The sequence below is a fragment of the Nicotiana tabacum genome, chromosome 5 (assembly GCF_000715075.1).
Source record: "Nicotiana tabacum cultivar K326 chromosome 5, ASM71507v2, whole genome shotgun sequence".
NCBI lineage: Eukaryota > Viridiplantae > Streptophyta > Magnoliopsida > Solanales > Solanaceae > Nicotiana > Nicotiana tabacum.
The window spans coordinates 94,329,064-94,390,011 of record NC_134084.1 but is presented as its reverse complement, the minus strand read 5'-3'; the positions used below and the strand labels follow the sequence as shown (position 1 = coordinate 94,390,011).

Sequence of the window (60,948 nt, the reverse complement as noted above, 5' to 3'; positions counted from 1 at the left end):
GCTCCTAGGTCGGCTCCCACGGAGGAAATGAGATGAAATGAGCTGAACCCATTTCTTTACACTTATACACTACCCAGACTACTCTTCTTCGCGTTCGCAAAGAAGAAAATTCCCAAAAATCATTTTCCAAACTCTTCTCAGATAGTCTCTAGTATAATAGCCATAACTTTTTGTATAAAATTCCAAATGACAAATGGTTTACTATTTTGAAAACTATAAACCAAGATCTACAACTTTTATGTTTTGGCCATTTCCCAATTCCTTATAGATTTTGGGATATAAGCTGCTAAAGTCAGCCCTGTGCAACACAAATTTCTTCTTCATCTTCCCGGGCAGCCTGTAGTATACCAGCCATAACTTTTTTTACACAAATCCAAATACTAAATGGTTTACTTTTCAGAAAAATAGACATAAAGAGCTACACTTTTCATTTGTTAATCATCTCCAAATTTCTTATAGATTGCGATATATGAGCCTCCAAAGTCAGACCTGTGCAGCAGAGATTTCCTTCTTCGCGAACGCGAGGATCTCTTCGCGAACGCGAAGAACAGAGTCCCTGAAGCCAAATCCTTCTTCGCGAACGCGAGAGGATCCTCGCGAACGCGAAGAACAACACCAGATACTAGCATCAGCTATTTCAAAACAGCTCGAAATGATCCGAAACCACTCCGAAACACACCCGAGCCCCTCGGGACCCCGTCTGAACATACCAACAAGTCTCAAAACGTATCACGGACTTAGTCGAAGCCTTAAATCAAATCAAACAACGCTAAAACCATGAATCACACTCCAATCCAAACTTAATGAACTTTAGAATTTCAAACTTCTATATTCGATGCCGAAACCTATCAAATCACGTCCGATTGACCTCAAATTTTGCACACAAGTCATATTCGACATTATGGACATACTCCAACTTCCGGAATCTGAATCCGACCCCGATATCAAAAAGTCCACTTCCGGTCAAACTCCTCAAACTCCTCAAAAACCTTCAAATTTCTATCTTTATCCAAATGATGCCAAAATGACCTACAGACCTCTGAATTCACTTCCGATCGCGCTCCCAATACCAGAATCACCATACGGAGCTATTCCCAGACTCGGAATCCCAAACGGACATCGATTACACTGAAATGCACTTCAACCCAAACTTATGAAATTCTTTCAAAAATGCCAACTTACACAATAGGTGCCGAAACGTTACAGGGTCTTCCAAAACCCGATCCGGACATACACCTAAGTCCGAAATCATCACACGAACCTGTTGGAACCTTCGAATCCTGATTCCGAGGTCGTTTACTCAAAAATTCAATCTTAGTCAATTCTTTCAACTTAAAGCTTCCGAAATGAGAATTCTCTTTCCAAATCAACTCCGAACTTCCTGAAATTCAATTCCGACCATACGTACAAGTCATAATACCTGAAGTGAAGTTGCTCATGGCCTCAAACTGCTGAACAACACGCTAGAGCTCAAAATGACCGATCGGGTTGTTATAGATTCTCTCTCTTTTCAGTTATGTTTTGAACTCTTCAACTAATTTTTGTAACTTTGATATTTTTCGCTTGGACTAGTTACCAATTGTTAATGATGTATTAATTTTTGGTAATTAAAAATACTATGTTTGGCTCGCACGGATTTGAACATAATTCATACAATATCATATTTTAAGAGATTGTGTATTTTATTGATCTTAAATATTTTATTCACTCTAGGTGCTAATCTATCTATCTATTTATATCTATCTATCTTTATGTTAAATGTTGAATAACTAAAATATTCCTGAAATATTAATCGTTTTTTATGTCCTTAAATATTTGTATAATTTAAGTATCTAATTGTAAATTATTTAATGATAGATTTTTTTTTCGATTTAAACTATACATATCCTACAAAATTGATCCTACTTAGATTAGGAAGGTACGTCCATAAATTTTTTCTTAAAGAAAATTGTTATTCCTAATAACAAACAAATATGTAATTGTGTGAGAATAGGAGATTTACGTAGTGCATGAGTTATATTTGAAAAAGGGGATAGTTAAATATCTTTATACCCTTAAATATTAATCGATAGTCAATCTAATAAGTAGGATTTTAAATCAGCTAAAAATTTGTTAACTTTGAATTGGTAAATCATACCGCCTAAAGGACTCTAATCTAATGATCAATGACCATTATGAAAAGTTGAATATCACCTAATGTATTTATTTGATTTCAAAAGCCACTTTTGAAGTATTCGATATATTGTATCAATAATACTTTTTATGGCACTCCAGCTATCTTCAAATGCCCAAAATTCACCGTCGGCTTAATGCAGGTTCAGTTTTTTATTTTATTTTAATTGTAAGCCTTTTAATTTCATGCTATATTTGTGAAAGATATAATCTTTAACTGTGTGTCTTCTGTAGTTCAAGATAAAGTAATCAAAGTCATGTGTTTCTTCTTTCAATTTTCGTCTTCTATGAAAGTTTCATACCATTCGGTTCCTAATCATGTACTAATAAGAATCGAACTTGAGTTAAAAAAGCACATATATAAAAGAAAATTTCAACAGAAGAAAGAGGATCTATAAGAATAATTTTTGCAATTTATAGAGGTTGAAACATTGATGACCTAAATGATTATTGATTGGTACGTATATAAAGAATTAGAGACTAATTGTAAGCTAACTAGAATTTAAATAGAACATAACAATTTCACATTAAATAACAACATAATATAGAAAACTATTCGATTAGGTATTAATGATTCAACCTTTGTATTATAAGTAGCTGTCATCTAAAGCTATTTTTTTGTATGTTGGTTCAAAGAATGATAAGCACTATTTATTTTATGTTTTGGTGTTTTATGAATATTTGAGCATAACATGGATTTTTTAAAGATTGATTAGTAATCGCTTTCTATGCTGAATAGTTGAATTTTTGTTAAGTTAAATTTGTTACAAAGGTCGGAGATGGAATTAATGACTCGCCAGCACTTTTAGCTATAGATGTTGAAATGACGGGGCGGCCTACATTATAGACAAAATAAAAGATTGGCTGGCCAGTCGAAACTAAGTAGGCGTTTGGACATGAATTTCAATTTTTTTTATTTTTTTTTTAAATTTGAAATTTCACTAAAATTTGAATTGAAGATGAAGTTGTGTTTGATTATCATTTTTGCAACATATTTGGATGTCTTTTTTTTTTTAAACCATGAAACATGATTTATATCCCACAGCTTGTAAAAAATATCAAAACCACCCCAATTTGATTATCCTACTTGAAATAAACAATCAAAATGCTATTGTTTAACTGTTATCATATTCTGCTTTACTGCAATACGCAGAAGATGCAAAATTAATATCACATTTTCTAATTCTACTAACACATAGAGAAGGTGCAAAAGCAGGCATAGTCACATATTTCTCATAACCATATAATCAAACTTCCAGCAGGCAGAGTTCAAATATCAATTAGGATTGATGTTCCACCAACAATCGGTAAAGATGTATTTGCCAAAGATGAAAAACTAATGGGATCATTTTATAAATTTTTAAAATATAGGATAAATTTGTAAAACGAAAAACTAGCAAGCATAAATTGACTTGTAGAACTATAGAAGTTTTATACTTTATTTATCTCCCAAATTTATGTATCATAAATTCATGCTATAAAGTATTTACCAAAAATTAAACCTTATAGACGAACTTCTTTAAAGTTAAAGTTAGTCGAGGACTCCTTCATACTCATTCTAATCAGACAATTTGATTTCTATTATGCAATTGTTCTTTGAACTCCAAGAATGTCCAAATTATATATGAAGGGATACTAAATTTATTGGCAAGTTATTATTTCTTATATATAAGTTATTGTGTAGATAACAACCACAAAAAATTTTTCACAACTATATATTATGTCTAATTTGTAATGGGTTGGGTTCTAACTATCTAAATACTTAAAGAGTTCCCATTCAATTAGGAACCATTGCTATATTTAGTTTTAATTTTGTGAAAGGAAAAAAAATCGTGAGAGAGGGAAATATTAGACTATAGAGAACTGCGACAACTTATTATAAAATTAATTTTAACATGATTTGATGCTGATTATTTTTTTTTAATTTTAATCAATTAACTTAAACAGATTCTTATTTTTTTTCTACAATCATTCTATTTGGGGACATGTATTAGTAACTTAATTATTTCATATATTGCTTGCCGCAATATATTTTCTCAAAAAATCTTAACACTGGATTGTAATTGTTGCACTCTATTTTCTTAAAATATTTTAATATTGGACTGTATTTGTCGCAAAGAGTTCTAGACATTAAAAATTAAACGAATAGAACATACACCAAAAATATCGTGTACAAAGTAGTCAAAAACATTAAATAAGATACTATCATATTGCATAGTTTTACATTATAGATACAATTGTATCCAACTAACTTAACTAAATAGATGATTGCATAGTTTTACATTATAGATACAATTGTATCCAACTCACTTAACTAAATAGATGACTTTTGCAGGTTTGGACTATATCTAATCATTTTGAATTCATAATCGCACATTTCAACATTTCAAAGATGTTGCAATTTTTCCACGTCAATTGCTTTAATATGATTCTTTCTTATGTATAATGTTTTCAACAAATTTAATTTATATTGATTGAAGATACACGTGCAAAGCATGTACATAAAAACTAGTATTATATTATATTAAAAATTGGAAGCTCCTAACTTAAAAGTCAAATTACTAATTTACCCCTATCCTATTAAATTGAAGAAGAAGAAAAAACGCATCTAACAATCACCATCCCCAACAGTTGCACCGTTCCATTTCATTGTTTATAAAATTAAAACCCGATGGCACTTTCCCCCCATAATTTTCCATTAATCATCTTCTTCTCATAGCTTTTCCCCAAATTTATTTTAGATTTTCAACGCCATTACTATTCCCTCCATCTATTTTGCGGCTAAATCCTTAGCGAATCTATCTCTGCCGAAGTCGAATTGTAAGTTCAGTTCTATTTACATAGCAGAAAACTTTCATACATTTACAAACTTGGTTTCTCTTATTAGCGTTTAATTGAGTTTGGATATTACGCCCTTATTTTTCTATGTTCCTTTGTTGCCTTTGATTTTCTGATGTTATTTATAGAATTTGTAAATGTAACTTATAGATTATACTCTATAATCTTAATTGGACGTGATCAATGCCATGGTTTAATGTTATTTTGATGTTTAAGTGTTATTCTAATCACTTCTTCAACAAATAAGAAACACCTAAAGAGAGAAGTATGGAACAACTACTAAGAAAGAAAAAACGAAAAGACAGACAGTAGTGTGTGGTTGCGCCATTTTATTGGGTGAAGGATCTTACCCGTCGGAATACCAAATTTGGCTGGCTTATTAGAGGGCAACCTTTATTGCTCACTGTTGGTCTCATCAAGGCAGTATCTTTGGTCTTTTGTAGCCAAAATTTCGAAAGAAACTTTTGGCAAGTGATAATTATATTATTTTTTCTTTTATGGTTGAATGTCTCTTAATCCTTACATATTTGGTAAGAGATCTATTACGAATATCTCTTAATCCTTATTCGTAATAGATCTCTTACTTTTTGTTCTTTGGGTTATAACTTTTCAAGAGAATTCGAACATGATGTTAACTTCGTATCACCATCACTTGGAACCATCACATATAGTAATTGGATCCTTCACCAAGATTATATGCTTCTAATAGAAAGATATTGGTACATGTATCTATTATACTTTTTTGTGAGTCAATTAATTATTTTCTTTGAAAATAGGTTTTCCAAAATAGTTTCAGTATTATAATTTGGCAGAATGGCCTAAATGACACCTATATTTGTCCCACTTTGTCATGCCGGTCCCCAAACTTAACAATTTGTTATCCAGATACTTTAACTTGATCAAAGCCTATTATTTAAATCCCTCTGACCGTTGACCAAGCACATGTGGCAAAATAATGGTTGAGCTGAACAAAGTGAGTGTAAATCACGCTGAGGGTGAATATGAACATTTTGAACCAAAAATTATTAAAATAAGAAGAAATAAGAATTAATAATAATTGTAGCAAAAATCTGAGGCTGTGGTGATAATTTTTTCTCCTGTCTCCGAGCAACCGATGTTTGCAGCCATGGCAGTGTCTCCAATCTCTTGCCTTGTCTTTAATATTATAGATCCAAGTCGCCCCACCATTTTTAAAGAGCTCACCAACCTGTTTTCTAACCAGTATTTTCTCTACTTTATTTTATTTTTTAAAATATGCAAATTTTGGCTTACACATAGTGTGTGGATGCTGACCAATTTCCAAATGTGCCTCTCTGGGCACCTACAGGCTCTTTTCCTCCATTTTCAAAAGAATAAGGAGTCGCGGATTTGCAGTTGTGTTCTTTCCCTACTACCTTATTTGGTATTTAGTGAAAAAAGGATTATGCTGGGGCACATAAATCTACCAACGTGACAAAAAGACAAAAATTAAATTATATAATTACTGCCCTCTCTGTTCCGCCATTGATTTCTTAGATTTGAGCTCCTCTCCATTCTGCCATTAATTTTCCTCGATCTGAGCCCCTCTCTGTTCCGTCATTGATTTTCCTTCATTTTCAAAAAAAAAAAAACCTAGCAGCCCAGCAAAAGCAGAAGCAGACAGGATTTAAGTGGGCTTTGGACATAAAAATCCTGGCAAAGATGACGGAGAAGAGAGGAGAGACAGAAGTGGTTCATACTTTCTAAGCCCTAACTAAGCAGATAAGTGTAAAATGAGGGGAAATTTTGAGTTTGAGGGGATAATAATCATTTCTTGTTTTATTTTCCTATGTGGCCATAATGACTTGGAGCCTACGTGGTTTAATTTTCTTGACGTGACGTCCTACGTGTAGGAGATTGTATTACATGCACTGACGGCTTCGTGTCATAAGCGTTTATTATACATGGTCTGAAGGAATGTAAGTATTTAATTGGCAAATTGTTAAGTTTGAGGACCGGCATGACAAAGTGGGACAAATATAGGTGCCATTTAGGCCATTCTACCTTATAGTTTAATATATTTTAATGTAGTTTTAAGAATGTTATTATTTTGAAATTAAAAAAATGATATTTATACTCAACCCACAAATTATGTATTTGAAACCTTGTATTTCGTTTGTTGTGTTAATTTTTTGTATAGAGAGATTAACAATATCTAAACATATACAAACTTTCCATATGCAAATATGACCTGACCAAAGCAAAAAAGTTCAACAGTAAAACAATCTCTTATAGAGCAAATGATTTCACGTGTAAGTTCAGTTGAAACTTTAATGAAGTACCGAAAAGATGTAGTAAAATCTTTATAATATAAATAGCTTTAGAATATGAGCATTCGATGAAAAATGTTGTCATATGTCTTACAACTTTGCCATTATCTACTTCTTCCTCTTACAGACAAGATTCGATATATATTTGAGAAAGTTGATGTCACGGCCCAAAATTTCTCCAAAGGAGTCGTGATGATACCTAGTCTCTAAACTTAGGTAAGCCTAACATTTTCTGTAATAATATGGATATTTACTAGCTTTAAATTAAATTACTCTGAACAAATTACAATTTCCAAAACCGGTGATACAAGTCATAAACTTTTCTAAGAGAAGTTATACAAAATAAATACATCACTGTTCTGAAACAAAAGGAACATATGAAAATAAATACAATTGAAGATGGCTCCGAGACCTGCGAACGCTTCATCAGGTTTACCTTGAGTCTCCATCGCAACGACCCGCACAACTACTATCGATCAAATACCTGGATCTGTACAAAAAAATGTACAAAAGTGTAGTATGAGCACACCACAACGGTGCCCAGTAAGTATCAAGACTAACCTCGGTGGAGTAGTGACGAGGAACAGTCTGGACACCTACTGGTCAAATAAATAGAACAAGACATGATAATAAACTATCAACATAAAAATAACAAAGTAATATCAATAACATGGAGAGAACAAACAACAATCAGTAGAAACGATAAAAGGACACACGGATGGAAACGAAAGACAACCAAAAAAATTAACACCAACACAGATGGAACACCGACAAGTAAATAGGTACTCAATAAGGAAGGCAATGTCAGCTCAATAAATCATATCATTTCTGATGCACAAATTCCAGCCATCTCAAACTCGATGTCTCATATCATAACCTCAATTACCAAACCTTTGGCACACCCAGCACCTTGTGCCCACATATTTCTGTCTCACTTTGCGCAACAACGTTCTCATATTACTCAGTACATAGGGTCCATAACTATACAATTTTGAATATTCAAGGAGTTTCATTTACATAACATGAAGTAGAGTACCGCTTCTAAACCAATTAGGAACTCAACAAGAAAAGATGAAGTTATTTTTAGAAATTATTCGGATAAAGAAAGTACTATTTTCAATTAAAATGCAACATCGAATGAATTATTATCTTTACCATGGGATTTAATAATTTATAACTTAGTAGAAATTCCTTTTTTTTTTGTAAGTAGAGTACATCCTCAGACGAGTTAAGAAAATTTAATTGAGAAACTAATTGAATAAAAAAATATAAGAAATGATTGAACTTTGAGGTATTAAAATATATATATATAAATACGGCGAAGTATTGACAACATTATGGGTTCCAACACAAAGGATCACAACAGTAAGGAAATTCTAAACCGTTAAAACACTTGAATTGGTAACAACAAATAAACACAACAAATAGAAAGTGCACGGAATTACCCTTCGTGCTTTTACTCTCGTTCTCACCATAGAAATCAACAGAAATGACACGACATCACCCTTCGTGCTTTTACTCTCAATAATCTGGCACGACGTCACCCTTCGTGCTTTTATTCTCAATAATCTGGCACGACATGACCCTTCGTGCTTTAACTCTCAATAATGTGGCACGACATTTGTGATGACCCAAAAGGTCATCACTTATTTTGGAAATAAATTCTGTGTTCCGAGGCCTTAAAACCCTTTTTTGTCTCACCCCGATTTGCGTGTGCAATCTGGGCGTGTATCCGGAAAGCCATTATGTGAAAATCTGTAAAAAATGATAAATTTTGCTTTTAAAATAAATTTAAGTTGACTTTGGCTAACATTTTGGATAAACGGACCCGGACACATGATTCGACGGTCCCGGAGGATCCGTAGAAAAATATGGGACTTGGGCGTATGCCCGAAATTGAATTCCGAGGTCCCAAGCCCGAGAAATGAATTTTTGAAAGAAATTGTTTAACTGAATTATAAGAGTTTTTAGAAATTGAAATGTGTTTGAACTTGATGGTATCGGGCCCGTATTTTGATTCCGGAGCCCGATACAGGTCTTATATAGCATTTAAGTTGAGCCTGTAAAATTTGGTAAGAAATGGACTTGATATGACGTGAATCGGACCATCGGTTGTTAAAAATGGAACTTAAGAGTTCATGAGATTTTTCTTATATTTTGATGCTAAACTCATAGTTATTGATGTTATTTTGATGATTTGATCGCACGAGCAAGTCCGTATGATATTTTTGGACTTGCGTGCATGTTTGGTTTGGAGCCCCGAGGGTTCGGGTGAGTTTTGGATAGGCCACAAAGTGTTTTGAACTTAGGAAAAACTGTTGTGTGTTGCAGGTCTGCAGGCTTCACAATTGCGAGCTCGCATTGGGAACAAACATTCTCATTTGCGAAGACTGGGCTTGGCAGGCCTTGGTCGCAATTGCGACCTCTCCTCGCAATTGCGATGTCGCAAATGCGACAGGTCCCTCGCAATTGCGAAGGTGACCGAAATTGCCCATGGTCGCAAATGTGACGTATCCTTCGCATTTCCAAAGTCAGTAGGTTCCTTAATGGTTCGCAATTGCGAACCCTGGCGACATCTACAACCTGCTAAATCATAACTTAGCCGAAAATCTCTCATTTTTCAAACTCTCTCAAACCTAAAACATCTTTGGGCGATTTTTTAAAGGCAACTACTTTTCCAAATCATTAGTAAGTAACTCATTTATTTCAATCTAATCCATCCTTTTACATGATTTCAACTCAAAATCAAGGGTTTTCATGGGGAAAAATGGGTGTTTTGGGTAGAACCTAGGATTTTTAAATTTTGGGAATTTGGACCTCGATTTGAGGTGCGATTTCAAAACAAATTACTATATATTTGGGTTCGTGGGTAAATGTGTAATCGGATTTTGGTTTGAACCTCAATTTTTGACCATGTGGGCCCGGGGTCGATTTTTGACTTTTTGGGGAAATCATTGGAAAACCTATTGTGATGACCCAAAAGGTCATCACTTGTTTTAAAAACAAATTATGTGTTCCGAGGCCTTAAAAAAACTCTTTCTGCATCACCTCGATTTGCGTGCGCAGTCCAGGTGCGTAGCCGGAAAGCCAATATGTGAAAAATATGTGAAAATAATGAATTTTGCCTATAAAATGAATTTAAGTTGACTTTGGTTAATATTTTGGGCAAACGGAAAAATATGGGATTTGGGCGTATGTCCGGAATCGAATTCCGAGGTCCCAAGCCCGAGAAATGAATTTTTATAAAAAATTATTTTCTAGAATATTATGAGTTTTTAGAAATGAAATGTGTTTAAAACTTGATGGTATCGGGCCCGTATTTTGGTTCCTGAGCCCAGTAAAGGTCTTATATGTGATTTAAGATGAGTCTGTGAAATTTAGTAAGAAATGAGCTTGAAATGATATGAATCGGACCTTATTTGAGAAAAATTGAAAAATTTGAAATTCTTTAGAAATTTCATGATTTGATGCAAAATTCATAGTTGTTGATGTTATTTTGATGATTTGAATGCACGAGCAAATTCGTATGATGTTTTTAGGTTGGTGTGCATGTTTGGTTTGGAGTCCCGAGGGCTCGAGTGAGTTTTGGATAGGCCACGGGGTGGAATTTGGACTTGGAAAAAATTGCAGGTTTCAGCTGTTCTATTGCAGGCTTGCAGGCTTCGTATTTGCGAAGCCTGGCTCGCAAGTGCGAGTACGCAAATGCGAGGGCTGAGTCGCAAATGCGAAATAGCCCAGGCCAGCACTACCTCGCAAATGCGAGGTGCCCATCGCAAATGCGATGCCCCCAGTTACTGCCTTAGTCACAAATGCGACTGCTGTATCGTAAATGCAACTTTGCATTTGCGAGAGGTCTATCGCAAATGCGAAAAAGACCAAAAAATGTGCTTGGTCGCAAATGCGACATTTTGTTCGCAAATGCGAAGCTCTCAAACTTTTGAAGGGTTCGCAATTGCGATATCTGATACCTGTAAATTCACACTTAGACGCATTTTCAACCATTTTTCATATCTTCTCAAAACATAAACTCTCTAGGGCGATTTTTCAAAGGCAATTTCTTCTCTAAATCGATTGGAAGTGATTTCTAACTAGTTTTCTTCATTCCTTAACATCTTTTCACATGATTTCAACTCAAAATCAATGATTTTCATGGGGAAAATTGGGTGTTTTGGGTGGAACTTAGGTTTTTCAAATTTGGGGATTTGGACCTTGATTTGAGGTCTGATTTCAAAACAAATTATATATTTGGGTTCGTGGGGGAATAGGTAATCGGGTTTTGGTTCGAACCTCGGGTTTTAACCATGTGGGCTCGGGGGTGATTTTTGACTTTTGGGTAAAACTTTGGAAAACTTATTTTCATGCATTAGAATTGATTCATTTAGCATTTATTGACGTAATTAAGTAACTTGTGGCTAGATACGAGCGAGTTGGTGGTGGAATCAAGAGGTAAAGCGATAGTTGAGACTTGAATTGTGTTCGTGGCATCGAGGTAAGTGTTTGGTCTAACCTTAGCTTGAGGGATTAGGAGTCGAGTCCTATTTGCTATGTGGTATTTGTCGAGTACGACGTATAGGCATGGTGACGAGTATCTATACGTTGGTGTCAAGCATGCCCGTGAGTCTTATATTATGATTATCATGACTTCATTGTATTATTCATGCCTTGGTGATGATTTCTATTGTTGGGCAAAGTTTGTGAAAATAATAGTGATAATTGAACATTGAGGAGCGTTGGCTCAAGTTGTATAATGAAAGGTAAAAGCATAAGTGGTAATCGAATCCTTTTAGAGCATTGGCTCAAGTTGTGAAGTAAAAGTGAAAAAAAGAAGAGAATCATTATATTGCCTCCCTTGCCGGGATATTGTTGCTTTTAATGCTAGCTCCCTTGCCGGGATGTTGATGTTTTGGATGTTGTTCCCTTGCCGGGACTTGATTGTTGAACTATTGTTCCCTTGCCAGGATTCTTATTGTAATTTCATTCATTTCCTTTCCCTATTATTTGTGATTATTGTTTGGGTGAGGAAAAGCGTTAAAGCACGAAGGGTGATGCCGTGTATTATTTTGGTGAGGGAGTGATAAAGCACGAAGGGTGATGCCGTGTATGATTTGTGAGGAAGAGTGTAAAGCACGAAGGGTGATGCCGTGCCGCACGATGTACAATTCCGTGTCCATTATCTTGATTATATGGTGAGGACGAGAGTAAAAACACGAAGGGTGTTGCCGTGCAATTTATGTTGATTCTTTGGCGAGGACGAGAGTAAAAACACGAAGGGTGATGCCGTGCACTAATTGATTCCTGATTCTTGTTGATGACTGAGATATGGTGTACCTCTTATTTACTCGCTGTCTTTCTATTCTTAATTGATGTTTCCCCGCTGCATATTTCCCCTTCCCATACTTGACTGTACATTACTGCTTCTTCTTTTTCACTCTATATGGTATATCTGCACAGATTTATTTGGTAGTCTGGTCCTAGCCTCACTAATTCGCCGAGGTTAGGCTAGGCACTTACCAGCACATGGGGTCGGTTGTGCTGATACTACACTCTGCACTGTGTGCAGATCCCGGAGCAGCAGCTTTTGGATCTTAGCTTGGGTGGCTGCCTTCAATCCATACGGAGATCCAAGATAGTCCTGCAAGCGTCCACAGGCCCTGACGTCTCCCTCTATCCCTTTATCCTGTTTCATTTACGTATTTCCAAGATAGTGTATTATTTATCTTTCAGACTTTGTTTGTAGTGCTCTTAGACCGTCTGTGAAGATGTGACTCCAGTTTTGGGTGGTCTTGTTTAAACAGTTGTATTGGATATGCTCGGTAGTTTTACTGTTTTTCTTCTGATGGTTATAGATTCCGCTGTCTTTAAGTTATTGCTCATAATTTCTTTTAAAGGATTAAAATGGGAAAAGGTAAATTGTTCAAACGGTCGGCTTGCCCAGCTCACAATTCACAGACAAGCTTAGTAGAGTCTGAGGGATCGGTACAGAGACGTCTGTATTTATCCCCAAAGACTACAGAGTTGGGAAAAACTTCACATTTATTCCTTCCTGTCGCGCGGTCTATTTTCTCAATGCTAATTAAATTTCTACCGTGTTCTTTCGCAAATAACGAGAACACGCGCTTCCTCATCCACTGACCAACAGCCTGAGCCCCCAACAGCAGCTTCCACGAGGGGCAGAGGGCGAGGCCGAGGTAGGGGCAGAGCTCAGCCCAGAGCAGCAGCACCAGCGGTGGAGAATCAGGTTGACTTTGATGATGTGGTTCCAGTCCCGACAGTTCTGGTGGCCCCAGCTCAGGTCCCAGAGGGGTTCATTGCTACCCCAGTACTCCAGGATGCTCTGGTCCGTCTAGTGGGCCTTATGGAGAGTGTCACCTGGGCAGACTTGCTTCCTGTATCCCCAGCCATATCTCAGGCTGGAGGAGGAGCTCAGACTCCTGCTACTCGCACTCCGGAGCAGGTGGCTCCCCAATTTCAGACTCCAACCTTTCAGCCAGTTGGAATAGTTCAGCCGGGTGTGGTAGCTCAGATCGGTGATGGAGCAGCTATGTCTGCCGATGCTTTGTGGAGGTTGGACAGGTTCACCAAGCTCTTCACTACTACTTTCAGTGTTGCATCTTCTGAGGATCCCCAGGATTATCTAGACAGATGTCATGAGGTTCTCAGGAATATGGAGATAGTGGAGACCAATGGGGTCGATTTTGCTATTTTTCGCTTGTTTAGATCTGCCAAGACTTGGTGGAGAGATTATTGCTTGGCTAGACCATCCAGCTTTGACTTGAGAGCAGTTTACTCAGCTATTTCTGAAGAAGCACTACAAAAAAGACCTAAATTGCGGCGGTTTAATAGCGAGGGTCAGTTCCAACCCTTGCAAATTTTATTAAATAGCATGGGTTTAGTTAACCGATACAATATAAGTAAATAGCGGCAACTCAAAACCTACACCATCTGAAAAAAATTAGCGCTAACATTTCCCACATTTTTTTTGTTTGCTCATTTTTTTTCTGGCTGAAACAAAATACAAATATAACAAAACCTCAAAAGCTTCGCCACTTCTTACTAACATTTTTCCACAACTCAAGGTAATGGTCTCAATTTTGAGAGATTAACTGAAATTTCATGCTTCTTTCTACTTTAATTTTCTTAAAATCAAAAGTTTTGTATGAACTTCTCATTCTGATTGTAAAATTTAAACTCAATCCTCGTTTTTCATCGATTTTCCTCATTTTCCCCCCTATAGCAGTGGCATAGGCATCTCTATCACTCACTCTGGCATATCAATCGACAAGTATTTTTAATTATGGTAAGTTCTTCTACCCTATTTTTGGTTTTCTGTAATGTTATTTCTAAAGATGTTTCATCTTCCCTATTTTTGGGTTTGTATAATTTGTAATGTTTGTGTGTTTTTCAATTGCATGTGGCTTTAATTTTGTTTTTGTTATTGCTTTGGGTACTTTCTGTTATATTTGGGTTTTATTTGTTTATTTGAGATTTTTTGTTGAATTAATAGGAAATATAAATGTTCTACACCATGTTGTATGAGGATTTATATAGGTGTGTATGGTGATTCTAAGGTTGGTGTTAGATTTCTTTTATATGATTCTTTTTACTATTGATGGTGTTGATCTTTTTCATGCTTCAGTTTTGAATTCAATTATGTTTCGGACTAATTTTTTTATTAAATGAATGCAATGTGATGTGTTAAATTCTGTTAGAATAGTTCCCTTGAGAATTCTGTTAAGCTTGTTTGTGTATATCTTATTTTCTGCACCTTTCAGATTCTTGTTTTTGTAAATCTTTCTTGCATGTATCCTTTACCATATGTACTTGCTTGGCCCCTCGAGATATGACTTGCTTTCCCCCTGGAAAAAAATGTGAGTATCTGAATCAATGGAGGGACTGTAGTATCATCTCAGTAAAACTAACAACAGATTCCTTTCTTCTGCATATAGCATCTCTACTTCTGAAGCTAAAACAGAATTTATTCATAGCATCCTATGGGCATTTCTTAGATCAGAACACCATATTTTAGAATAAGACAGGGTTGCCCTGTTTTATTAATTAATACCGAAAATTGTTAGTTGTAGCGATAACGACATTTCTGACTTGCACACCATTCTTCTATCTTGAAGTTTTTTGTGGATATGCTTTGCCTACTTATTAAATTCATTCTTCCTGTAGCAGGATTAATTATTGAATTGCATATATGTCTCGATCAATTCACTCAACATCTCATCCAGCTCCGATGGATCAGCCCACATTGCACGCGACTCCAACATTTCAGCCGACATCACAGCCGTCTCAATCTGTTCACTCAACATCTCAGTTAGCTCCGATGGATCAAGTCGCATCACAGCCGGCGCCAACAATTTATTCTGCATCACTGCCATCTCGGTCAGTTCACTCGATATCACATCCGGCTCTAATAGATCAGAACTTATTACAGCCAGCTCCAACATTTCAGATTGCATCTAGAAAGTGTTCTGGGAGCCACTGGACTGTAGAAGCAATAGGTAAATACTTTTGACTATTAATGCATATTCAGCAGTCCCTTTTAAGCATTTGTCATCTCTCTCGTGGCTTCATCTTATCTCTTTTCTTATACAGATTCAGAAGAAAATGTGAAAAAACTCAAAGTGAAAGTCAAGGAAGTGCGAAATTTAACATGTGAAGAACGTATCATGGTTGATTTTGATTACCTAGATGAACCATTTGGAGATGCACACAGCCCACTTTTAGGCTTTTGTGGAATTTTAGCGTGTGACTGCACTTTATTTCCAATCCATTGTGAGAAATGGTCTAGTTTATCTTTGTCATACTTCAACCGCGTCTTCGATCAAATTATAAAGGTATAAGCTCTATATTCTTACAGCTATATCACTGTATTTTTTTTGGAGAAGGACAACTATATCTCTATTTTGTCTTTTAACTTTATATTTGCATGTAATAGATATGCTAACAAATGTTTTATTCTTGAAGCCCAAGTTCTTCTTTAAGAAAACTGAGTCAGTTACGCGGCAACATGTTTATAAATCTATTGGAAAGAAATGGGCTGCAAATAAGCTTAACTTGTGGAGTGCATATGAAGACCCACTTAAAAGTAGAGCTGAGATTATTGATAATGTACCGGATGGAGTTCCGCGGTATCAATGGATTTCTTTTGTTGATTACCGGTATAAAGAATCAAAAGAAATATGCGTAAGTTTCTGTGAATTCTTAGCTTATCTCAAAAAAGAAATCATGAGGAATAAGGAGTAAGCTAGATAACTGAAGCAGGCTAATACTGGTCTTTGTATCTGAAAACCTGATCATTTGAGATCACAAACGTATTGAAAGACTTATTGCATGCCTTATAGAAACTTGTCATTAGCCTAAACAAGTGAATTAGCTAACTCTGTCCATTTCCTATATCACTTCTTCTATTTCATATCAGTCATAGGAAATTCGGTACCCTGCTTTTCCATTCTTGCTCATGGTGATTCTCATTATTCGTCAACTATCAATTTGAACTCTAACTGCCAACTTACTCAAACAAGTTTATGGAAAAGGGAGCCAAGAAATGTCTCTTTACATATTTCATGCTTCACAAATTGGACCCAAACTAAAAACGTACTAAAAATATTTCTCAAGAATTAGTTGGCAAAAATTGAATTTTGTATTGGTTTACATATTCCTATTGGTTTAATTAGTCTCTTTACATATTCCTATTGGTTTAATTGTAATAATGGGTTATGTATGTGTAGGAAACAATCGAGCTAGTTTTGAGCCAAAGCACTATGGACGAGTCTCAAATTTTTCCAAATGATGTCATTGGTAAGGTGCTAGTAAAAGAGCACTCTGAAAGGGTGAGGTGCTTGGGATTAGGACCTGTCCCCAGTAGAGTTTTTAAACAAGTAAGACCGCATTTTGGTGGTACAAGTGCTTCAAGTAGTGAAGGTTCATGTTCGTCCCAATGCCAACAGAACCATATTCAAATGATGAATGCTTACAATCAAATGATGAATGCTCTCAATCAAATGATGAATGCTTCAAGGTATATATGATAATGAAAGAAGGGACAATACCAGAACAGTTTGCGAGGTTCTTTGCTTCTCCTTCGACTGTTTCTCCCACAACAGTAAGTAAAGTTCTTCAATTCTTAAATTTGTTTGTTTGTAAAGATAGAGTGGCTTAGGTTAGTCCTATTCTTGTAGAACCTAGAGTTACTGCACTGTCTGATTTGGGCATAATTTTATAAAATTAGGAGCATAATGTGCAGTATATCTGCACAAATATCTCTTTTCTCAGTCCTTCTAATAGCTAGTTAGCATTCTTCTTATAGCTAATTTGCTATAATAGTGTGTACATTCCAGGAAAATAACTGTACTATTTCCAAGCTTTGTGATGATTGGTATATGGAGTGATTATTGCAAATTATATTCTGCCGAATGTGGACTGATTATCAAGAATTTTTGGGGTTATCTAAGGAATAATGAGATAACATGATTACTCAATTTAAGAGCAGTAGCATGGGTGATATTATTGTTAGTATACACATAGGATAAAAATTCCTAGAAGTTTGAGTACCAATAGAATTATCCAAGAGATTGAGACTATATATATATATATATATTTGCACGAGTTGAGTAGTTTTCAGGGACTAGTTGCTTAGGTAGGAATTAAATAACTACGTTAAATAATGGGAAGGTACTTGGACAATCCTGATATAAGCTTTGGCTACTCCAAAAGGACAAACGTATTCACCCTTTTTTACTTTGAATTACCCTTGTCCAGAAGTACACAAAGACTTTTCTTTAGCTAATGGAAGCAAACAATATTTTACTGTCATTTTCCCTCACCTTGGAATTAACCATACGGTTGTCGAACCAAGAAAAAAAAGGGAAAGCCAAGATTGATAGAATAGAAATAAACCATGAAACATGAAAAAAAGCCCTGTTCTTTCTTGTAGTTTTGTTTTCAAGAGAGAAATAATGGGAACACAATCTTATTGACTAACAAAAAGCTCTCAAACCTATTCTTTCAATAGGTTGCAATTATAAAACTATAGCTAATACCAAGTTTGTGAAACTAGATAATGAGATTGTTTTGATTTCTGTTTCTCAGTCATTCATCCTTTGGAGCAGATCGGATGATGTGTGGATCGGTCTGATAGAAAACAATCTCCCAGAAATCGCTAACATAATGATCCTGCTTCATGCTTACCTAGGCAATAAGAGTTGAGCTTGAGATCACATAAGATTATATTTTCACGTTTGCTTTACATATACAGTAGTAACTAAACATCTTTTTATTTTATTTTTTATTACGGTAATGTCCAGCTTGCATTTTGCGTGGGGTTGTTTGTTCCCCCTTATAACTTTTCACATTTTAACCTTTTATTCCTTGAAATTTATGAAATTCAATTTATTTTTAGAAATGCACACTTTCGCCTCTTATAGAATTTTTATACTTTGCTTTTTCTTTTTATGCAGCCAAGTGATGCGGACAATGGACCCCTTTCACCCATGGGCGCAAGAAGATCATATGGTGATAGTAATTCTAGTGACAACCGTTGATTTTATTATAGTTGTCTTAGATAATTAATTATGACAATATAGTTAGGTGGTTGGAGTGAATGTTTTGTGTTTAAATTTGGTTTTTGAGTTTAATGATGCTACTTAATGTTGACAAATTATTTTTAAAGACTAATGATATTTTATGATTTTATGATATGTTATGGATTTCTCTTAACTTTAAAATATTTTATTTATTTTGCTTTGATAATGATTTACAACTTAATTAGTGATTTTGTCAATAATATATGAATTCAAAAAATTTAATGAATCCGAGGTTATGACTGCAGGTGCTTTAAATATAAGCTAAATAAATTTAAAAATTATATTGCGGAGGTTTCAAACCGCCACAATTCACAATTGAAAATTATTTTAGAAAGATTAAAATTTTAGATTTGCGGGGGTCCACCGCCGCAAAGTAACCGCCGCTACTTAGTTCTGGTGGTCAGTAAAAAACTGCCACAAATTGATTGCGGTGACTCTTATCGTGGGGGTTTTAGCAACTGCCGTAACAACATATTGCGGGGGTTTCTAACCGCCGCAAACCTTAAAAATAACCCCCGTAATTAGGCCCGTTTTTTGTAGTGAAGTTTCTCCCTATCACTTAGAGAGAGATCTATTGGAGGCAGTTTGAACGTCTCTAGCAAGGTTCTATGACTGTTACTCAGTATGAGACCAGATTCATCGACTTGGCCTTGTCATGCTCTTATCATACTTTCCACCAAGAGAGAGAGGGTGAGGAGGTTCATTGATGGACTTATCTAGCCTATTCGACTTCAGATGGCCAAGGAGACAGAGAGTGAGATTTCTTTTCAGGAGGCGACCAATGTGACCAGGTGAGTTAAGATGGTTCTATCGCATGGAGGTGGTCAGGGGTCTAACAAGAGGCCTTTTCATTCAGGCAGATTCAGTGGTACCTCGTCTGGAGGTAGGGTTTCATATGGTAGAGGCCATCCTCCTAGGCCTTTTCAGTCAACACTTCAAGTTTTTCACGGTGCCTCAGGTGGTCGTGATTCTCATTTGTAGTATTCTGATCAGTAATCCTACAGTGAACCACCAAATCCTATTAGTGCACTACCACTCCAGAGTTTTCGGGGTGGTCATTCAGGTCATCAGGATCAGCAGTTTCAGCAGCCGAGGGCCTGTTATACTTGTGGTAATATGGGTCATATTGCTAGGTTTTGCCCTCGAGCACCGAGTAGCTCTCAGCATCAGGGTTCCCGTGCCATGGTTCAGGCATCGAGTGTTCCATAGCCCGCCCAGCCAGTTAGAGGTGGGGTTAGAGGTGCTAGAGGTGGAGGTAGAGGTATTAGAGATGGAGCTCAGGCCACTAGAGGTGGAGGCCAGCCAACAGCAGGCCATCTTAGAGATGTAGTTCAGGGTGGTGGGACCTAACCCCGATGTTATGCTCTTCCAGCCAGGCCCGAGGCTGAGGCTTCCGATGCAATTATCACAGGTGCTGTTCTAGTTTGTAGCAGAGATGCTTCAGCGTTATTTGATCTAGAATCTACATACTCCCATGTGTCATCTTATTTTGCACCGTATCTGGTCAGGCCTAACGATTCACTGAATGCTCCTGTTTATGTGTCTATACCGGTGGGTGATTCTATTGTGGTAGATCGAGTCCATCGTTCTTGTATAATTGTGATTAGGGGTCTTGAGACTCGTGTAGATTTGCTTCTTCTAGACATGGTTGATTTCGATGTCATATTGGGGATGGACTGGTTGTCACCTTATCACGCTATCTTGGACTACCATGCCAAGACTGTGACCTTAGCCTTGTCGGGTTTACCCTGTTTAGAGTGGAGAGGGACTCTTGGTCATTCTACTAGTAATGTTATCTCTTATATAAAGGCTCGACGTATGGTCGAGAAGGGGTGTTTGGCCTATTTGGCCTATGTTCGTGATTCTAGTGCTGAGGTTCCTTCTATTGATTCTGTGCCTGTTGTTCGTGAGTTTCCTGAGGTATTTCCTTTAGACCTGCCGGGTGTGCCACCCGATAGGGATATTGACTTTTGCATTGATTTGGCTCCGGGCACTCAGCCCATTTCTATCCCGCCGTATCGTATGGCCCCGCCTGAGAGTTGAAGGAGCAGTTGCAAGACTTGCTTGAAAACAGCTTCATTAGACCTAGTGTCTCGCCTTGGGTATGCCGGTGTTGTTTGTTAAGAAGAAGGACGGATCAATGAGAATGTGTATTGATTACCGACAGTTGAACAAGGTTACAATCAAGAATAAGTATCCATTGCCGAGGATCGCTGATTTATTTGATTAGCCTCAGGGTGACAAGGTATTTTCGAAGATTAAATTGAGATCTGGCTACCATCAGTTGAGGATTAGGGCATCCGATGTCCCTAAGACAGCTTTTCGCACTCGGTACGGGCATTATGAGTTCTTGGTGATGTCATTCGGGTTGACAAATGCCCCAACAGCTTTTATGGATTTGATGAACCGAGTGTTCAGGCCTTACTTAGATTCGTTCGTGATAGTCTTCATTGATGATATTTTGATCTATTCCCACAGCCGGGAGGAGCATGAACAACATCTTAGGGTGGTTCTTCATACCTTGAGGGATAGTCAGTTGTATGCTAAGTTTTCGAAGTGTGAGTTCTGGTTGAGTTCAGTTGCATTCCTGGGTCATGTTGTATCAGTAGAGGGTATTCGGGTCGATCCGAAGAAGATTGAGGCAGTCAAGAACTGGCCTAGACCAACATCAGCTACATAGATCTGGAGTTTCTTGGGATTGACAGGCTACTATCATCGGTTTGTGGAGGGGTTTTCATCTTGCAACCCCGATGACCAGGTTGACCTAGAAGGGTGCCCAGTTCAGGTTGTCAGACGAGTGTGAGGTGAGCTTTCAGAAGCTCAAGACAGCTTTGACTACGACACCGGTGTTGGTTTTACCCACAAGTTCAGGGCCTTATACGGTTTATTGTGATGCATCTCGGATTGGACTTGGTGCGGTGTTGATGCAAGATGGCAAGGTCATTGCCTATGCTTCGTGGCAGCTGAAGATTCATGAGAAGAACTATCCGGTTCATTATTTGGAGTTAGCAGCCATTGTTCACGCGTTGAAGATTTGGAGGCATTATCTGTATGGCGTGGCCCGTGAGGTGTTCATGGACCACAAGAGCTTGCAGTACTTGTTCAAGCAGAAGGAGATAAATTTGAGGCAGAGGAGGTGGTTGGAACTGTTGAAATTCTATGATATCACCATCTTATATCATCCGGGAAAGGCTAATGTAGTGGCCGATGCCTTGAGTAGGAAGTCAGCCAGTATGGGCAGTCTTGCTTGTATTCCGGTCGGTGAGAGACCGCTTGCTTTGGATGTTCAGGCTTTGGCCATTCAGTTCGTGAGGTTGGATGTTTCTGAGCCCAGCCGTGTGCTAGCTTTCACAGTCGTTCATTCTTCTTTATTGGAGCGTATCCAATATCGGTAGTATGATGATCCTCACTTGTGTGTCGTCAGAGACACAGTGCAACACAGAGGTGCCAAGCAAGTTACCTTAGGAGATGATGGAGTTTTGAGATTGTAGGGTCGAGTTTGTGTGCCTAATGTGGATGGGCTTCGAGAGTTGATTTTAGAGGAGGCCCATAGTTCCCGGTACTCTATTCATCCTGGTGCCGCAAAGATGTATCAGGATATGCAACAACACTATTGGTGGAGAAGAATAAAAAAGGACATTATTACGAGCATCAGAGACTTAGTGGTTTGTTCCAGAAGATTGAGATTCCTGAGTGGAAGTGGGAGCGTGTCACTATGGACTTCGTTGTTGGATTCCCACGAACTCAGTGGAAGTTCGATGCAGTATGGGTTATTATTGATAGGCTGACCAAGTCAGCACATTTCATTCCTGTGGCAGTCTCCTATTCTTCCAAGAGGTTAGCTGAGATCTATATCTGGGAGATTGTTTGTCTTCATAGTGTGCTCGTGTCTATCATTTTGGACTGAGGTACGCAGTTTACCTAACATTGGAGAGCAGTTTAGCGAGAGTTGGGCACACGTGTTGAGTTGAGCACAGCGTTTCATCCTTAGATGGACAGGCAGTCCGAGCGGACCATTCAGATTTTGGAGGATATGCTCTGAGCTTGTGTCATTGACTTTGGAGGCTTGTGGGATCAGTTTTTGCCTTTAACAAAGTTTGCCTACAACAACAACTACTAGTCGAGTATCCAGATGGCTTTTTATGAGGCTTCGTATGGTAGGCGGTGCCGGTCGCTAGTTGGATGGTTTGAGCCGGGAGAGGCTCGGTTATTGGGTACGAATCTAGTGCAGGATGCCTTGGACAAGGTCCAGATCATTCAGGATAGGCTTCGTACAGCTCAGTCCAGGCAAAAGAGTTATGCCGATAGTAAGGTTCGTGATTTGGAATTCATGGTTGGTAAGCGGGTATTGCTTCAAGTGTCACCTATGAAGGGCGTGATAAGATTTGGGAAGAAGGGCAAGCTTAGCTCTAGGTTTATTGGCCCGTTTGAGATTCTTGATCGAGTGGGAGAGGTGGCTTACAGACTTGCGTTGCCGCCGAGCTTATTAGCCGTACATCCAGTGTTTCATGTATCCATGCTTCGGAAGTATCACGGCGATCCATCCCACGTGTTAGATTTCAGCACTGTCTAGTTGGACGAGGACTTGTCCTATGAGGAGGAGCCGATGGCTATTCTAGACCGGCAGGTTCGTCAGTTGAGATCAAAGAGTTTCCTTTCTGTTCGTGTTCAGTGGAGAGGTCAGCCTATTGAGGCATCGACCTGGGAGTCCGAGTCCGACATATGGAGCCGTTATCCCCATCTTTTCCCCGACTTAGGTACTTCCATCTTATGTCCGTTCGAGGACGAACGATTGTTTTAGAGGTGGAGAATGTGATGGCCCAAAAGGTCATCACTTGTTTTAAAAACAAATTATATGTTCCGAGGCCTTAAAAAAACCTCTTTCTACATCACATCGATTTGCATGCGCAGTCCGTGCGCATAACCAGAAAACCAATATGTGAAAAATCTGTAAAAATGATGAATTTTGCCTATAAAATGAATTTAAGTTGACTTCGGTCAATATTTTGGGTAAACGGACCCAGACCCGTAATTTGACGGTCCCGGAGGGTCCGTGAAAAAATATGGGACTTGGGCGTATGCCTGGGAACGAATTCCGATATCCCAAGCCTGAGAAATGAATTTTTATAGAAAATTATTTTCTGGAATATTTATGAGTTTTTGGAAATAAAATGTGTTTAAACTTGATGGTATCGGGCCCGTATTTTGTTTCCGGAGTCCGATACAGGTCTTATATGTGATTTAAGATGAGTATGTGAAATTTGGTAAGAAACGGGCTTGAAATGATATGAATCGCACCTTATTTGAGAAAAATTGGAAAATTTAAAGTTCTCAAGTAATTTCATGATTTTGATGCGAAATTCATAGTTGTTGATGTTATTTTGGTGATTTGAATGCACGAGCAAGTCCGTAGGATGTTTTTAGGTTGGTGTGCATGTTTGCTTTGGAGTCCCGAGGGCTCGGGTGAGTTTTGGATAGGCCACGGGTTGGAATTTGGACTTGGGAAAAATTGCAGGTTTCAACTGTTCTATTGCAGGCCTGCAGGCTTTGCATTTGCGAAGCCTGGCTCGCAAATGCGAGTTCGCAAAAGCGATGGCTGAGTCGCAAATATGAAATAGCCCAGGATAGCACTACCTCGCAAATGGGAGGTGCCCATCGCAAATGCAATGCCCCATAGTTACTGCCTTAGTCGCAAATGCGACTGCTGTATCGCAAATGCGACTTGACCATGTGGGCTCAGAGGTGATTTTTGACTTTTGGGTAAAATTTTGGAAAACTTATTTTCATGCATTCGAGTTGATTCATTTAGCATTTATTGATGTAATTGAGTAACTTGTGGCTAGATAGGAGCGAGTTGGTGGTGAAATCAAGAGGTAAAGCGATAGTTGAGACTTGAATTGTGTTCGTGGCATTGTGGTAAGTGTTTGGTCTAACCTTAGCTTGGGGGATTAGGAGTCGAGTCCTATTTGCTATATGGTATTTGTCGAGTACGATGTATAGGTACGGTGACGAGTATCTATACGTTGGTGTCAAGCATGCACGTGAGTCTTATATTATGATTATCATGACTTCGTTGTATTATTCATGCGTTGGTGATGATTTCTATTGTTGGGAAAAGTTTGTGGAAATAATAGTGATAATTGAACATTGAGGAGCGTTGGCTCAAGTTGTATAATGAAAGGTAAAAGCATAAATGGTAATCGAATCCTTTTAGAGCATTGGCTCAAGTTGTGAAGTGAGTTGTGAAGTAAAAGTGAAAAAAAGAAGAGAATCATTATATTGCCTCCCTTGCCTGGATATTGTTGCTTTTAATGCTAGCTCCCTTGCCAGGATATTGATGTTTTGGATGTTGTTCCCTTGTCGGGACTTGATTGTTGAACTATTGTTCCTTTGCCAGGATTCTTATTGTAATTTCATTCATTTCCTTGCCCTATTGTTTGTGATTGTTGTTTGGGTGAGGAAGAGCGTTAAAGTACGAAGGGTGATGCCGTGTATTGGTTTGGTGAGGGAGTGATAAAGAACGAAGGGTGATGCCGTGCTGCACGATGTACAATTCCATGCCGATTATCTTGATTATATGGTGAGGACGAGAGTAAAAGCACGAAGGGTGATGCCGTGCAATTTATGTTGATTCTTTGGTAAGGACGAGAGTAAAAACACGAAGGGTAGTGCCGTGCACTTATTGATTCCTGATTTTTGTTGATGACTGAGATATGGTGTACCTCTTATTTACCCATTGTCTTTCTATTCTTAATTGATGTTTCTCCGCAGCATGTTTCCCCTTCCCATACTTGACTGTACATTACTGCTTCTTCTTTTCCGCTGTATATGGTATATCCGCACATGTTTATTTGGTATTCTGGTCCTAGCCTCGTCACTACTTCGACGAGGTTAGGCTAGGCACTTACCAACACATGGGGTAGGTTGTGCTGATACTACACTCTGCACTGTGTGCAGATCCCGGAGTAGCAACTTTTGGACCTTAGCTTGGGTGGCTGCCTTCAGTCCATACAGAGTTTCAAGGTAGTCCTGCAGGCGTTCGCTGGCCCTGGCGTCTCCCTCTATCCTTTTATCCTATTTCATTTACGTATTTCCGAGATAGTGTATTATTTATCTTTCAAACTTTGTTTGTAGTACTCTTAGACCGTCTGTGAAGCTGTGACTCCAGTTCTGGGTGGTCTTGTTTAAACAGTTGTATTGGATATGCTCGGTAGTTTTACTGTTTTTCTTCCGATGGTTATAGATTCCGCTGTCTTTAAGTTATTGCTTATAATTTTTTTAAAGGATTAAAATGGGAAAAAGGTAAATTGTTCAAAATAGTCAGCTTGCCTAGCTTACATTAGTAAGCGCCATCATGACTCCCGAAGGCGGAAAATCTGGGTCGTGACACCTATTTTCATGCATTAGAATTGATTCATTTAGAATTTATTGATATCGTCAAGTAAATTGTGGCTAGATACAAGCGAATTGGTGGTGGAAACAAGAGGTAAAACGGTAGTTGAGGCTTGAATTGTGTTTGTGGCATCGGGGTAAATGTTTGGTCTAACCTTAGCTTGAGGGATTAGGAGTCACGTCTTATTTGCTATGCATTAGTTGTTGAGTACAACGTATAGGCATAGCGACGAGTATCTATACGTTGGTGTCAAGGATGCCCGTGAGTCTTATACTATGATTAATGTGACTCTGTGTTGTATTATCATGCTTTATATGATGATTTCTATTGATAAAGAAGGCTTGTGGAAGTATTATTGGTAATTGAACATTGTAGAGCGTTGACTCAAGTTGAGAATTGAGTTGTGAAGTAAAAGTGAAAAAGAGAAGAGGTTTATGATATTGTCTCTCTTGCCGGGATGTTATTGCTTTTGATATTATCTCTCTTGCGGGGATGTTATTATTCATGATATCGTTTCCCGTGCCGGGATATTATTGTTATGCTATTGTTTCCTTGCCGGGATTTTATTGCAATATTATTGATTCCCTTGCGCAAATTGCTTTGTGATTGTTGCTTGGGTGAGAAAGAGTGTAAAGCACGAAGGGTGATGCCGTGCCGCACGACGTACCATTCCGTGCCATGATATGAGGATAATGCATGAAAAATCATTCCGTGCCATGATTATGTGAGGTAAAAGCACGAAGGGTAATGCCGTACCGATTTTTTTTGATTTTTATGGTAAGGACGAGAGTAAAAGCACGAAGGGTGATGCTGTGCACTTGTCTTTTATTCCTGATTCTTGTTGATAATTGAACTATGGTGTTCTTTACAATTATCTGTTATTTTTCTGCTGATACTTATTGTTCCCCCGCAGCATGTCTCCCCTTCCTATTCTTAGCCGTAAATTCTTGCTTTTATTTTTCCGCTGTATATGGTTTAACTTCACAGGTTTATTTGGTAGACCTGTCCTAGCCTCGTCACTACTTCGGCGAGGTTAGGCTAGGCACTTACCAGCACATGAGGTCAGTTATGCTGATACTACACTCTGCACTGTGTGTAGATCCCGGTGCTGCAGCTTTTGGACCGCAGTGAGGTGGCTGCCTTCAGTCCATTCAGGTGACCCGAGGTAGTCCTGCAGGCGTTCGCAGGCCCTAGAGTCTCCTTCTATCTTTCCATTCTGTTTCTTTCATGTATTTCAGAGACAACGTTGTATTTATCTTTCGGACCCTTATTTGTAGTATTCCTAGACAGTTTGTGAAATTGTGACATAAGTTTTGGGGAGTTTTATTATGGATCTGTATCAGAATTATTATTAACTTGTTATATTTCAGTCTTCCGCTTTATTATTTTCGCTATTTATATGATGTTTATTAACCACTGTTATGGGATTCAAAATGAAAAAGGTTAAATAATTGGACTAATTGGCTTGCCTAGCTTTTACTAGTAGGCACCATCACGACTCCCGAGGGTGGAAAGTTTGGGTCGTGACAAAAGCCATCACGACTCCCGAGGGTGGGAAATCCGGGTCGTGACAAGTTGGTATCAGAGCTCTAGGTTGCTTAGGTCTCACAGTTCACACACAAGCTTAGCAGAGTCTGAGATTTCATAACGGAGACGTCTGTATTTATTCCCCAGAGGCTGCAGAGTTAGGAACAATTTCACTTCTGTTCATCTCTGTCGTGCGGTTTGGTTTCTCAATGCTAATTGAATTTCTACTCTGTTCTTTCATAGATGGAGAGAACACGCACTTCCTCATCCACTGATCATCAGCCGAGCCCCCAGGAGCAGTTCCCACGAGGGGTAGAGGGCGAGGCCAAGGCCGTGCTAGAGGCCGAGGTAGGGGCAGAGCTCAGCCTAGAGTAGCAGCACTAGCGGTGGAGCCTCAGGTTGACTTTGATGATGAGGTTCTAGACCATACAGTTCTGGTGGGCCTAACTCAGATCCTAGAGGGGTTCATTGCTACCCTAGTACTTCAGGATGCTCTGGTCCGTCTAGTGGGCCTTATGGAGAGTGTCACCAGGGCAGGCTTACTTCCTGTAGCACCAGCCGTCTCTCTGGCCGGGGGAGGAGCACAGACTCCCGCTACACGCACTCTGGAGCAGATGTGATAGCATCCTAGGAAGCTCAAATCGATTCAAGGACAAGGATGAAGCTTTGGAATCTCAAAGAGGGCCTTTAACAAGATCTCAAGCTAAAAAGTTTCAAAACAAGGTCATTGGACTTCAGGAACAATCAAAGAAGTTGTTAGTTGGGAGGAAGAGCTTAAGGATAAAGGATATGAGTTATCTAGGTGTTATAATTATTTTATGGCCTAAATTCATGTCCAATAAGAGGTGGATTACATCCCAAGAACATCCTCTGAAGAAGGTCCAAATCAGGCCTTGTTGGACCAATTTAGCACCTAAAATATGTCGAAACATGCAGCTCATGAAGTCCTATACAAATCCACGTTTCTATAGCATAAAAAGGACTTACTTGATGTCCAAGAATGGTACAATAGTCGTGCTAGATGTTGAGTGCAAGTTGATGCCAAGTTGCTTGCAAATTTCCTTCAAGATTTCCAAGATTTTCAAGATTCTATCCAAGATTGGTTTGGGACTTATTTCCATATATTATGGGACTATATTTATTGCTTTCCTAGTTAGTTAAGGTTATGTTTTCCTTTTACTAAGATTTTTGGAATTACTTTCCAAGAATGACTTGGTTTTTTCTTCGTAGTATTTTCCTTTTCCTAAGGTAGTTGGACTTGTTGTTCAAAGTAGTTTAGGACTTTATTACTTGTTTTTAGGTAGAATTTCGTGACTCCTCTGTATATAAAGGGGTACATTCTTTGTTTTTAGACATAAATTATTCAGATTATTATCAATAAAAATTGTGACATTTTTCTTGCACTCTTGTGTGTGGCTACTCTTGGTTTAATTCTTCAACCTTCAAGACTCAACTTAAGGTGGTAAGATTAAACCTTTTTTTAAATCTTAGATCACTTTTAGGTATTCAAGAAAGGTGATAAGTTTAGGCTTATTGTTGTTCTTGTTATTCTAAAGGGTCGGGTTTCACAATCTATCTCTTGTTTTTATTTCTCTACCAAAGGCGATTAGTTCTTTGTTAACTAATTGTTGTTGTTAGGATTCAATTTCAAGAATAGACTTCTTGAATTCAATAAAACCCTTTCTTGAATTCAATCTATTTTTCATTTTACGTTCTTTTCCGTTTCTTTATTTTCTTTTAGCTTCCGCACGTTTCTTGATTTTCTTTAGTAATTCTTTAATCCCCTATCGTGTTGTTATCAAGTGGTATCAGAGCAAAGGCTAATCAAGATTTCAATCTTGTTAATATTGGGAGGTTATTGAGCAAAAAAAAAAACAAAAAAAAATGTAGAAAAAAAAATCAGCCTAAAAAGAAAAGTGTTATTGCTCATTATTACTTTCTGAATTCAAGTATTATTTGGTTTCCAAGTCAAGAAAGGAAACAAGAATAGGGGATCCTAGTTCTTGAAGATTAAGGTAACTTCTTTCCTTATTCTTGTGGGTTTTAGGTTTCTTAAATTCTTTCCTTTTTTCTTTTCACTAAATAATTCCTATTCCTTCTAGGTTTGGTCCTCCACTTTCCTTTTTCTTTTTCTAACTCCTTATTCTTATTACTGCGGTTCGTGACTTTTTAGGTTTATTAATAAATCTAAAGATTAACGACTATGAGTTGCTTTGAGTGGAAAAGGGCAAGCGAGGTGAGATCATTAGAAGGAAAAGCCAAATTTGAGAGATACATATTTCTTCTAATCTTTGTTCAAAATGTTTCAAATAGGTAGTTATGAAGAAAGGAGGCGAGCTATGACTCAACAATTTAAAAAGTCGAACTTACAACATGCCTAATGGAAGAAAGACAATGGTAAATTTATTTTTCAAACAAGAGCTAAAGTGATGTCTGCGATTTGTGCCCTTAGAATTGATAAAGAGTTTGGCTATAATTCAATTAGCGCTTATATGGTTGAGAAATTGAACTTGCCTTGTGTTGAGCATATTGAACCCTACATGTTGAGAGGAGTAAAGGTAGATAAAAGAGTATTATTACACTTCTCTATTGGAAGGTATGAGGATGCGATCTGGTGTGATGTGATTCCTATGAATAATTATCATATCTTATTTGGAAAGCCATGGTATGTCTATAGAAGAGCTTCATATAACATGGAAAAAAAATAGATACTCTTTTGAGGTTAACGGGAAGAAACTCATTCTTGGACCTTTGACTCCCTCACAATTTGTGAAGATGAAAAGACTATTAAAGACAATATGAAAACATATGAGAGAGAAAAGAACGAGAGGAGCAAGGGAGTGTATGTTGACATCCCAAGAGAGGAAAAAGGAGAGGTTGTATTGAGTGAAGAGAGTTGAATGTTGAGTAAGGTAAAGAGTGATCTTGAGAAAAAAGAAAAGATAGAAGGCAATGAGATTAAAAAAGTCTGTGAGGTAGAGAGAGAAAAACAAGAGGGTTTGAGTGAACAAAAAGAAAAAAACTTTAGTGAGAGAAATGAGGCTAAGAGTGAGGAAAAAGTTAGTCTTGTGATAAAAGCCAAAGGGAGTATAACCAAGAAAAAAAATTCTTTACTTCTTAACCCATAACTCTTTCTTGTATTAGTTCTTGAGATTTTGTGCAGCCAAGTGTAGAAAGACCTTCTGAAAGGGGAGGTAAGGTGCAAACGATGGTGGCAAGGGATCCAATTGGGTTCCAACATGAATTTGGAGAAATTTGTTCTTGTTGGATGATGGAAGATAAAAGCTTGGTTAATTTCTTTGTTATTGAACCTTTTGACTAATTTGATTCGTATTTTCAGGTTTATGACATAAAGAACCCTAAAGCAATTGCTAAGCTGGAACCACTGCATAAAAGAATACAAGGTGATGAAGTTTCAATGGTAAATAACTCCAAGTATGGTATGTATAATTGGTTTATTCGAGTTCTTGGCCTTTCTAGAACACCTAAGATATTTTTGGAGGTAATAAACTATACTCTTATTTCTTATGTTGGTCACTTTATTATTTTTGTAGGTGATGATATTTTGATGCATGTCAAGTCATTAACTGTAATATCTAAGTTCAAGTGCAAGAATAATTTGCTTCCTTTTGAAATTGAGTATGACATAGATGATTATGCATTCCAGCTTGGTGGAAAGAGGCATGAAATTTATGAGAAGAGACTTGGAAATGAGTTTTCATGTGATAAATTGCTAGAATATGAGTTTTGTTGCGCGATAGAAAGTCATTCTTTTAGTCATGTTGATTGTGAGCATGTCAAAGTATTTGATACTAGTAAAGAGGCTATGCATGATTATTGTGACGTTAGTGATCAAATACTCTTCATGAGCTTATCTATAACTCTTTCTATGACACTTTGAGCAATTGTTTAGATTCCTTTGATGTTGAGAATATAATTTGGGAAAGTTATAATCATGAGCTTGAATGTATTGAAACTTTTATTTTGGCAATTAAGGGTTCTTCTAACCTTCTTGTAAATTTATCTGCTTCTTTGAATAGCTTACATGTAGAAGAATCTATGAGATTTATAATTGATACTTGGATATATCATAAAAGTATCTTATTTGATAAATGTGGTAGAGATACTTGTTTTAAATGGATGCGTGATCAATCTTTTGTAATTTCATTGTCATGCACATTTTTTGACTACCTTAAGAGAGGTTTTTATGGGACAAATCTAAATAGGCATAAATTTTATTGGGATGATGATGTGTATATGCTTTATAAAGGAGTATTTACACCTATTAGGCTTAACTGGGTTAAGTGGACACATGGTTACTATCTTGTTTTATTCTTACTTTTTTTTTTAGATTAGTGGATGCCATTTTCTAGTGCCTATCTTTGTTTTCTTGCAAGGTCAAAATTCGAGGACGAATTTTCTTCAAGTAGAGGGGAATGATAGCATCCTAGGAAGCTCGAATCGATTCAAGGACAAGGATGAAGCTTTGGAATATCAAAGATGGCCTTTAACAAGATCTCAAGCTAAAAAGTTGCAAAACAAGGTCATTGGACTTCAGGAACAATCAAAGGAGTTGTTAGTTGGGAGGAAGAGCTTAAGGATAAAGGATATGAGTTATCTAGGTGTTATAATTATTTTATGGCCTAAATTCATGTCCAATAAGAGGTGGATTACATCCCAAGAACATCCTCTGAAGAAGGTCCAAATCAGGCCTTGTTGGACCAATTTAGCACCTAAAATATGTCCAAACATGCAGCCGATGAAGTCCTATACAAAGCCACATTTCTATAGCATAAAAAAGACTTACTTGATATCCAAGAATGGTACAATAGTTGTGCTAGATGTTGAGTGCAAATTGGTGCCAAGTTGATTACAAATTTCCTTCAAGATTTTCAAGATTTTCAAGACTCTATCCAAGATTGGTTTGGGACTTATTTCCATATATTATGAGACTATATTTATTGATTTCCTAGTTAGTTAAGGTTATGTTTTCCTTTTACTAAGATGTTTGGAATTACTTTCCAAGAATGACTTTGTTTTTTCTTCGTAGTATTTTCCTTTTCCTAAGGTAGTTGGACTTGTTGTCCAAAGTAGTTTAGGACTTTATTTACTTGTTCTTTTAGGTAGAATTTTGTGACCCCTCTATCTATATAAAGGGGTGCATTCTATGTTTTTAGACATAAATTGTTCAGATTGTTATCAATAAATATTGTGAGATTTTTCTTGCACTCTTGTGTGTGACTACTCTTGGATTTATTCTTCAACCTTCAAGTCTCAACTTAAGGTGGTAAGATTAAACCCTTTTTGAAATCCTAGATCGCTTCTAGGTATTCAAAAAAGATGATAAGTTTAGGCTTATTGTTGTTCTTGTTATTCTAAAGGGTCGGGTTTCACAATCTATCTCTTGTTTTTATTTGTCTACCAAATGCGATTAGTTCTTTGTTAACTAATTGTTGTTGTTAGGATTCAATTTCAAGAATAGACTTCTTGAATTCATGAAAACCCTTTCTTGAATTCAATCTATCTTTAATTTTCCGTCCTTTTTTGTTTCTTTATTTTCTTTTAGCTTCCGCTCGTTTCTTGATTTTCTTTAGTAATTCTTGAATCCCCTATCGTGTTGTTATCAAGTGGTATCAGAGCAAAGGCTAATCAAGATTTCAATCTTGTTATTATTGGGAGGTTATTGAGCAAAAAAAAAAAAAAACAAAAAAAAAACGTAGAAAAAAATCAGCCTAGAAAGAAAAGTGTTATTGCTCATTTTTACTTTCTGAATTCAAGTATTATTTGGTTTCCAAGTCAAGAAAGGAAACGTGAAGAGGGGATCCTAGTTCTTGAAGATTAAGGTAACTTCTTTCCTTATTCTTGTGGGTTTTGGGTTTCTTAAATTCTTTCCTTTTTTCTTTTAACACTAAATAATTTCTATTCCTTCTAGGTTTGGTCCTCCACTTTCCTTTTTGTTTTTCTAACTCCTTATTCTTATTACTGCGGTTTGTGACTTGTTAGGTTTATTAATAAATCTAAAGATTAACGACTAAGAGTTGCTTTGAGTGGAAAAGGGCAAGAGAGGTGAGAGCATAAGAAGGAAAAGCCAAATTTGAGATATATATATATTTCTTCTAATCTTTGTTCAAGATGTTTCAAATAGGTAGTTATGAAGAAATGAGGCGAGCTATGAATAAACAATTTGAAAAGTCGAACTTACAACATGCCGAATGGAAGAAAGACAATGGTAAATTTATTTTTCAAACAAGAGCTAAAGTGATGTCTGCGATTTGTGCCCTTAGAATTGACAAAGAGTTTGGCTATAATTCAATTAGCACTTATATGGTTGAGAAATTGAACTTGCCTTGTGTTGAGCATATTGAACCCTACATGTTGAGAGGAGTAAAGGTAGATAAAAGAGTGTTATTACACTTCTCTATTGGAAGGTATGAGGATGCGATCTAGTGTGATATGATTCCTATAAATAATTATCATATCTTATTGGGAAAGCCATGGTATGTCTATAGAAGAGCTTCATATAACATGGAAAAAAATAGATACTCTTTTGAGGTTAACAGGAAGAAACTCATTCTTGGACCTTTGACTCCCTCACAAATTTGTGAAGATGAAAAGACTGTTAAAGATAATATGAAAAAATATGAGTGAGAAAATAACGAGAGGAGCAAGGGAGTGTATGTTGACATCCCAAGCGAGGAAAAAGGAGATATTGTATTGAGTGAAGAGAGTGGAATGTTGAGTAAGGTAAAGAGTGATCTTGAGAAAAACGAAAAGGTAGGAGGCAATGAGATTTAAAAAGTCTGTGAGGTAGAGAGAGAAAAACAAGAGGGTCTGAGTGAACAAAAATAAAAAAACTTTAGTGAGAGAAATCAGTCTAAGGGTGAGAAAAAAGTTAGTCTTGTGATAAAAGTCAAAGAGAGTGTAACCAAGAAAAAAATTCTTTACTTCATAACCCATAACTCTTTCTTGTATTAGTTCTTCAGATTTTGTGCAGCCAAGTGTAGAAAGACCTTCTGAAAGGGGAGGTAAGGTGCAAACGATGGTGGCAAGGGATCCAATTGGGTTCCAACATGAATTTGGAGAAATTTTTTCTTGTTGGATAATGGAAGATAAAAGCTTGGTTAATTTCTTTGTTATTGAACCTTTTGACTATTTTGATTCGTATTTTCAGGTTTATGGCATGAAGAACCCTATGGCCATTTCTAAGCTGGAACCACTGCATAAAAGAATACAAATTGATGACGTTTCATTGTTAAATAACTCCAAGTATGGTATGTATAATTTGTTTATTCGAATTCTTGGCCTTTCTAGAACATCTAAGATATTTTTGGAGGTAATAAACTATACTCTTATTTCTTATGTTGGTGACTTTATTATTTTTGTAGATGATGATATTTTGATGCATATCAAGTCATTAACTATAATATCTAAGTTCAAGTGCAAGAGTAATTTGCTTCCTTTTGAAATTGAGTATGACATAGATGATTATGCATTCCAGCTTGGTGGAAAGAGGCATGAAATTTATGAGAAGAGACTTGGAAATGAGTTTTCATGTGATAAATTGCTAGAATATGAGTTTTGTTGTGCGATAGAAATTCATTCTTCTAGTCATGTTGATTGTGAGCATGTAAAAGTATTTGATACTAGTAAAGAGGCTATGCATGATTATTGTGACGTTAGTGATCAAATACTCTTTCATGAGCTTATCTATGACTCTTTTTATGACACTTTGAGCAATTGTTTAGATTCCTTTGATGTTGAGAATATAATTTGGGGAAGTTATAATCATGAGCTTGAATGTATTGAAACTTTTATTTTAGGAATTAAGGGTTCTTCTAACCTTCTTGTACATTTATCTGCTTCTTTGAATAGCTTACATGTAGAAGAATCCATGAGATTTGTAATTGATACTTGGCTATATCATAAAAGTGTCTTATTTGGTAAATGTGGTATAGATACTTGTTTTAAATGGATGCGTGATCAATCTTTTGTAATTTCATTGTCATGCACATTTTTTGACTACCTTAAGAGAGGTTTTTATGGGACAAATCTAAATAGACATAAATTATATTGGGATGATAATGTCTATATGCTTTATAAAGGAGTATTTACACCTATTAGGCTTAACTGGGTTAAGTGGACACATGGTCACTATCTTATTTTATTCTTACTATTTTTTTAGACTAGTGGATGCCATTTTCTAGTGCCTATCTTCGTTTTCTTGCAAGGTCAAAATTCGAGGACGAATTTTCTTCAAGAAGAGGGGAATGATAGCATCCTAGGAAGCTCGAATCGATTCAAGGACAAGGATGAAGCTTTGGAATATCAAAGAAGGCCTTTAACAAGATCTCAAGCTAAAGAGTTGCAAAACAAGGTCATTGGACTTCAGGAACAATCAAAGAAGTTGTTAGTTGGGAGGAAGAGCTTAAGGATAAAGGATATGAGTTATCTAGGTGTTATAATTATTTTATGGCCTAAATTTATGTCCGATAAGAGGTGGATTACATCCCAAGAACATCCTCTGAAGAAGGTCCAAATCAGGCCTTGTTGGACCAATTTAACACCTAAAATGTGTCCAAACATGCAACCCATGAAGTCCTATACAAAGTCACATTTCTATAGCATAAAAAGGAATGTCCAAGAATGGTACAATAGTTTTGCTAGATGTTGAGTGCAAGTTGGTACCAAGTTGATTACAAATTTCCTTCAAGATTTCCAAAATTTTCAAGACTCTATCCAAGATTGGTTTTGGACTTATTTCCATATATTATGGGACTATATTTATTGCTTTCCTAGTTAGTTAAGGTTATGTTTTCCTTTTACTAAGATATTTGGAATTACTTTCCAAGAATGACTTTGTTTTTTCTTCGTAGTATTTTCCTTTTCCTAAGGTAGTTGGACTTGTTGTCCAAAGTAGTTTAGGACTTTATTTACTTATTTTTTTAGGTAGAATTTCGTGACCCCTCTCTATATAAAGGGGGTGCATTCTTTGTTTTATGACATAAATTATTCAGATTATTATCAATAAAAATTGTGAGATTTTTCTTGCACTCTTGTGTGTGGCTACTCTTGGATTTATTCTTCAACCTTCAAGACTCAACTTAAGGTGGTAAGATTAAACCCTTTTTGAAATATTAGATCGCTTCTAGGTATTCAATAAAGGTGATAAGTTTAGGCTTATAGTTGTTCTTGTTATTCTAAAGGGCCGGGTTTCACAATCTATCTCTTGTTTTTATTTCTCTACCAAAGGTGATTAGTTTTTTGTTAACTAATTATTGTTGTTAGGATTCAATTTCAACAACAGACTTCTTGAATTCAAGAAAACCCTTTCTTGAATTCAATCTATCTTTAATTTTCCGTCCTTTTTCGTTTCTTTATTTTCTTTTAGCTTCCGCTCGTTTCTTGATTTTCTTTAGTAATTCTTGAATCCCCTATCGTGTTGTTATCAAGTGGTATCAGAGCAAAGGCTAATCAAGATTTCAATCTTGTTATTATTGGGAGGTTATTGAGCAAAAAAAAAAAAAAACAAAAAAAAACGTAGAAAAAAATCAGCCTAGAAAGAAAAGTGTTATTGCTCATTTTTACTTTCTGAATTCAAGTATTATTTGGTTTCCAAGTCAAGAAAGGAAACGTGAAGAGGGGATCCTAGTTCTTGAAGATTAAGGTAACTTCTTTCCTTATTCTTGTGGGTTTTGGGTTTCTTAAATTCTTTCCTTTTTTCTTTTAACACTAAATAATTTCTATTCCTTCTAGGTTTGGTCCTCCACTTTCCTTTTTGTTTTTCTAACTCCTTATTCTTATTACTGCGGTTTGTGACTTGTTAGGTTTATTAATAAATCTAAAGATTAACGACTAAGAGTTGCTTTGAGTGGAAAAGGGCAAGAGAGGTGAGAGCATAAGAAGGAAAAGCCAAATTTGAGATATATATATATTTCTTCTAATCTTTGTTCAAGATGTTTCAAATAGGTAGTTATGAAGAAATGAGGCGAGCTATGAATAAACAATTTGAAAAGTCGAACTTACAACATGCCGAATGGAAGAAAGACAATGGTAAATTTATTTTTCAAACAAGAGCTAAAGTGATGTCTGCGATTTGTGCCCTTAGAATTGACAAAGAGTTTGGCTATAATTCAATTAGCACTTATATGGTTGAGAAATTGAACTTGCCTTGTGTTGAGCATATTGAACCCTACATGTTGAGAGGAGTAAAGGTAGATAAAAGAGTGTTATTACACTTCTCTATTGGAAGGTATGAGGATGCGATCTGGTGTGATGTGATTGCTATGAATAATTATCATATCTTATTGGGAAATCCATGGTATGTCTATAGAAGAGCTTAATATAACATGGAAAAAATAGATACTCTTTTGAGGTTAACAAGAAGAAACTCATTCTTGGACCTTTGACTCCCTCACAAATTTGTGAAGATGAAAAGACTGTTAAAGATAATATAAAAAAATATGAGAGAGAAAATAACGAGAGGAGCAAGGGAGTGTATGTTGACATCCCAAGCGAGGAAAAAGGAGAGGTTGTATTGAGTGAAGAGAGTGGAATGTTGAGTAAGGTAAAGAGTGATCTTGAGAAAAAAGAAAAGATAGAAGGCAATGAGATTAAAAAAGTCTGTGAGGTAGAGAGAGAAAAACAAGAGGGTCTGAGGGAACAAAAAGAAAAAAACTTTAGTGAGAGAAATGAGTCTAAGGGTGAGGAAAAAAGTTAGTCTTGTGATAAAAGTCAAAGTGAGTGTAACCAAAAAATAAATTCTTTACTTCCTAACCCATAACTCTTTCTTGTATTAGTTCTTCAGATTTTGTGCAGCCAAGTGTAGAAAGACCTTCTGAAAGGGGAGGTAAGGTGCAAAAGATGGATGCAAGGGATCCAATTGGGTTCCAACATGAATTTGGAGAAATTTGTTCTTGTTGGATGATGGAAGATAAAACCTTGGTTAATTTCTTTGTTATTGAACCTTTTGACTATTTTGATTCGTATTTTCAGGTTTATGACATGAAGAACCCTAAGGCCATTGCTAAGTTGGAACCACTGTATAAAAGAATGTAAGGTGATGATGTTTCATTGGTAAATAACTCCAAGTATGATATGTATAATTGGTTTATTCGAATTCTTGGCCTTTCTAGAACACCAAAGATATTTTTGGAGGTAATAACCTATACTCTTATTTCTTATGTTGGTGACTTTATTATTTTTGTAGATGATGATATTTTGATGCATATCAAGTCATTAACTGTAATATCTAAGTTCAACTGCAAGAGTAATTTGCTTCCTTTTAAAATTGAGTATGACATAGATGATTATGCATTCCATCTTGGTGGAAAGAGGCATGAAATTTATGAAAAGAGACCTGGAATGAGTTTTCATGTGATAAATTGCTAGAATATGAGTTTTGTTGTGCGATAGAAAGTTATTTTTATATTCATGTTGATTGTGAGCATGTAAAAGTATTTGATACTAGTAAAGAGGCTATGCATGATTATTGTGACGTTAGTGATCAAATACTCTTTTATGAGCTTATCTATGACTCTTTCTATGACACTTTGAGCAATTGTTTAGATTCCTTTGATGTTGAGAATATTATTTGGGAAAGTTATAATCATGAGCTTGAATGTATTGAAACTTTTATTTTGGTAATTAAGGGTTCATTTAACCTTCTTTTAAATTTATCTGCTTCTTTGAATAGCTTACATGTAGAAGAATCCATGAGATTTGTAATTGATACTTGGCTATATCATAAAAGTGTCTTATTTGATAAATGTGGTGGAGATACTTATTTTAAATGGATGCATGATCAATCTTTTGTAATTTTATTGTCATGCACATTTTTGACTACCTTAAGAGAGGTTTTTATGGGAAAAATCTAAGGAGGCATAAATTTTATTGGGATGATGATGTCCATATGCTTTATAAAGGAGTATTTACACCTATTAGGCTTAACTGGGTTAAGTGGACACATGGTCACTATCTTGTTTTATTCTTACTATTTTTTTAGATTAGTGGATGCCATTTTCTAGTGCCTATATTCGTTTTCTTGCAAGGTCAAAATTTGAAGACGAATGTTCTTCAAGTAGAGGGGAATGATAGCATCCTAGGAAGCTCAAATCTATTCAAAGACAAGGATGAAGCTTTGGAATCTCAAAGAGGGCCTTTAACAAGATCTCAAGCTAAAAAGTTGCAAAACAAGGTCATTGGACTTCAGGAACAATCAAAGAAGTTGTTAGTTGGGAGGAAGAGCTAAAGGATAAATGATATGAGTTATCTAGGTGTTATAATTATTTTATGGCCTAAATTCATGTCCAATAAGAGGTGGATTACATCCCAAGAACATCCTCTGAAGAAGGTCCAAATCAGGTCTTGTTGGACCAATTTAGCACATAAAATGTGTCCAAACATGCAGCCCATGAAGTCCTATACAAATTCACATTTCTATAGCATAAAAAGGACTTACTTGATGTTCAAGAATGGTACAATAGTCATGCTAGATGTTGAGTGCAAGTTGCTTGCAAATTTCCTTCAAGATTTCCAAGATTCTATCCAAGATTGGTTTGGGACTTATTTCCATATATTATGGGACTATATTTATTGCTTTCCTAGTTAGTTAAGGTTATGTTTTCCTTTTACTAAGATATTTGGAATTACTTTCCAAGAATGACTTTGTTTTTTCTTCGTAGTATTTTCCTTTTCCTAAGGTAGTTAGACTTGTTGTCCAAAGTAGTTTAGGACTTTATTTATTTATTTTTTTAGGTAGAATTTCTTGACCCCTCTCTATATAAAGGGGGTGCATTCTTTGTTTTTACACATAAATTATTCAGATTATTATCAATTAAAATTGTGAGATTTTTCTTGCACTCTTGTGTGTGGCTACTCTTGGATTTATTATTCAACCTTCAAGACTCAACTTAAGGTGGTAAGATTAAACCCTTTTTGAAATCTTAGATTGCTTCTAGGTATTCAAGAAAGGTGATAAGTTTAGGCTTATTATTGTTCTTGTTAATCTAAAGGGCGACGGTTTCACAATTTATCTCTTGTTTTTATTTCTCTACCAAATGTAATTAGTTCTTTGTTAACTAATTGTTGTTGTTAGGATTCAATTTCAAGAACAAACTTTTTGAATTCAAGAAAACCCTTTCTTGAATTCAATCTATCTTTAATTTTCCGTCCTTTTTCGTTTCTTTATTTTCTTTTAGCTTCCGATCGTTTCTTGATTTTCTTTAGTAATTCTTGAATCCCCTATCGTGTTGTTATCAAGATGGCTCCCCAGTTTCAGACTCCAGCAAATCAGCCAGTTGGAGCAGTTCAGCCGGGTGTGGTAGCTCAGACCGGTGATGGAGCAGCTATGTCTGTTGATGCCTTATGTAGATTGGACAGGTTCATTAAGCTCTTCACTACTACTTTTAGCGGTACATCTTCTGAGGATCCACAAGATTATTTGGACAACTATCATGAGGTTCTCAGGAACATGGGGATAGTGAAGACCAATGGGGTCGACTTTGCTGCTTTTCGCTTGTCTGGATCCGGCAAGACTTGGTAGAGAAATTATTGTTTGGCTAGACCAACTGGGTCACCAACCTTGACTTAGGATCAGTTTTCTCAGCTATTTCTGGAGAAGTTTCTTCATATCACTCTGAGAGAGAACTATCGGAGGAAGTTTGAGCATCTCTAGAAAGATTCTATTACTCAGTACGAGACCAGATTTATTGACTTGGCCCATCATACTCTTCTTATACTTTCCACTGAGAGAGAGAGAGAGAGAGAGAGAGAATGAGGAGGTTCATTGAGGGACTCGTTCAACCTATTCGATTGTAGATGGCTAAGGAGATGGGGAGTGAGATTTCTTTTCAGAATATGGCCAATGTGACCAGGAGAGTTGAGATGGTTCTATCGCAAGAGAGTGGTCAGGGGTTTGACAAAAGGCCTCGTCATTCGGAGTAGTGCCTCATCTGGAGGCAGGGATTCTTTTGGTAGGGGCCATCCTCCTAGGTCACTTCATTCAGCACTTCAGTCTTCTCACGGTGTTCCTGGTGGCCATGGTTCTCATATGCAATATGCCAATCAGTTGCCGTACAGTGCACTGGCAAGTCTTATCAGTGCATCTCTACTCTAGAGTTTTCAGAGTGGTTATTCAGGCCGTCAGGGTCAGCAGTCTCAGTCACTGAAGGCTTGTTATACATGTGGCAATACGAGGCATATTGCTAGATTTTGCCCTCGAGCACCGAGCAGATCTCAGCATTAGGGTTCCCGTGCCATGGTTCAGGCACCGAGTGTTCCATCGCCTGCCCAGCCAGCTAGAGACGGAGGTAGAGGTGTTGGAGGTGGAGGTTGAAGTGTTAGAGATGGAGGTCAGGCCGCTAGATATGGAGGTCAGCCAGCAGGAGGCCGTCCCAGATATGTAATTCACGGTGGTGGGGCCCAACCTCGATGTTATACTCTTCCAGTTAGGCCTTAGGCTAAGGTTTCCGATGTAGTTATCACAAGTACTGTTCTGGTTTGTAGTAGAGATGCTTCAGTTCTATTTGATCCAGGAACTATATACTCCTATGTGTCATCTTATTTTGCACCGTATCTGGTCATGCCTAGTGATTCTTTGAGTGCTCCTGTATATATGTCTACACCGATGGGTGATTCTATTGTGGTAGATCGTGTCCATCATTCGTGTATAATTGTGATTGGGGGTCTTGAGAATCGAGTAGATTTATTACTGTTGGACATGGTTGCTTTTGATGTCATATTGGGGATGGACTGGTTATCACTTTACCATGCTATCTTGGACTGTCATGCCAAGACTATGACCTTAGCCTTGCCAAGGTTACCTTGTCTAGAGTGGAGAGGAACTTCTGGTCATTCTATCCGTAGGGTTATCTCATATATGAAGGTTCGACGTATGGTCAAGAAGGGGTGTTTGGCTTATTTGGCATATGTTTGTAATTCTAGTGCTGAGATCCCTTCTATGGATTCTGTGCCTGTCGTTTGTGAGTTTCCTGAGGCATTTCCTTCAGACCTGCCGAGTATTCCACCCGACAGGGATATTGACTTCTACATTGATTTGGCTCCAGGCACTCAACCCATTTCTATTCCGCCGTATCGTATGGCCCCACTGAGTTAAAAGAATTGAAGGAGCAGTTGCAAGACTTGCTTGATAAAGGCTTTATTAGGCCTAGTGTCTCGCCTTGGTGAGCGGCTATGTTGTTTGTTAAGAAGAAGGACGGATCAATGAGGATGCGTATAAATTACCGACAGTTGAACAAGGTTACAATCAAGAATAAGTATCAATTGCCGATGATTGATGATTTGTTTGATCAGCTTCAGGGTGCCAAGGTATTTTCGAAGATTAACTTGAGATCTGGCTACCATCAGTTGAGGATTAGGGCATCCGATGTCCCTAAGACAGCTTTCCGCACTCGATACAGGAATTATGAGTTCTTGGTGATGTCATTCGGGTTGACCAATGCCCCAAAAACTTTTATGGATTTAATAAACGGAGTGTTCAAGCCTTACTTGGATTCGTTTGTGCTAGCCTTCATTGATGATATTGTGATCTATTCCCGTAGCCGGGAGGAGCATGAGCTGCATCTGAGAGTGGTTCTTCAACCTTTGAGAGATAGTCAATTGTATGCTAAGTTTTCGAAGTGTGAGTTCTAGTTGAGTTCAGTTGCATTCTTAGGTCATGTAGTTTCAACAGAGGGAATTCAGGTGGATCCGAAGAAGATAGAGGCAGTCAAGAACTGGCCTAGACCCGCGTCAACTACAAAGATCCGGAGTTTCTTGGGTTTGGCAGGCTATTACCGTCGGTTTGTGGATGGGTTTTCATCTATTGTAGCCCCGATGACCAGGTTGACCCAGAAGGGTGCCCAGTTCAGGTGGTCGAACGAGTGTGAGGCGAGCTTTCAGAAGCTCAAGACAGCTTTGACTACGGCGCCAGTGTTGGTTTTTCCCACAGGTTTAGGGCCATATACAGTTTATTGTGACGCATCTCGTGTTGGACTTGGTGCGGTGTTGATGCAGGATGGCAAGGTCATTGCTTATGCTTCGCGGCAATTGAAGATTCATGAGAAGAACTATCCGGTTCATGATTTGGAGTTAGTAGCCATTGTTCACACATTGAAGATTTGGAGGCACTATCTGTATGAGGGTGTCATATGTTGTGTCCACGGATCATAAGAGTTTGCAATACTTGTTCAAGCAAAATGAGCTAAATTTGAGGCAAATAAGGTGGTTGGAGTTATTTAAAGACTATGATATCACCATCTTATATCATCCGGGGAAGGCCAATGTAGTGGCCGATGCTTTGAGTAGGAAGTCAGCTAGTATGGGCAGTCTTGCGTATATTCCAGTCGGTGAGAGACCGCTTGTTTTGGGTGTTCAAGCTTTGGCCAATCAGTTCATGAGGTTGGATGTTTCTGAGCCCAGTCATGTGTTAGCTTGCACAGTCGCCCGTTCTTCTTTATTGGAGCGTATCCGAGATCGGTAGTATGATGATCTTCATTTGTGTGTCCTTAGGGACACAGTGCAACACGGAGGTGCCAAGCAGGTTAAATTAGGAGATGATGGAGTTTTGAGGCTGCAGGATCGAGTTCGTGTACCTAATGTGGATGGACTTCGAGAGTTGATTCTAAAGTAGGCCCATAGTTCCCGGTACTCTATTTATCTGGGCACCGCTAAGATGTATCAGGATTTGCGGCAGCATTATTGGTGGAGGAGGATGAAGAAGGATATTGTTGCATATGTGGCTCGGTGTTTGAATTGTCAGCAGGTAAAGTACGAGCATCAGAGACCTGGTGGTTTGTTCTAGAAGATTGAGATTCCTGAGTGGAAGTGGGAGTGTATCACTATAGACTTCGTTGTTGGACTCCCACGGACTTAGAGGAAGTTCGATGCAGTGTGGGTTATTGTTGATAGGCTGACCAAGTCAGTACATTTCATTCCTATGGAAGTCTCCTATTCTTCTGAGAGGTTACCTGAGATCTATATTCAGGAGATTGTTCGTCTTCATGGTGTGCCCGTGTCTATCATTTCGGACCGAAGTACGTAGTTTACCTCACATTTCTGGAGATCAGTTCAGCGTGAGTTGGGTACAGGGGTTGAGTTGAGCACAGTATTTCATCCTTAGACGAACGGGCAGTCCGAGCGTACTATTAAGATTTTGGAGAATATGCTCCGAGCTTGTGTCATTTACTTTGGAGGCTTGTGGGATCAGTTCTTGCCTTTAGTGGAGTTTGCCTACAACAATAGCTACCAGTCAAGAATCCAGATGGCTCCTTATGAGGCTTTATATGGTAGGTGGTGTCAGTCGCCGGTGGGATGGTTTGAGCTGGGAGAGGCTCGGTTGTTGGGTACAGATCTAGTACAAGAGGTCTTGGACAAGGTCAGGATCATTCAGGATAGGCTTCGTACAGCTCAGTCCAGGCAAAAGAGTTATGCCGACCGTAAGGTTCGTGATATGGCATTCATGGTCGGAGAGCGGGTGTTGCTTCGGGTGTCGCCTATGAAGGGCATGATGAGATTTGGGAAGAGGGGTAAGCTTAGCCCTAGATTCATTGGTCCTTTTGAGATTCTTGATTGAGTGGGAGATGTGGCTTACAAACTTGCATTGCCACCGAGCTTATCAACCGTGCATCTAGTGTTTCATGTGTCCATGCTTTGGAAGTATCACAACGATCCATCCCACATGTTAGACTTCAACACTATCCAGTTGGACAAGGATTTGTCCTATGAGGAGGAGCCGGTAGCTATTCTAGACCGGTAGGTTCGTCAGTTGAGATCGAAGCATTTTCCTTCTGTTCATGTTTAGTGGAGTGGTGAACCTGTTAAAGCAGTGATTTGGGAGTCCGAGTCCAATATGTGGAGCCGATATCCTCATCTTTTCTCCGACTCAGGTACTTCCTTCTTATGCCCGTTCGAGGACGAACGGTTATTTTAGAGGTGGAGAATGTGATGACCCAAAAGGTCATCACTTATTTTGGAATTAAATTTTTTGTTTTGAGGCCTTAAAACCTTTTTTTGTCTCACCTCGATTTGTGTGCGCAGTCCGGGTTGCTATCCGGAAATCCATTATAAATCCATTATGTGAAAATCTGTGAAAAATGATAAATTTTGCTTTAAAAATGATTATAAGTTGACTTCGGTCAACATTTTTGGTAAACTGATCCAGACCCATGATTCAACTGTCCCGGAGGGTTCGTAGGAAAATATGGGACTTGGGCGTATGCCCGGAATTGAATTCCGAGGTCCCAAGCCCGAGAAATGAATTTTGGAAAGAAATTGTTTAACTGAAATTATAAGAGTTTTTAGAAATTGGAATGTGTTTGAATTTGATGGTATCGGGCCCATATTTTAGTTCTAGATCCCGGTACAGGTCTTATATGGCATTTAAGTTGAGCCTATAAACTTTGGTAAGAAACGGACTTGATATGACGTGAATCAGACCTTCGATTTTTAAAAATGGAACTTACGAGTTCATGAAATTTTCCTTTGATTTTGATACTAAATTCATAGTTATTGATGTTATTTTGATGATTTGATCGCACGAGCAAGTCTGTATGATGTTTTTGGACTTGTGTGCATGTTTGGTTTGGAGCCCCGAGGGCTCGAGTCAGTTTTGGTTAGGCCACAGAGTGTTTTGAACTTAGGAAAAACTGCTGTGTGTTGCAGGTCTGCAGGCTTTGGAATTGCGAGCTCGCATTTGCGAACAAACATTCGCATTTACGAAGATTGGGCTGGGCAGGCCTTGGTGGAAAATGCGACCTTTCCTTGCAATTGCGATGTCGCAAATGTGACAGGTCCCTCGCAATTGTGAAGGTGACCAGAATTTACCATGGTCGCAAATGCGACGTATCCTTCACATTTACGAAGTCAACAGGTTCCTTAAGGGTTCGCAATTGCAAATCCTGGTCGCAAATGCGACATTAGCAACCTGCTAAATCATAACTTAGCCGAAAATCTCTCATTTTTCAAACTCTCTCAAACCTAAAACATCTTTGGGAGATTTTATAAAGGCAACTACTCTTCCAAATCATTTGTAAGTCATTTCTAATTCATTTCTTTCAATCTAATCCATCTTTTTACATGATTTCAACTTAAAATCAAGTGTTTTCATGGGGAAAATTGGGTGTTTTGGGTAGAACCTAGGATTTTCAAATTTTGGGGATTTGGACCTCGATTTGAGGTCCAATTTCAAAATAAATTATATATTTGGGTTCGTAGGTGAATGGGTAATCGGGTTTTGGTTCGAACCTAGGGTTTTGACAATGTGGGCCCGGGGTCGAATTTTGACTTTTTGGGGAAATCATCGGAAAACCTATTTTCATGCATTAGAATTGATTCATTTAGCATTTATTGATATCGTTAAGTAAATTGTGGCTAGATACAAGCGAATTGGTGGTGGAATCAAGAGGTAAAGCGGTAGTTGAGGCTTGAATTGTGTTCGTGGCATCAAGGTAAGTGTTTGGTCTAACCTTAGCTTGAGGGATTAGGAGTCGTGTCTTATTTGCTATGTGTTAATTGTTGAGTACGACGTATAGACATGGTGACGAGTATCTATACGTTGGTGTCAAGCATGCCCGTGAGTCTTATACTATGATTAATGTGACTCCGTGTTGTATTATTCATGCTTTATATAATGATTTCTATTGTTGAACAAGGCCCGTGGAGTATTATTGGTAATTGAACATTGTAGAGCGTTGGCTCAAGTTGAGAATTGAGTTGTGAAGTAAAAGTGAAAAAGAGAAGAGGTTTATGATATTGTCTCCCTTGTCGGGATGTTATTGCTTTTGATATTATCTCCCTTGCCGGGATGTTATTATTCATGATATCATTTCCATTGTCGGGATATTATTGTTATGCTATTGTTTCCTTGTCGGGATTTTATTGCAATATTAGTGATTCCCTTGCCCAAATTGCTTTGTGATTGTTGCTTGGGTGAGGAAGAGTGTAAAGCACGAATGGTGATGCCGTGCCGCACGATATACCATTCCGTTCCATGATATGAGTGATAAAGCACGAAGGATCATTCCGTGCCATGATTATGTGAGGTAAAAGCACGAAGGGTGATGCCGTGCAATTTTATTGATTTTTATGTTGAGGACGAGAGTAAAAGCACGAAGGGTGATGCCGTGCACTTGTCTTTTATTCTTGATTCTTGTTGATAATTGAACTATGGTGTTCTTTACAATTATCTGCTGTTTTTCTGTTGATACTTGTTATTCCCCCGCAACATGTCTCCCCCTCCTATTCTTAGCCGTAAATTTCTGCTTTTATTTTTCCGCTGTATATGATTTAACTGCACAGGTTTATTTGGTAGACCTGTCCTAGCCTCATCACTACTTCGGCGAGGTTAGGCTAGGCACTTACCAACACATGGGGTCAATTATGCTGATACTACACTTTGCACTGTGTGCAGATCCTGGTGCTGTAGCTTTTGGACCGCAGTGAGGTGGCTGCCTTCAGTCCATTCAGGCGACCCGAGGTAGTCCTGCAGGCGTTCGCAGGCCCTAGCGTCTCCTTCTATCTTTCCATTCTGTTTCTTTCATGTATTTAAGAGACAACGTTGTATTTATCTTTCAGACCCTTATTTGTAGTATTCCTAGACAGTCTGTGAAATTGTGACACAAGTTTTGGGTAGTTTTGTTATGGATCTGTATCAGAATTATTATTAACTTGTTATATTTCAGTCTTCCGCTTTATTATTTTCGCTGTTTATATGATGTTTATTAACCACTGTTAAGGGATTAAAAATGAAAAAGGTTAAATATTTGGACTAATTAGCTTGCCTAGTTTTCACTAGTAGGTGTCATCACGACTCCCGAGGGTGGGAACTCCGGATCGTGACAGCATCACCCTTCGTGCATTAACTCTCATAATTATGGCACAACATCACCCTTTGTGCATTAACTCTAACTCATAATATCATGCACGACATCACCCTTCGTGCTTTACACTCTTCCTCATAATATCATGCACGACATCACCCTTCGTGCTATACACTCTTCCTCACCTAAATAATATTAACAATAATACCTCGGCAAGGGAATCAACAACAATCCACCAATCCAATCACAATGAAATTCCACCACCAAGAGTATGATTACATAGCAACAAGAGAATCACGGAGAAAGCAAGAAGCACAATAACCTTACCAGAACAACAAGACATAATAAGCACATGATAACTATACCGACAATCACGACATTTTGGACACATAGCATATATACACGGGGTCATAGAGGAATTTCCAATTTAAGAGATAACAAAACAATAAGGAGAACAATTAAGTCAATTAAGGCAAATAAGGCCACGTAACAGTTTAGAGTTAGAGGAAGGCTAACAACATCATATGGAGCATATAGAGGTAAATTTTGCAATTAGATAACTCAATCATAACGGAATACTTCCCACATAATGAACATAAGGACCTAAGAACCCTTAAGGCAATTTTCCCACAAATAAGTCCGAGCACACACTCGTCACCTCGCGTGCACGGACTACAATTAGCATGGAAGACTCAAATCCTAAGGGAAAGTCCCCCCCAGAAGGTTAGGCAAGATACTTACTTCAATCCGGCCAATTCAATACTCAATTTAGCTTTTCCTTTACCAATTCATCAACGCTCGACTCAATCTAGCCAAAAATGACTTGAATACATCAAACAATGCAAGAGAAAACAATTTCAATTAACAAAACTATGGTTCTTATACAATTTGCAAAAGGTCAACAAAAGTCAACTACCCGGGCCCGCACCTCAGTACCCGATAAAATTTTAAAAAATGGAACACCCATTCCGCTACGAGTTCACCCATAAATTTTTTTATCTAATTCCGATACCATTTGGTCATTTAAACCATCATTTTACATTTTTGAAAGATTTCACAATTTTTCCCAAATTTTCCTTTAGATTCTCATGAATTTGATATTAAATCTAAGATATAATCACCAAATATAGTTGAAAATTGATTAGAGACACTTACCCAATTATTTGGAGAAGTTTGGATCTTTGGAAAATCGCCTATGGAGGTGTAGGGTTTGAGAAAATTGAAAAATGGGTGAAAATCCCGTAAAAAATCTCACTTAACAGGCCTCAGATGTCGCATTTGCGACCCAAATTGCGAACCCTCGCAAATTGCAAACAAGGCAGGGTTGGCAGAAGTCGCATTTGTGACAAAAAGTTTGCATTTGCGAACTGGGCATCGCAATTGCGATGAAAAAGTTCGTATTTGCGACCACACCAGAAACCAACAATTTTTCCCAACACGAAAATGAGCATAACTTCCTCATACGATGTCCAAATTCGATGATTCTTTTTCCTATGGCTCTTTAATTTTGATACGGATATAATGGTTCAATAAAAACTGAATATGGATCTTATTTGCTTAATGTGGTATCATTTTTGCTTGAAAAAATAACGATGAAGCATCCAAAAATAAGCGCATCATAGCCTAAACCTATCTGAAACTCACCCAAGCCCTCAGGGCTCCAACCCAAATATGTACGCAAGTCTAAAAATATCATACAGACTTTCTCGTGTGATCAAATCATCAACATAACATAAAAAAACTATGAATTTAACCTCAAAACTCATGATTTTCTAACTTTTCAACCGGACGTCCAAATCACGTCAAATCAATTCCGATTCTCACCAAATTTTACATATAGGACTTAAATATCATAAGAAACTTATACTGGGCTCCGGGACCAAAATACGGGCCCGATACCAATGAGTTCAAACATTAATTCATTTCTTTATTTCCTTTAAAAACTAGCACAATAATTTTCTTTAAAAAATGTTTTCTAAGGCTAGGGGCCTCGGAATTCAATTTCGGGCATACGCCCAAATCCCATATTTTACTGCAGACCTCCCAGGATCGCCGGAATATAGATCCGGATTCGTTTACCAAAAATGTTGACCAAAGTCAACTAAAAACTAAATTTTAACTCTAGAAATTACTATATTTTTTATATCTTCACATACAAGCTTTCCGGTTTCATGCCCGGACTGCGCATGCAAGTCGATACATATAATATGAAGCTGCTCGTGACCTCAAACTACGGATCCGGATGCAATTACTCAAAACAACCAGTTGGGTCGTTACATCCTCATCTACTTAAACATATGTTCGTCCTCGAACGTGCCCGGAGTCGTTCCAAGGCCATCGAACCACTGCATGAGCTCCTCATACATACACCCGAATAAGCTGAATCGAGCCAAAAATTCCAATCCAGAATACAATCACATGTTGTTCCACACAACTCACATACTCAAAGCAATAATCTCTAACCACAATAGCTGCTCAAATAACATCCTGGATGCCGGCAATATATTTCACATTGAATACAACCTTGTTCCAGACTTCCACAACACTTCCCATGATGACGAAACATGCAGAATCTCATAGCTGCTCATGAAGTCAACAAGTCAAGAAGCTCTCTCGCCCGTCAAGAACCATTACCCAAATCATAGCAGAAACACCCTCTCACTTCCAAGCATCCCCCACCCCCAATACCATAGCACTAATCTCAGGTCTAAGAACTTCATCTCAGTCAATACAAGCAATCCAACTAATAACTCATCACGGAACCACACGGATTTTCACACTACACAATTCGTACACCAAATCATCAATAACTCAATTATGCAGCACAAATAAAGGAAAACAATGTAGAAGAATTATCTAACAAGTACAACATGTGTGGCAACAAAAGTATAGATTTTTCATCAAATAGTCCCATAGAGGGAAGACACAACACCAAATAAACACAAGGAAAGGGTATCCCACAAAACATCCGCTGTGGCGTTCAGCCCGCTCCCAAATACTCATCAAGCCAAAATGCTCGGGTTCACTAAACATATGAATAGTGATATCAAGTACAATCCCACATAACATCTGCGGCATGCAGCCCGCTCCCAAATGCTCATCGATAAAAAATGCTCAGGTTCACTGATCATATGAATACTGATATCAAGCACAACAGAGTGCACAAGTAAAACTGTAGGAACAATGAATAGAAGTAATAAAATAGGAGAGAAGCAAGCACATATAAGGTGCAATGAGCAAATCAACATCGTGAGGGCTATCTCACACGCATCTCCATAAGGCTTGAACAGAATTATAATATGCGTGAGGAATAATCGTACAACCTCACAGCTCACCACAACATAATATAGCAGCATATAACATAGGCTAGAGGCACAAATAATGTCCATTCTAACTGACAACATAACCAAAATGACAATCTCATAGGAGCACACAAACTTGACCTGATACAAAATACATATTCTCGCTGATCTTACAAATAGTCCCAACCAAATCCTGATTCTTCCCAATTAGATAAATATGCTTCAAAAGATCCACAACAACTTTTCAGTATTGTATGCTATTAATTATCCCATTGTTAACATTTCTTCAAAGTCTGCAAATAGGAATTAGTCCACATATGAAGGCATCTAGCCCCAAACCTCCGGAATACCAAAATTTCCATACCCAACTCAACTATGCAAATCAAATGGCTGATATATCACTCACACCCTATTATTCTACTGAAGCACCCATATAGAGTTTCTTGCCGCGTGACAAAACATGAACCTTGAAAGCCTCAAAACCCAGTAATCACCATGCTACTAGCCATGCACCTGCAAACCGAAACTCAAGGTCCTTTCCAAAAATGCACACCCTTCATATATGATAGCCAACAAGGTCAACACTCTATTAATTTCTGATACCTATTCAAGAGAAAGTCACAATGTAACACATATGCCTTACGCCCATAGCAGCCAGATGATAACTAGGGATTCTAGTTCATTTTACACTCCTTTTTACTTGAGTTTTGATTAAAATTAATAGAAAATAGTCCAAAAGGCTTACATGTTGTACTTGTTTGCAGGGTTTGATAAAAAAATGTGGCAATTAGTCAAAACCAGCTCAAAAAAGAGCAAAACATACACAAGTACCAAGAAGAAGTCCAAGCACAGTTAAAATAGATCCACTGCGGCCACAATCCATTTAGTGTGGTCCGCAGTGAGGAGATTCAGAGAGGTGCAGTTTTTGGTAACTCAAGCACTGCATCCGCAAACCATTTTGCGCTGACCGCAGTAGCCTCACCGCGGCCGCACTTCATTTTGTGTGGTTTGCGGAGATGATATTCAGAGAGTTATGAAAAATGGATATTGAAGCCAGCGCGGTCCGCAAGCCATTTTGTGCGGACCGCATTGAAGCCACTGCAGCTGCGATGCATTTTATGCGGTCCGCGGTGGCCAGATTAAGAGAATGCAGAATTAAGCCAAAAAGCCTTAGCGCGGTCTATGGTGTATTTTGTGCGGACCACAATACCTCGTCAGGGGTATTTTTATCCAGAAAATTTGGCCCAGTATAAATACTTTCTTTTAACATTTTAGGGCATATTTTGTAATCTAACTTTTAGTTGAGCACGTGAACGGTGGTCTTTGACTATTTTGAGTAATTTTATAGTGGGTTTATCATTGAATCTTCAATTATTAGCTTGTAATTGAATTATATGGGTTATTCTTCATCTATTTCTTTGTTTTCTTCCATTATTATGAGTAGCTAGACCCATTGGCTAGGGTTGTGGCTCAACCCAAGTGTGGGTATTTGATGGGTCTTTTGATTTAAGGCTTAGATGTTTATGGGTAGTTGATATTTAGATTGATTTGTGTTTTTCATGTTGAATTAGTGGTTGCAAACACTAATTTGTTCCTATTTGACTTAGGCTCTTCTTGAGAAAGAGAGCTTGAGTCTAGGAAAATCAGTCCAACAAGGAATTGGGGTGTAATCAAGAGATTGATAACCCCAATTAAAGGGTTAAACCTAGAGATAGTAATACCCGACTTGAGCCTATATTGCTTGCACAATTTTGACACCCAATTGGTCTTGAGAAAGTCAATTAGGGCAAATTCACTCAAGCTACCGAGAGATATAGAGTGAGTAATTTCCTGCATTGGCTATATCACAATCCCCAACATAAATTCTTTGCCTTAGGCTTTAGATCCCGTCAAATATTCACCTAGGAGAAAGTCACTTCCCTAGTACCTCTTTAACTAATTAGAAACCCTACAAGCAATCATTCTTAGTTTAATTTAGCGTATCACTAGCATAAATATTAGAAGTAATATCCAACCAAAAGATGATTGGAAGAGTAATTAAGAGCACTACACATCTCTAGTTTAGATAGGAATCCAATTCCCACTTCTAGCTCCTTGAGGATTCGATCCCGACCATCTCGGGTAAAAGCTGCTTCGACCGCTCTCGCCACTTCGTAGTGGTGTAGGGTTGGCTCCAATCACTTTTTGGCGTTGTTGCCGGGGAGCTAACGGTTTTGGCTATCTATCTAAATAGTTTTGTGTATTGATCTTCTTTCCTTCTGTGTTACTAATTTGTGTCTGTCGCATATTTAGGTACAAAATGGCAGAAAGTAACGCACCTCTTGGAGATCTTTCGCCGGGGGAGGAGGTAGATGACATTATTGATGATGAGGTTCCTATTTTACCTCAAGGACAAAGGAGAGGCTGCCAGGCCAATGATAATATTCCAGACCCTCCCCCACCACCTCCAAGAGTTGCTGCTCGAGTGCTTCCCAACCAAGGATATGCTAGTGCAATTGTCCCACCCCGGATCCGGGCGGACAATTTTCAAATTAAAAATGTGATGCTGACATTGTTGGAGTAGCGAGGGTATTTCGTGGGTGCTCCCAATCAGAATGCTTACAAATATCTCAAGGGTTTCATGGATACCTATTGGGGGAGCAAGCAAACTAATGTGTCATAGGATGCACTTCGATTGAGACTATTCACTTTCTCACTTAGAGGGAAGGCGTTGGATTGGCTTGAGCGACTTCGCAATCATTCCATCACTACTTGGGATGAGTTGGCGGATAAATTCATTGCAAAATATTTCTCATTGGGGCACATGGAAGCATTGAGAGATGAGATCTTAGCTTTCAAGTAGGAGCCCACCAAACCACTACATAAGATATGGGAGAGATACTGAACCATGGTAAAGGAATGTCCCAACAGTGATATGACTGAGGCAATGATACAACAAATATTATACTGGGGTATTAACACAATAAATCGGTACATAGTGAACCAACTTGCTGGGGATAATTTCATGAAGCTGTCTTATGATGAGGCTTGTGACATTCTTAACGAGATGGCTGACACGTCCTCCGCTTGGAAAAGTAGAGCCAATGTGCCACAGGGTGACCCCATGGTCATTTACTTGCACAAAGAGCTACATGATCATGGGTAGGCTATAGCAGAGCTGACAACAACAATGAACCAACTAGCAAAGGCACAGTTACAGCAGGTTCAAAATCCACGCCAAGTAAATTCTATGGAGGGTGTCAACATGCTAGTAAACAAAAGAAGACAAAGAGGTCAACAAAACCAAGGGAGTTCGGATCAATATGACAATGATTGTGGTGGATTCCAAGATGATGGTTATGATGAGCAGAATCAAGAAGTGCAATATGTGAACAATTATTAGGGCCAAAGGGGCAATTCTTCCAACCAACAACAATGGAAACCTCAAGGCAATTGAGGCAATCAACAACAACAAGGGAATAGTAATTGGGGGAACAATAACTAAAATTCCAATTGGGGCAATCAGAACAATAATAAAAACAATCAAGGTAATTGGAATGGCAACAACAACAACTGGGGTAGTAACAACAATCAGGGTGGTTGGAATAATGGCAATCAAGGAAATCGGGGGCAAGGTTTTCAAAGACCCCCAATGTATCAACAACCGAACAATCCACCCCCATTTCCATCCCAAGGTTCTAGTTCTTCTAACAATGAAATGGGGAGAATTGAAATGATGTTTGAACATATGATGAAAAAGAATGCAGACTCTGATGCTCAGTTGGCTTCCCACAATACTTCAATCAGAAACTTGGAGGTTCAATTAGGGCAAATCTCACAATCCTTGAATACTCACCCTAAGAGGGATCTACCAAGTGATACGGTAGTTAACCCGAAGGGTGGGAACAATCATGTTATGGAGATAACTACATGAAGTGGACGAGGAGGTGATGTGAATGCCTCCAAACAAAAAGAAATTTTGAGTGATGAAGTTGAGTTGCAAGAAGATGAGATTCCTTTGATGGTTAAAAATGTGATTGATGAGAACGTGAATGATAAAGTGAGGATTGATATCCAAGATGCTGAGGTGGAAATTCAGAATGACGTGAATCCGTCTAGGGAATACGTAATAAACATGCCGGAAACGGTTGTGCCTAAAGCCAAGACTCCTTTGCCAAGGCCACCTCCACCTTATCCTCAAAGGCTCGTGAAGCAGAAAAATGAGAATCAGTTTAAGAAGTTTATTGACATGATGAAGAGCTTATCCATTAATGTGCCTTTGGTGGAGGATCTAGAGCAAGTGCCGGGTTATGCTAAATTCATGAAGGACTTGTTGACAAAGAAAAGATCCATGGATTATGAAACTATCAAGATAACCCACCAAGTTAGTGCAATAGTGCACTCAATGGCCCCGAAGCTAGAAGATCCCGGTGCTTTCACCATTCCTTGCACCATTGGGAGTGCGGACTTTGCAAAAGCTCTATGTGATTTGGGTGCAAGTATCAACTTGATGCCCTACTCAGATTTCAAGACTTTGGGTATTGGGCAACCGAGGCCTACTTCTATGAGATTGCAAATGGCGGATAGAACTATTAAGAGACCATTGAGTATCATTGATGATGTTCTTGTCCGAGTGGACAAATTTATCTTTCTAGCTGATTTTGTGATCTTGGATTGTGAGGTAGATTATGAGGTTCCAATCATATTGGGACGACCTTTCCTTGCTACCGGGATTGCCTTAGTTGATGTGGAAGCAGGGGAACTTACCTTCTGGGTGGGTGATGAGACAGTGGTCTTTCATGTGTGCAAGTCAATGAAGCATCTCAACAGTTCTGAGGTGTTCTCCTTTGTGGGCATTGTCACGGCAGTGATAGTTGATGATACTAGTACAATGATCAATGTGGAGGACCCTCTAGAGGCAGTATTGTTGAAGTTTGATGTAAATGAGGATGAAGGCCAAGTGGAGTGTGTGAATGCTTTACATGGAATGGGATCTTACTCTTATGAGCACAAGAAACTCTCTTTGGATCTTGAGAATAGGAAGACTCCACCAACAAAGCCCTCAATCGAGGAACCTCCGGTGTTGGAGTTGAAGCCGTTACCTCCACACCTCAGGTATGAGTTCTTAGGCCTTAGTTCAACTTTGCCAGTTATTCTTTCCTCTTGTCTTACTAACATGCAGGTTGATGCCATATTGGCGATGCTCCAAAAGTAGAAGAAGGCAATTAGATGGACCTTAGCTGATATTCGGGGGATAAGACTCGCATTCTATATGCACAAGATTATTCTAGAAGATGATGCAAAGCCCTCCTTGGAACATCAAAGGAGGTTGAACGAGGCAATGCAAGAAGTTGTGAAAAAGGAGGTGATCAAGTGGTTGGATGCTGGAGTTGTGTACCCCATCTCTAATAGCTCTTGGACTTCGCCGGTGCAATATGTGTCGAAGAAGGGTGGTATGACCGTGGTTACAAATTTGCAGAATGAGTTGATTCCTACAAGGACTGTCACCAGGTGGAGGGTGTGCATGGACTACCACAAGTTGAATAAAGTGACCCGCAAAGATCACTTTCCATTGCCTTTTCTTGATTAGATGTTAGATCGACTTGCTGGACGTGCCTTCTACTGTTTCTTGGATGGGTATTCTGGGTGCAACCAAATTTTGATTGCTCCGGAAGATCAGGAGAATACCACCTTCACTTGTCCATGTGGCACCTTTTCCTTTTCTACGATGCCTTTTGGGTTGTGTAATGTACCGGCTATATTTCAGTGGTGTATGATGACCATTTTCACCGATATGGTGGAATATATATTGGAGGTGTTCTTGGACAACTTTAGTATTGTGGGTGACTCATTTGATGAATGTTTGAAAAATCTTGATAGAGTGTTGGCCCGTTGTGAAGAAACCAATCTTGTGCTTAATTGGGAGAAATGCCACTTCATGGTTGAGGAGGGCATAGTTCCTGGGCATAAAATTTCAAAGCATGGTATAGAGGTGGACAAAGCAAAAATTGATATGATTTCAAGGCTCCCTCCCCTACTTCTGTCAAGGGAGTTAGAAGTTTTCTTGGGCATGCGGGGTTCTACCGAAGATTTATCAAAGACTTTTCGAAGGTAGTGAATCCTTTATGCAAGTTATTAGAAAAAGATGCCAAGTTCGTGTTCGACGAGAGATGTATGTAAGCCTTTGAACTTCTCAAGCACAAGTTGACTACCACTCCTATTATTACCTCGCCCAATTGGAGCTTGCCTTTTGAGCTCATGTGTGACACGAGTGATGTTGCGGTTGGGGTGGTCTTGGGTCAAAGATTGAACAAAATGTTTCATCCGGTGTATTATGCGAGCAAGACAATGAATGATGCTCAAGTGAATTACACGGTGACCGAGAAAGAGTTGTTGGCTATTGTGTTCACAATGGAGAAATTTCAGCCGTATCTCATGGGTGCCAAGGTCATAGTTCATACCGATCATGCCGCACTCCGGTACTTGATGATGAAGAAGGATTCCAAAGCTAGATTGATGCGATGGGTCTTTTTACTTCAAGAGTTTAATTTGGAGATTGTGGACCGGAAGGGTAGTGAAAACCAAGTGGCGTACCACTTGTACCACTTGGAGGAGGAGGAGGAGAGGCCTCGTGATGGCCTAGAGATCAATGATTCATTTCCCGATGAGCAACTCCTTTCGGTGTCGATGAATGGTATGCCATGGTTTGTGGACATTGCTAATTTTCTTGTGACTGGTATAATCCCGTATGAGCTTTCTTATAACCAAAGGAAAAATCTCAAACGGGATAGTTTGGACTTCTATTGGGATGATGCGTACTTGTTCAAGATCTGCACGAATGGTGTGATCCGAAGGTGTGTCCCGAAGGAGGAGCAATTGAGTATCTTAGAGGCTTGTCATTCCTCTCCCTATGGTGGCCATCATGGTGGGGCGAGGACGGCTTCAAAAGTTCTTAGTTGTGGGTTTTATTGTCCAACTTTATATAAAGATTCAAGAGAACTTGTGAAGAGGTGCAACGAATGTCAAAGAGCGGGTGGAATTTCGAAGAAAGATGAGATGCCTCTCAATCCATTCTTGAAGTTGATATTTTTGATGTATGGGACATTGATTTCATGGGACCATTTGTTAGCTCGTGTGGGAACACATACATTCTTGTGGCAGTTGACTATGTTTCAAAGTGGGTTGAAACCGTGGCTTTACCCAACAATGAGGCCCAGAGTGTTGTTGCATTTCTCAAAAAGAGAATTTTTACTAGGTTTGGCACTCCTCGTGCAATCATAAGTGATGGGGGGTCTCATTTTTGTAATAGAGCTTTTGACACTTTTCTTGCAAAGTATGGTGTCAATCACAAAGTTTCTACTCCTTATCATCCTCAGGCGAGTGACCAAGTTGAAGTCTCAAACAGGGAAATCAAGAGTATATTGTCAAAGACGGTCAATGCAAATAGGACCGATTGGTCAAAGAAGTTGGATGATGCTCTATGGGCTTATAAGACTGCTTAGAAAACTCTGATTGGTATGTCTCCGTATCGGTTGGTGTTTGGGAAGTCTTGCCATCTACCGGTTGAGTTAGAGCACAAAGCCATGTGGGCTTCGAGGAAGCTGAATCTTGAATGGGATGTGGCGGCAAATCTTCGTGTGGAGCAGCTTAATGAACTTGATGAATTCCGATTCCATGCCTACTCCAGTTCGTCCTTGTATAAGGACAAGATGAAGTACCTTCATGATAAGTATGCTCGTGGCAAGGAGTTCAAAGTGGGTGATTTGGTTCTCTTGTTCAATTCTCGGTTATGTCTGTTTCCGGGAAAGCTTAAGTCAAAATGGAGTGGACCTTTTGAAGTGGTGTTTGTGACTCTATTTGTTGCACTTGACTTGAAGAACAAAAATGGGGAGATTTTTAGAGTTAATGGGCACAAGGTCAAGCACTACCTGGGCAAGATTGATGACAGCCACGTGGTGGCACTGCTCCATCTAAAATGATTTAATGGTAACCTGCGTCGTATCGCGATGTTAAATTAGGCGCTTCTTGGGAGGCAACCCATTTGTCTTTCTTTTTGTTTGTCTTTGATTTTTTTTTAGTGTAGGATTTACTTTTGGACTAACTGGGTGTGAGATGTGTGTAAGATTGTTTTAATGCAGTGCAGGACCAAGTTGGGAAAAATGTGCACTCTTTGAAGTTTGCACTGCGGCCCCATTGCATTTCTTGCGGCCGCAAAGGCCTGAGTGCGGGGGCAACATTTCAATGCGGTTCACAGAGTTTATTGTTCAAAAATGGGGTTCTCTAAAGTTTGCCACTGTAGCCGCAATGCTTTTTGTGCGGACCGCGGTGGACCACTGCGACCGCAAATCATTTCTTGCGGTCCACAGTGGAAGTCTCCCCAATGCTTCAGTCTTGTGAGTACCGCAGCCACGGTGCCATTTTGTGTGGTTCGCGGTGGGTAGGTGAAGTGGGCCCAAGTCCTTTTTCTATAAATAGGACCTCAGGCCTTCATTTTAGACTTTTCGCTCTTTTGTGCACTAAATAGAAAAATCACTGTTTGTCACGCCTAGCTGCATGAATTTAATTGCTGAGTCTCATTCATCTACATTGCATCTCATTTCTGGTACTTTTAATATTTCCCTAGCTTTTAAATGTGCTTTATTTTCTATTAAATTATAGTTCTACGTTTCTTCTTCCCTTTTTCTTTAATTTTTTTAGCTTAGGGTTTCATAAGTTGTTTAGATTAGGACTAATTAGTTTACAAATACTGATTGAACACCTAAGGGATCAGTAATAGGTGAAAATTAGACTAAAAATGTGAAGAAAATTGAAACCCTAGGTTGGTGTTGCTGGGTATAACTTACCGTGGTCCGCAGTGCTTCTCCGCGGTCCACAATGCCATTTTGTGCGAACCGCAATGGTGAAACTTCCGAAAGTTGAGAATTGAGGAGCGGTGGATTTTGTGCGGTCCGTGGTGCCTTAATACGGACCACGGTACCATTTTGTGAGGTCCATGGTGGACTTTATCAGAGAGTGGGTAGTCTGAGTCCCACCTCAATGCGGACC

At 38.3% G+C, this 60,948-nt stretch overlaps 1 protein-coding gene across 4 annotated transcripts; it reads left to right on the top strand.

Moving 5' to 3' along the window:
• Nucleotides 1-14,224: 14,224 nt before the first annotated feature.
• On the top strand, nucleotides 14,225-19,003 carry LOC107766314 (uncharacterized). 4 transcript variants are annotated; one of them, XM_016585069.2, is made up of 7 exons: nucleotides 14,225-14,374; nucleotides 14,536-14,595; nucleotides 15,477-15,805; nucleotides 15,900-16,141; nucleotides 16,272-16,490; nucleotides 17,036-17,409; nucleotides 18,764-19,003. In XM_016585069.2, exons 3-6 carry the CDS (start codon nucleotides 15,499-15,501, stop codon nucleotides 17,333-17,335), a joined length of 1,068 nt encoding a protein of 355 aa, XP_016440555.1. In that variant the 5' UTR covers nucleotides 14,225-14,374; nucleotides 14,536-14,595; nucleotides 15,477-15,498; the 3' UTR covers nucleotides 17,336-17,409; nucleotides 18,764-19,003. The 4 variants fall into 4 exon arrangements, with proteins under 4 accessions (XP_016440555.1, XP_016440558.1, XP_016440557.1 ...); XM_016585072.2 differs by having other exon boundaries at nucleotides 15,474-15,805; XM_016585071.2 differs by having other exon boundaries at nucleotides 14,226-14,374; nucleotides 14,533-14,595.
• Nucleotides 19,004-60,948: the final 41,945 nt, after the last annotated feature.

Coding starts and splice junctions, on each gene's coding strand:
- LOC107766314 (XM_016585069.2), top strand. CDS start 15,499: ATGTCTCGATCAATTCACTCAACATCTCATCCAGCTCCGATGGATCAG. Junction 15,806..15,899: donor CTGGACTGTAGAAGCAATAG/GTAAATACTTTT, acceptor TTTCTTATACAG/ATTCAGAAGAAAATGTGAAA. Junction 16,142..16,271: donor TCTTCGATCAAATTATAAAG/GTATAAGCTCTA, acceptor TTATTCTTGAAG/CCCAAGTTCTTCTTTAAGAA.